Here is a 72,089-nt window from a genome sequence, read left to right as displayed (position 1 = left end):
AACAGAACCGGACTCGGTTGGCAGGTGACTCTCCCGGATGAGAGAAGGGCTAACATTTTGTTGGGCATCCATAGGGTGCACCAGGTCGCCGGGTGCCTTGGGGAGGAAAGCCCCACCATGTATTTCTCCTCGGGCGTTGGCTCTGGGTAGACGGTAAGGAAGACTGGATTTCAATCAACCTTTACAGAAGATCTTTAAGATTACGTTAACAGCTAGTAATTGACTCCCTGGTTGATTTTTCCTCAGCTCTGTGGAAAGCTGGGCTTCCTTCTAACATATCACCATCTGACATGAGACACTAAGCCCGGTGGTCGGGTGTGAGGGAAGACCACCTCTGAGGTTTTTTTTTTCTTTCATACAGAACGAGGGAAAACTAACTTAGCAGTCGAGGTTGGCTACCCTCGAAATTTGCTGCCCGGTGCTGGTCTTTCTATGGTGAAGGAATGGAGGATGGGGGGGAGTCTAAAAATACAACTGCTTCCATGAGACACATGCAAGTTCGCGGCTCATGATGGATTGAGCCCCACTCTGTGTGAGACGCTCGGCGCCCACAGGCTGGGAGCGCCCTGCCCTGGCCCGGACTCGACCCCGGTCCTCGCCCCCCGCCCCCTCCTCGGCAGGGCAGCGAGCCCCCGGCCCGGCGCTTTCGTCTGCTTATTAATGTTGGAGTCACATGAGAGCAGCAGCTGGGAGTCCGCCCCGGGAGAGAAGACAGGCGGGAGAGAAGTGAGGGCATCGGCACCCGCTTTTTGCGGGCAGCGCATCCCATGGAGCCCGCCCGGGCCAACGGCTCTCCCGTCCGGGGGCCCCGGCTGGCGGCGGCAGTGGTGGGAAGGGGCAGCTCGGGGGCCGAGGGCAGACAGAACTGCTCAAAATGGCAGCAGCAGAAGCCAACGATATCGCTCACTTACCCAGGAAGGCCGGGGCGGCTCAGGGCCGGAGATCGAGCGCCCGGGCGACACAAAGGAACCATGGAGAAACTTTTTCCGCCCGAGCCGGCCGCCGAGCGCAGGGACGGCGCCGCGGGCCCGGCCTCCGAGCGCGGCTCAGCAGCCCCGCGGGGGCGAGCGCCCGCCCCAGGCTCGCACCCCCCTCGGGTGCCCCGGCGGGAGCCATTTCCAAGAGTTTCCCAGAAGTGTCAGGTCCTCCTCCCGCTGCATCCCGCCTGCGAGCCGTCTTCCCGCCGCCGCCCGCCGCCCGCCGCGCGCCCGGCCGCCCAGCGCCTCTTTGTGTGGCTGCGGCGCGCCGGGCTCCGCCGGGTGGAGTGGAGCCCGAGCGGTGCGCGGCTCCGGGCGGCCGGACTGGTCGCTGTTGCTAAGAGACCGGAGCCATGACACAGGGAAATTGCCGCAGGCTGGCAGTCGGTACCGGCCCAACTCGGCTCACCAGGGGCGCCCCCGCCCCCCGCCCCGCCCTCCGCCTCCTCCCGGGCGCCCCCCCACTTCCCCGGCCTCCCTCCGCGCCCCCGCGCACACGCTTGCTCTCCGGCCCGCCGCGCGTCCCTTCGGAAAACCGCTTCCCCGAGGACCGGGAGGCGCGAGGGCAGACGGAGGAGGGGTCCAGCGCTGGGCGCCCGGGCCGGGGTCGGAGGACGCGCGTCGGGAGGACGGCGCGCGGGGCGCCTTGGCCTCGGCCTTCCCCGCCCCTGTGGCGCCGGGGGACCGCCGCCCGCCTCCGCTGGGAGCTTTGTTCCTTTCCTTCCAACTACCTGTCTGAGCAGCGTCCGGAGGGGGCCCGAAGGAAGGGCCGCCCCCCCCCCCCCGGAGGGTCTTCCCATCCGCACCCGAGGGACGCTCTGGGTGACAGGGGTGGTCCCCCGTCTCCTCCCTCCCTTCTTCTCTCTTTTGTTGCGTCTACTCTAGGATACGGACGAACCTTTGCTGTCCCCCCTCCCATTTGGGAGTTTGCGGTGTGGACACTCAGCGAACACAGTAAGTTGTCCCCCAGCAAAAACTCGGGTCCGGAGTGGCGCTGTCCCCGCCGAGCGGGCGCAGCACGGGACCCGGGGCTACCCGTCTCCGGTCCTCGCGCTTTGTGAGCGCCCGCCCCGACCTCGGCCTCTCCCTGGGAGCCAGCAGCTGGGGCGCCTCGGAGATTAGAATCTGTTCCCGGCTCTTCCCGGGGCGGCCCCTCCTGCTCCTAGCAGCGAGCATGAAAAGGAAAAGCTTCATCCTGCAAGGATCAGGGTTAGAATCGAAGAGGGCATGTGGGGGTGGGGAGGGTATCCACACTCCCTACGTCATTTGGAGAGAGGAAGAGAGAGGTGCTTTCCTGGCTCCTCCCTGGCCTCTCAACTATAAAGTAAAAAATGACGGAAAAGAGAATTTCCCAGTGGAATTTCCCCACGTAGTTATGGAGAAAGTAAGAAAGATTTCAATCATCTACTGGGACGAGGCAGCCAGGATTCAGGAAGAGAGCGACAGAAGAGCAGCAAGTGCTGTCTGAACTTGGGGTTCCAGACATAAATATTTTGGTGTATGTGCGCATGGGGCTGCCTGGTGTATGTTCTGAGTTTTGCTGTTTAAGGGGCCACAGAACCCCCACAGGAGGAGGGTTACAAGGTACTTCCTCCAAGTGCACAGAATTCACCTGTGTTTAAGGCTAAAGTGTACACTTTTCAAAAGGAGCAATAAGGACACAAACATTTTCAGGTTGAAAGAGATAAAAGTGGACAATAATATAGGAGGTGGTGATAGAGGTGTTGGGGAGACAGGATGGATGGAGGAGAAATGTTTCCCCAAAGGAACCCCTATCCCTCCTGTTTGAAAGTGATCTGTCACCTTTCCCAAGCCAGTCAGGAATCTGGATGAGGATGAGGGCGGTCAGGATCCACCTCCTTCCACCTGCCTATTCCTGCTCGCATGCAGAAGGCCAGAACGCAAGCTGCAGGAAAGGGAGTTTTAAATCCCACATCGGACTGTTTTCTTTTAGAAAAATCACTGCAAAGGAGAAAAAACTGGGTCTAATTGTCATTTTTTAAAGTTTTTGTTTGTTTGTTTGTTTGTGTTGTGTGTATTTTGTTTGTTTGTTTGGGTTTTTTTGTTTGTTTTTTGCTCAGAGCTGCTTCAGACTTCTTGAATCCCAATAATAGTCTGGTGTTTTATACAAAGATGGGATCTGAGAGCTCATCTCATCACACAGCTGGCTGTCAGGGGCTATGGGTGGCAACTTCTGTCCTTGGTGGGCCTCTGTTTGCTGTATAAACTGGAATAATACTGCAGAACTTAATTAGGATTTTAGGTAGATTAAGCCACTGATGGTTTAACATTTCTGCATAAATTATAGCCATTATTTGCACATCTGAAACTCATTGGAGGGATTTGGAGAAGAATTCTTTTCTAGACAAACAAGCTTTGGGACAGAGCTATTTTTTCTCTTATGTTGATGACTACAATAAGATTTATGCTTTATTAATCAAAGGCTTCCTTCCAAACTGAGCTCTTTGGAACTTTAAACTGTTCTATTTAACCCAAGTGTTAGCGCCTTCAGTAATTTCCTTTGTCTTCAGCGCAGGGTATGAGAGAAAATCAGATAGATCACGTGTGTTTCCAGTGGAGTCCTTTATGCCCTCTGTAATAACATAGTATCAACATACATTCCCGGGGGGTTCCAAGTTATACACAGTTCTTTTCAAAGGAACAATGATGCTTTTGGCCTTCCTGGAGTTATTTTCCTTCTAGTTTCACTGGCTGTTCTGTTTAGGTGGTATCTGAGATTATGGGACACCCATTTTCATCCTGCTGAGGACCCAATCATGATAATTCACTAGTGTCTCAGGAACTCGGAGCTCAGCCCAGCATTCTGACCATGTCGTCGCAGGAGAATAATGAAGGCCTTGGGGGGAAAAAATAAAGGAAAAAGATTAGCCAGTTTAGTTGGATTAAACTCTGACCTGAAACCTTTCATTTGCTCTTTCTTAAAAACAATCCTTATGTAATTTATCAGTTTCATAATTCATTCATAACCCATGTACTTGCCCTGGTCATTTCATCACCTTGTCTGGCTCTCCGACTGTGTTCCCCAGGGCTGCGCAGGACGAGAAGGCGGCTGCTAGGGGCCCACTCAGGCCTTTCTTCATCTCCAAGAGCGTGCAGTGGGAAAGGGACATTGTCAACAGCTCAGCAACTCCTCCCTCCCCATATGCCCTGCTCTCAGATGGTCCCGGCTGCAGAAACAGAAGTAGTTTAGCGTAGTGGGTTCTGGAACCAGTGGGCACCCTTCACTTAATTTAAGTAAATAAATGACTTAAGCTCACTTGCCTTAGTGTCCCCGTCTGTAATGGAATAATGACACTGATACCTACCTCATAGCATTGCTCTGAGGGATAAAAGGGTTTAGTTCATGTGATGTAGCTCTTTAAAGGTAGCTGTCATCCTTAGTCCTAACATGTTTTCCCAGCTTGTTACCCTCACTCTCCCGTTCTGTTCACACTCTCCAGGATCTGTGTGGGACCATGGCTGCACTTGTCCTTTCTGAAATGAGGTTGCAGGGTCAGCTGCTCCGACTGAGCTGTGTCTGTCCACATGCCATATGCCACGTCACACATTTTGCCATTAGGCCAAAGCCTTTTCATTTCAGTTTGCTGGAGAATCCATATTTCAAAATCATGTCACTCTCCAGTCAAATTAGAAGTTTGCAAAAAACAAACAAACAACCCTCCCCCCCCCAAAAAAAAAAAAATAATGAGAGGATCTTCTTCAGACTGGAAGTTTGAGGATTTCACAGAAAGCACTCTCAAGCCGTTTTATGGTATCTTTACAACAGAAGGAGGGAACCATTACCCCAAGGTTGAAGACAGGACACAAAATATCTCACTTCTCCTCTTTCCTTGTTCCTTCTTTGTACCCTACCAATTAAAAAAAAAGCAATATGACAAACAAAAGCATGTCAAGAGAAAAAAACAAAAAACTAAGCACTAGATACAGCAAATAAAATATTGGGACATACACTGAAAAACGATTGTTCTTTGCCAGAAATTCAGATTTCCCTGGGCATCCTGTCTTTTATCTGCATCCCCAGCACAATATACTGTCCCTTGGTAGTCTCACAGTTCTTCATGACCCATGTAAAGGATAAAAGAACCTGATAAATCAGAAAATAGGAAATGCACTGGTGAATTGAGGCCACATTACATTTCTTTTGGACCAGAATGGGCTAGATAAGAAAACATTGAACATAGTCTGGATGGAGTAATAGAACTTAGAAGTCCAACAACGGTACTTCCACAGCTGAGCCATGCTGGCCTTGGGGTTTCTCATGGTCAGAGGTTACATGGTTGGTGTTTCCAGCCCTTCCCCATGGAACACTGCCATGCCAGAGGGTGGGTGCTTGCTGTGCTCCACTCCCTGGGGCCCCACAAATGAACCTCTAAGAGGTAGAACTCAGCATCATTTTCAAGTACCTCAGTTTGGAAATTAGCAGTCAACTCATGCTAGTGTCATGGTCATGATCAAGCCTTTTCCTTGTGTTTCTCAAAGAGTTCAAGGCCAATGCTTCTACCACAGGGGAAAGGAAATGATGAAACATCTAAAGAGCCTTCCTCAGAGAGGGACTTCTACCTCTGCTCCAGATAAATGGCATGTAGCAATGACAGCCTTCACCTCTGCCTTCAGCCTCATTCCTTCTTAGTATTACAAATCGCCAAGCTGTCAATTAGAGACCTACCAGTGGTTGTTTTCTCTAATAAGCAGGTTTGTTTTTGTACATCCAGTTTTCCCCATAGCCCCCATTTTTCTACCATTTTCCATGCACACCATCAAAGCTAGATTGTGTGCCTCATAAATAATCCAGGTCTGAGAGGAGACACTAGGGTCCCTGGGCAGCCTGAAAGCAGATCTGGCTGAGCTTGGACAGGGTTTTGCAAAGAGGGCTCCATCAATGGAAGAGCCAAGAAGAGACACACAGCTAAATTTGCTCCGTGTTTCCAGAACATATCCTAAATGTCCACACTTAGGTCACTCCTATTATTTCTTAGAATCTACAGGTACTGCAGACAGATGACTTGTCCCACTGAGAACTAATAGAAACTCACATGTCTGATCTCCTTTCAGAATGAATTGTGATGTGAGCCGCTGTGAGTACCCAGCAGCAAAGAAGAAACACACAGACAAGGAACTAGTTTTCAAAAATATAGAAACAGAAGATTCCACAATTAGTGCTTGGGTGACAGGTCTCTGATTCATCTAATAAGCATTTTCTTAAGCACTGCTTGTATGCCCATCTCTTTGATTCTTGCATTTATTCACTCAACAAATATTTATTGAGCATCTACTATGTTATAGTTAGCATTCTAGGCACTGGAGATAGAGTGGTGAACAGTGTAAACAAAGTCCCTCTCTCTTGAGGGGGCAGATAATAAGCAAGAAAATGTCAAAATTTGATCAGCAATATGAAGAAATTAAAAGAGGGCACTTTCACAGGCCAGAGGGGGCAGCAAAAGGGGGTAATTTAGATTGGGTATTCAAGGACGGTGTCACCAAGGAGTGACATGTGCACTGAGAATTAAAAGCTGAAAAGGAGCTGACCATTTGAAAGTATTCCTGGGGACAGAAAAGAATGAAGGGACATGGACTTATTAGCCTATAATTAGTTAGATTTAACAAAGTCTAACTAAATTAGTGACCAATACAAGGCAGAAGGATAAAGCTCTAGGTGCTAGAGGACTTCAGAATAAGATGGCCAGTGGGGAGAAAAACTACAGTTGACCCTTGAACAAATAAAGGATGAGAGGAGCTGACCACCATCAGTGTAGAAAATCTCCTATAATTTAAGTCATCTCTCCACGATCACAGATTCCCAATGGCCAGTTGATTCACCCTTGAGCAACCCAGCTTTGAACTGCAAAGGTCAATTGAACTGAGCAGGTCAATTGAAAAAAAACTCTGAGTATACTAGTAAGTGGATCGGCACAGTTCAAATCCGTGTTGTTTAAGGCCAGCTGTTATGGAATACTTCATGGATGTGGATCCCAGCCTTGACCCGGAATAGATTTGGAAAGTGGAATGTAGGCATAGAATTGGGTGTGTGAGCCATAATGATGCGGACATTTTAACAAGAGGCCCAGGGACTAGTGCGCCAAGAATGCCAGTCACAGAGATGTTAAGATGCTGAAAGTGGGAAGGGCCTTCAACATGTGGTCTGAGGGCCAGCGGCACCAGCAGCACCTGGGAGCCTGTAAGTAATGCAGAACCTTGGGCTCCACCCCAAACCTGTTGGAGCAGGGTCTGCATTTTAACAAGATGCCCAGATGATCTGTGAGAATGTTATATTTTGAGAACTATGCTCCAATTCAGTCTTCTCATTTTGGGGACGAGGGAACAGAATTTACCTGATCCCCATTATTCGCACGTGCATGCACAAGAGCGAGAAATCTGCTTTTAACTGTTTGTTTCAAATAGTGAACATAGATGTATATAACGTCAGTGGCCAAATGTGTTTTGTTTTTTATATAGGGCAGCAGCATGGGTTTTAGTTCAAATAGAAGAGCAAAGTTCAAACGTGGTTCCTTTTTGCAGGTTGATGCATCTGTCCAGGAAATGGGTTTGGTGGATGTGAGGTCTGAGTGCAGTGTTCTAAAACATCAAATTTACTCTACTCTTGGATTACTCTTTGGATTCAGATCATTTATTCTCAAGTAACTTGGCCCCTTCTAGCCATGTGACACTGAGCAAGTTATCTGCCTGACTGTAGTTGTACTGTCTATAAAGGATGATTTGTGATGCCTCTCTGTCAAGGTAGTTGTGAGGAAGAAATGAGATCATCATTAGTGGCTGCTGATGGAATACTTGTGGGTACCCCATCAACACCACCACCCAAAAAGTACACCTAAATGGACATATAGAAATAAAGACTGAGTACTTGCAATGTTCCCCATCCCATATCCCTGTTCCTAAGCCTGCTGTATAACTTTCGAAGCCCCTGCTGTAGGTGTTGGTTGAGGTATAAGCATTGAGGCCTGTACAGCATTATTCAGATGTTAGTGGTTGAAGTGACGATGGTGAATATTTATAGAGCGCTTATTATGTGTCCAGGGCTGGGTATTGGAGATGCAAGGGAAGGCCAAAGCTACCTGTGAAGTTTGGGTCAGATCCTAGCGCCCCGAATGGCTTTGTAGTTCTGAATGAGTCCCAGGTGGTGTCAGTGGCTTCCTGATCTCCACTCCCTCACCTCCTTATCTCCTGAGCTTGGACACTTACAGAGCAATTGTGCTCTGAAGTTAGGCTTGGGTTTCCTCAGTCTCATGCCATTGTGACCATCATGTCAGTCCCACAATTTGCTCCACTATTTAGGAATTCAGGTGGAGGGGCTCACATAACCTCACAATGTTTTAGAATCCCCAATGCTGAGTTATTGACTATATAACTACGTAATCTTAATGTTTAGGCCTCAAGGTTGTTAGGAGCCAAAGGACCACAAGGAGGAATTAAATTTCACATTTGAAGGGGGTGCTGTCCAATCATTTTTTATTATACATACCTTTCAAATGACCCCATAGTAACATCTGTAAAACATTTATATCCTTTGAGGGTATACATGCTCATAGCAAAAGAGAAAACTGCTCCCCAAAATTCCCATCACAAAGCATAGAAATGTCTAATACATAAAACCAGTAAATCAGCACTGATAGCATATTTTCACCCAATGAAACTCTTCTGATTGTTTCAGAGCCACAAAAGATATGTTAAATGATTACAATGGGCTCAAAGTAACAATATTTTTCTAAAGGGAAAAAGCACACAGCATTTTCACACTAAATTTAATTTTGAATTTCTATAAAATCTTACTGTCAACAACCTCAGCTGGTTTCTTTATACAGGAGCAGATTGAAGTATCATTACATCAGAAAAGCATTACAGATTTTTTTTTTCCAGTGAGAAAGACGCAAACATCCCTTCTTGACAGGTAAAGTGATTACAGAGCTTCTTATAGAGATGAGATATTGGTGTTGCATACTGGAAAATAATATAGAGAAAAAGCAAAGATAATGCTTCAAAATATTCCTGGTTTTTATTATTCTTTGAAACACCTTCTCCAAAATCAGGGTTTGGCTACAGAAAAATCTGAAGGGCTATGAGTTTTACAGCAAATCGTGTAAGAACTTAACATATTCACCTCACAGAGTGAAGCTGTGTCACAGTTCCTTCAAATTCCTCCCAATCACTTACAACGTCTGGCTTTTGATGACATTAATATTAATGAAATGATAGAAAAATTATACTTTCTGGAAATCAGATATCAATCAATGTTACAGCTCCACTCTTTTTTTCTTTGCCACGGAAATGATGTTTTTCCCATTTACAGAGATAAATATATTATGATCAAGGCTGAGAATCCACACCCACGGGAGAAGAATTAGGAAAGATGAAATTTGTAGCAGTCGCTTTAAGAGCTTACACATCAGGGTGTCTATTTAATGGCTCACTTTAGAAGTGCTAGAAATCAGGGACTATCTACAGCTTTATTTTACAGAGGAATTTCTCCAGGCATGTGCTAAAGCTGAGGGCACAGGTGAGGAGTGCTGGTCTGGTGGGGCAAGCAGTCATGTTTCTCAACTGGGAGGCAGTTCTGAGACTCCAGGCCTCCATCAATGGAACGAACTCTCTGATTCTCTGGCCCATTTCTGCCGGCATGTAGAGACATCAAAAGGTCAGCTAGTGTCTCTTTCTCTGAGCAAGACAGGCTCTATGCCATGTCAAATGAGAGTCTTTGTACTCTTCTCCCGGGTGATGCTTCACCTCATCAGGTGAGATGGAGACTGAAAATGCGCTATTTGTTTGAAGGATATAGAAAGTCATACTGGATAAGTTGATTCCCTTTTTGTTTTTGCAGCCATAAAAACCTCAAGGGCATATTGCATAACCTCTTGGGCACAATACATATTTATGTCCTATTTAAATGATGCATAATGTTGAATAGCTGGTATTGAGTCATGTGATTTGAAGAAAGTACAAATGACATTTAAAGATTCCTTCCTGTCTTTTGAGCCCTCCTGTTCTCACTTAAAACTGTAGAAACCGGGGATAGGTCATTTATGTAATGTTTATTAGAGCACTTTGCTTTCTACTTCTCTTATATGATTAGAAACATTGGTTTATGCAAAACACAGTAAAATAACAATGTCCCAAAGGATAGAGAAGCTATTGGGTTTGGTTCTATAACTGCTCTAAACTTTGCCCTCATGTGGATCAGTGACTCTTAAACTTCTTCACGAGTTGGGACTTTGAAAATCTCAGAGCTCTTCTTGTAACATTTTGAGATATCAAACTTAAATTCGTGTATGGTTTGGATTGAATCACAAACCCATCTAACATTAGATTCTTACATAGAAATATAGTATCAAATATTTAAGGAATACACCTTAAGACTATGAATCTTTGTCTACGTTTTTTTTTTCCTACAAACTGGAAAAGAACACAATCATTTGTTTGAGCCTAGTTATGGAACACCAGTATTCTTCAAGAATACAGTTTTAAAGAATTTTTAATAAGGCACATATTCCACCAAATAAATATTCTATAATTTACTTAATCACATCTTTATTGTAGGCATTCAAGGTGTTTCCATTTTTCTTATTAAAATGCTTCGCTAAATAATTTTGCACATTTAAAAAAAGAATATAATTTTTAAAACATGGTCTTAGCTATCATGATAGTTAGGTAACTAAGAATGTCTCTCTTCACCCATTATTTTTGCTTTTGCCACTTAATACACTGACCTCCAGGCTCACACTGCAAACACCTTCCTGCTTTCTGGCTCTCTCTGTTCTGGCCTCTTTCAGCAACGCTGCTTTTCAGGTTTCTCTAGCTCATTAGCCACCTTGTTTCTCTGGACAATACCCCAGAGGTATTAGTCGGCACTTGCCCAGTAGAATCAAATGTTTTCCCTCCTGCAGTTTCTTTTATCTAAGCAAATCCTTTGCTATCATTTTTCTATCCATATGGGTGTCTATGACTCCTCCTCATGTTGTCTCACCCTTAGTTAGCGTTCTGTTTACTCCCTTCTCCTCCTCATTAGTGAACTCGCAGAAAGTTCATGGTCACCGGGGAATTCCCTTCTGGTTATTTGTATTCAAGCCCTCACTATCCTCAAAGGGATAAGTACCTAGCGGCCTGTTGTGTTTCAAGTCAGAAAAGGGTCCAACCCACATTGAGTTCATTTTTGAAGAAACATTTCATGAACTACTTTATGCACATAAGTCAGGTAATACGCTCACGTCAAATTCAAACACCTCTCTGTACTTTTATTGGCATTGTATCAAAAGTGTTCATTCAATAGACTATCTAACAGTTTTTCATCATAGTATCTCTGTATGAAGTTGATAATGATGGACTGGTTGTTGCAAAATTCTGTAGGAGGCTTTTCATGGGGATCCTTTCTCTCTCTCCCTCCCCCCTCCCCGCCCCACTGTCTGTAGGAGGATCAGGCTGGGGGTCAGCAGCCCTGTGCCTCTGGAGGGAAGCTCTTCCTTAGCCAGAGTTCCTCCCTCACGACACAGCCTCTCTGCTTTCCTTCCCTTCTTCTCAGGGGCCCCAGGGATGCCACTGGCCTTCTCCTCCTTGGGGTTTTTCTCTCCCCAATCTCATTCTCAGAGTGGGATGTCACTTGCTGCCTACCACCGTTCTCATACCCTTCCAACAAATGCACCAACATTTTTTCAGAATTTTGCCGTCAGTCATATGGGCCAATAGCCTGCATCATTTGTATACGATACCTGAGGAATTTGCAAGGATTGCAGGATTTTACAATCTGATGATATGGTAAATATATATTTGCTAATAAAGTAAAATGTAAAATTATAAAATGTAGAGAAGAAAACATAGAAAAAATACCTGTGGGAAAGATTTGGTCTTGGTGAAAAGTACTTAAAAAGGCACAATCTAGCCTGGCCAGCATGGCTCAGTGGTTGAGTATCAACTTATGAACTGGGAGGTCATGGTTCAATTCCTGGTCAGGGCACATGCCCAGGTTGCAGGCTCGATCCCCAGTAGGGGGCATGCAGGAGGCAGCCAATAAACGGTTCTCTCCCGTCATTGATGTTTTTCTTTTTCTCTCCCTCTCCCTTCCTCTCTGAAATCAATAAAAATATATTTTTTAAAAATGCACAATCCACACAAGAAAAAAAGTCAATAAATTGAACATCATCAAAATGAGGAACTTTTGCTCTGTGAAAAAATGATCCTGTTAAGAGGATGAAAAGAAAAGCTCTAGGCTGTGAGAAAATACTTGTAAACCACATATATGACAAAGGACTCATAGCTAGAATACATAAAGAGCTATTAAAACTCAATAGTTAAAAAACATTCCAATTAAAAAATGGGCAATAGTCAAGAAGAGACATTTCACCAGAGAGGATGTATGGATGACACATAAGCCAATGAAAAGATGTTCAACATCACTAGCCATTAGGAAAATGCAAATTAAGACCATTTCAATTTTATCCCCTCTATGCCCTTTTCCACTTCTACCCACCATAACGCAAAGCACAGTAAAACATGCCTGTCCTCAACAATAAAAGGAACAAACTATTCCAAGACACAACATATTGGATGGGTCAAAGGCACTAGGTTGGGTGGGGGAAGAAAAGCCAATCTCAAAAGGTTCATATCGTATAATTTCATTAATATAACACTCTCTAAATGCCAAAAATCATGGAGCTGGAGGGCAGATAGGTGATTGTTAGGGGTTCCGAGGGTGGTCTAGGTTCAGCATGGTGGGGAGGAGGGAGCTAGGTTTAACTATAAAGTGGAAGAACAAGGAAGACCTTTGTGGTGATAGAATAGTTTTTGCAACTTGATTACAGTGGTGGTTACAGAAATCCACACATGATAAAATGGCATGCACACATTGTAGCAATGTCCTTTTCCTGATGTTGGTACTGTACTCCAGTTGTATAAGATGTAACCACTGGGCAACACCAGGTGAGAGGTACATGGAACCTCCCTGTACTGTCTTTGCAACTTCCTGTGAAACTGGAAGTATTTAAAAATTAAAAGCTTAAAAGTTGGTAAAGAAAAAAAGGGTACTGATACAAATGTCATATAATAATTAGAGTAAATTATACATACATACAGCACTTGCTATGTACCAGGCATTTTTCTTAGCACTGTGCATGTATTACCTTATAAAATCCTTTTATTACAGTCCCGAGGAAGGTTTTGCAGATAAGAAAACTGAGGTTCATAGAAGTGAAATAATTTACTCAAGGTCACACAACAATGATTGCTAAAGCCAGAATTTGAACACAGCAGTCAACCTCCAGAGAACATGCTATTGAGCACTAAAGTATACTCCCGCTCTTCCTATAAAAATAATTAGAAAAACATGCAAAGAAGGACATGCCCTGGCCTGGTGGCTCAGTTGGTTGGAGTGTCATCCCATACACCAACAAGGTTGTGGGTTTGATCCCAGTTGGGTGTGTATGGGGAGGTAGCTGATCAATGTTCCTCTCTCTCTCTCTCTCTCTCTCTCTCTCTCTCTCTCTCTCTCTCTCTCTCTCTCTCTCTCCCTTCTTCTCTTTAAAGCTTTAAATCAATAAAAATATACCCTCCAGAGAGGGTTAAAAGAAATTAAGTACCTGAATGTTCATCAGTGTTTGCTTTAAAATGGTGAAAACTAGCACAACTTCAACACTGAAAAGTAGAGACTTGTTTTGATACGTAGGGGCTATCCATCCTCGTGTGGAAAATCAGCATCCATCCATAATGCTGCTGTGAAGTCAGGGCTGGCGGACCTTTTTGTCCAGGCCAGATAGTAACTGAAGTCATGTGAGCCACGGTCTCGGTCGGAGCCCTCAGGTCCTCTGCTGAGAGCAAAGCAGCAGGAGACAGTGGGTGAACAAAGGAAATGGCTGTGCTTCAGGGACACTTTACTTGTGAAACAGGCAGTGGGCTGGCCCTACCCTGAGGTTATAGTTTGCTGACTTCTGCTGTAGAGCAACTACATGACAGGCTTGATATGAACTGTTCATGATATAGTAAGTGAAAAAGGCAGCTTAGAATTTTAAAAAAATATGGATTTAAAGTTCTAATACAAATGATTTTGGAACTGCATAGAGGCGTATAGAAGACACTGCTGTTTGGCTCTTCAAAGACGCTGTCAACTCCTTTTGCAGTCTTTACTCTGGAGGTTGGGAAGCGGGTGTTTACCATCCCATTTTGCAGTGTGTAGTGGCTCTGGGACCCAGTTCTGGCCACAGGAGTTAAGGAGAAGTCTGTGAAGGATGGTTTCTGAGAAAGCTTTTATGTTACTGATGAGAGGGTACTGACATGCCTGGGGATCACATGCAACTGCTCAGGAGAGCGGAGCACGAAAAGGTGCCTGAGTCCTCGGCACCCCTGAGCCATGCCCCATCCTGCCCTGCCAATGGCCTGTATGAGAGAAAAACAAGACAAACATCTCCTGATATGATCAGGCCATTGTTAGCTGGGTGATCCAAAAGCATTTCTAAACCCATACAAAATGGAAAGGAAGTTCTACATTCACAGTTTTGCCTTGAGAAGTGCTGACTTCTCAGAACTCCAGTTTTTGGTTGTTTTTTTTTTTGTTGTTGTTGTTTTTGACAGAGTCTCAAGCAAGGAGAGCAGAGAAACATGGCAAAAATCTCATGGCCCTTAGATCTTCAGTGGTGGCACTTTTTAGGAAATGTTTCCACTTATTTTCTTTGTGTATTTTTCGTGAAACATTTCCATAGTTGCCATGGATACATTCACATTCTTTGTAATTACAGTTAAAAAAATTTTATATATATATATATATATATATATATATATATATATATATATATATGTTTATTTTACAGGACTGGTGCACGAATTCATGCACTAGCAGGGTCCCTCAGCCTGGCCTGTGGGATTGGGCCAAAACCGGCTCTCCAGCATCCTCCAAGGGGTCCCGGATTGCGAGAGGGCACAGGCCAGGCCGAGGGACCCCACCAGTGCACAATCAGGGCCTGAGAGGGATGCGGGAGGTTGACCATCCAGGGAGGGACTGCCAGAGGACTCTAGGGCATGTCCCACCTGTCTCGCTCAGTCCCAATCGGCTGGACCTCAGCAGCAAGCTAATCTACTGGTTGGAGTGTCTGCCCCCTGGTGGTCAGTGCCCATCATAGAGAGCGGTTGAGTGGCCTTATTATATCATTAGCATAATACACTTTGATTGGTTGAATGGACAACTGGACGACCAGACACTTGGGATATTAGGCTTTTATTATATAGGATACACACATACATACACACACAGGATGGGGCAAGAGTAAGTTTATAGTTATGAGTATGCAAAACAGAGTTTATTCTTGTATTATTATTTATTAATTACTGTATTATTTTCCATACAAACAACTGTAAACCTACTTTTGCCCCACTGTGTGTGTGTGTGTGTGTGTGTGTGTGTGTGTATTCCCTATGAAGAAATTCTTGAAGTAATTATAAGATATGAAATGGCAAACCCATTTACAAGTGATGAAATGGACATAATTATAGAAATGCAGCATCCTGAACCCCAAAGAAAGTTCCTGGCAAGATCTATCACACACCTTCCATGTTCCATTCAGTGAATGGATATAGCAAGAGGAAAGTATACAAAAATGAATTAGAGATATTAGACAGCATCCATTAACCAAAGAGCTCATAAAATAGAAGAATCTGAAGGAGGTTCTAACTCTTGAATAAATACAGGAACATGTCATTTTTCTGGATGTAAAAACTCAATATTGTAAAGATGCCAATTATTCCCTTAGCACAATGCAATTCCAATAAAAATCTGACAGATTTTTTTCCTTTTAACGTACCAGATTGGTAGTTTCCAGGGGTTCGAGATGGTGGGAGTAGGGATGGGTGTGACTACAAAGCAGCATAGAGGAAGCTCTGGTAGATGGAGTTAAGTATCTTGATTGTGACAGTGGTTACATGAAGTTACACATGTGATAAAATTGCATACAGCTATACACACACACACACACACACATAAGTACATATATAACTGGTGAACTTAAGCTCTGTGGTTGTATTAATGTTAGTTTCCTGGTTTTGATGTCATAATACACTGATATAAGATGTTAACATTGGGGGGACATGGGGGAAGGGTTCACAGAATTTCTCTATACATTTCTTTGCAACTTCCTGTGAATTTGTAATTATTTAAAAATAAAAAATTTCTTGAAAACCTGAAAAATAAAGGAATGGAGGCACATGAAACTTTGTTGTATAGCTAAAGTCCTTTTAAGATTCTGAAACTAGGAAAGAAGCCAAGCTTACTTATCTTGTGTCTAGAACTTATTTCTAGAGAAGCAGTAAGCTCTAGCAAGAGCATTCTTCTAGAAGTTAGTTCTCAGCAGTGCCTCTATCATGACTTGAAAGCAAGTTATGAAGCAAATGAGGACAAACACATCACTTACTGGTCAATGGTCAATGCTTTGCTTACCTGAGGCTCACCTAGGAGAGTCTCAGAACCATTTACCACCTGAAAGAATTGGCCTCAATAAGTTAACATCTACATGCCACCTGGAGTATTTCCAGGGCTAACTGAGGTGTTGTGTTTTTTTAATTCTAAAAATATTGGCTTCATAATAAAAGAATAAAAGATAAAAAATACACAACACTCTACAAGCAATCCAAGTACCAAGCACAACTGGAAGTGGGGATTAGAAATACCCAGTGTCATCTATTAAGGTAAATGTTTTTGAGACAGTTATGGATTCATCCCCAAATACAATTTATCTGTCTATTTTAAAAAGGATTTTATGGTCCTCTTCTATGAAGTTCTTTTTACAAGATTTGCTTTCTTCCATCATCAACGCTTTTTCCTGTAGTTTCCTTCTGTGCGCCAATGCAAATGAAAACAAGCTGTCCTCTTATGACTTTGGTTTTTAAAGTCGACGCAGAGCTGAATAGTTGCCTCGGGGTACATTTCCTCAAGTCTTCACCTCCTCCGTTCGATCTCTTTTAAAAGTGCTTTCACTCAGTCCACCAACACTGCGTGCTTGCTTGGTGTCTGTGTCCTTCCTTTGCATCCATCGCACTGAGCTAAGGCTGAGTAAGATTCGGGGCAGAGTACATTGAGTTCCCTGTGTGTCTTAGGCGAAAATTTAAAAGTAGAAGATCTCAGGGCTCTCTCACATCTACAGCCTTCCTGGGTTTATCCCGTAACTCTAAGACAGGAAAGTTCAAATCCCACCTCTTGTTCACGTGGGTGTGGCTCTTTGTGACTTCCCAGGTGTGATCTGGCTAATGTGATTAGTTAACTGACATTAAGAGGAAACCCCTGGAACTAGCAGGGCCCTCCTGGAGACAACACCCCTCCTCCTTCTTCTTTTGAGGTCTAACCCCCAACGCAGCTCAACTGATCTGAATTTCGAATGGTGGGTACAGATGGGGTTGGGCTGCTGGGGAATTTGTTTTAAAAGTTTGCAGAGGCATCCTTTCAGATAGGTCTAAATACCTATCTGAATTTTTATCAAAAAAAATTTAGTATGCCTAAGAGGTGCCAGATGACAATGAAGCCGTCTGTTGAGCCACAGGAGAGATAGTGCTTGAAAAATGGGTTGTCTATACTCTTTTTGTCAGTGTAAACATCACCTTGTCAGTTTATTAGGACAATAATATCTAATAATAATTCTCAGCATTTATCTACCGCAGACAAATAAACTTCACAAAACTAAGTTTATTTTCAAGACAATCCTGTCAGTGGGTTTGGTTTATTATTTCCTTTGTACACATGGAGAAATTGGGGCAGTATTTTAGAGAGAAAAAGATTAATCAGAGTGAGAAATAACCCCAGGGACAGTCTCTATATTTCTTCCCTCTGAGTTTGTTACAAAAATATTATTTACGCATTGTGTGAAATGATTATAGTGCCAAGACTACCAATTCAATCAAGAAACAGCACCTATATTATATCTCCATTTAGTTTTCATTGGGCAGAGGTAGCTCTGAGATAGCAATTGAAAAGGTGAAAAGTCACAACTTTCATTTCCAATCTCTAGAGCTCCTGACTGAGAACAGAGTGTCTGAGAGTTTATCCTTCTGGCGTTGAGTGTAAATGCTTTCTCCTCACTGACTTGGAGATTCTCTGCTTAGAAATCTGGGAGCTGACAGATGTGCCATGTTTCTTCAATGAGTTAAAACCGAAAAGGTTATTTTAAATATATGCCCAAACTGATTAAAATAATGGCAATGGGAAAGTAGGGTTGAAGACCAGGATTGAGAAATGACTGTTACCATGACAATAACAGTGTGGGCGAGGCTAATTCTGGCCCAATGTGAGGTGCATCACAATTACCTAAAGGGCTGGCTAACTCACAGGCTATTGCCCCCACCTCCAGATTTTCTAATTCACTAGGTCTGAAGTGGAGCCTTATAATTTGCATTTCTAATAAGTTCCCAGGTCCAGTTGGAGGGCCACATCTGTGTGGCCACCTGTTTTTGTAAGGCCTGAAGCTAATAATAGTTTAAACAGAAGAACCTTTGCAATTGATTCCATGGTAGGAAACACTGAGCTGCAATGAAGTGAAATGCTGTCCCTAGCAAAAAGAATTACATTCTTCTTATTAGTATGTCTGTATTAAAGAAAAGTATACTTTTACTAGAGGCCCAGTGCATGAAATTTGTGCACTGGAGGGAGGGGGAGGTCCCTCAGCCTGGCCTGCGCCCTCTCGCAGTCTGAGAGCCCTTGGGGGATGTCTGACTGATGACTTAGGGAGAGGGCCTAAGCTGATAGTTGGACATCCTTAGCGTGGCCGTGGAGGTGGGAGAGGCTCCTGCCACTGTCTCTGTGCTTGCCAGCCATGAGCCTGGCTTCTGGCTGAGCGGTGCTTCCCCTATGGGAGCGCACTGACCACCAGAAGGCAGCTCCTGCATTGAGCATCTGTCCCCCTGGTGGTCAGTGTGTGTCATAGCAACCAGTCGTTCCACCATTTGGTCAATTTGCATATTAGCCTTTTATTATATAGGACAGTTTGAATTTCATCAGTATGACTGTGGAATTTTGATTTCCTCTCTTGTTAAATAAATACCCACAAAATATCCTCAGTCTTGCCTGTTGGCCCATAAAGCTTAAAATATTTATTCTCTTGCCCTTCCCAGAAAACATTGGCAGACCCCTGGGAGTGGCTTTGAAAACCAATGCTCTAAACTGTTTTTTATTAAATTCTTCTTCTACTCCCTGGCACAGCTGGTCCAGGTCTATTACACAGTGTTGAGACTCACTTCTCACTGTTTATTGTTCTACTTCAGGAAGAGAATCTGTGTTGTAGAACAGAATGTGGGAAATGGCTTAGCATGTGTTTAGAAGTGTAGGGAAAAGGGATTCAAATAATATGATGATTAGTCCTTAGCAAAATTTTAAGAGAGTTGAAATTCATTTTGGATGTTGTGCCACCTCTCTGTGTAAGACCGAGTCACTCTGCCCTCCCAGTGCTTAGCACTCTGAGGGCCTCTTACTGTTCTGTGTCGCCAAGTTGTGCTGTCCACACAGACCTTCCCCAACACACCCGCAGCTCCATGATCACCTCCCAAGCTAAGTGGTGGGTAAGTAATCTGAAGAGTAAGTCCTCAGAATGTAAAGTCTATGATTCATTTCAAATATTTATGGCATGCATGCTTCCGTCCTTTGTCACTTACTATTGAATTGTGTGTTGCAATATTTGGAAGTTATTGCACTGAGAAATGACACTTTAAAAATATTTATGTTTTTTTCCCACCATTCTCTAATTTTGCTTTCAATAGCAGATTCTTTTTTGTTTTTAATCCTCATCCAAGGATATTTTTTTCCCCATTCATTTTTAGAGAGAGTGGGAGGGAAAGAGAGAGAGAGAGAGAGAGAGAGAGAGAGAGAGAGAGAGAGAGAGAGAGAAAGAGACATGGATGTGAGAGAGATACATCAATTGGTTTCCTCCCGAATGCACCACCACTGGGCCAGGGATAGAACCTACAACCCAGGTACATGTCCTTGACCAGGAGGTGTGTGGGCTGATGCTCTAACCACTTAGCCACACTACCCTTTTCCCTTTTAATATTTGGACCCAAAATTTGGAAACTCCTGGCTATTTTGGAAGCTGGAGGAGAGAGCAGTGTAGTGCTGTGGCGATGAGTTCTAGGGTCAGCAGGCCTAAGTCTGAGTTCTCACTTTAACACTAACACAGTGTGAGCTCTGGCACAATGTGCAACCCTCTTCACACCGTCTCCTCACACGTGCAATGGCATGATGCCTAACAGCTACTCAGAGGTGACTGTAAGGATTAAAATAGTTAATGTGCAGAGCTCATAGGATATGCCTGGCACATGGCTTAGCGAGAAATCTGTACATTGTAGCTTTGCTATATTTAATACAAAGTACTCTATTTGCCGAAACCGGTTTGGCTCAGTGGATAGAGTGTCGGCCTGAGGACTGAAAGGTCCCAGGTTCGATTCCGGTCAAGGGCATGTACCTGGATTGTGGGCACATCCCCAGTAGGAGATGTGCAGGAGGCAGCTGATCGATGTTTCTCTCTCATCGATGTTTCTAACTCTCTATCTCTCTCCCTTCCTCTCTGTAAAAAATCAATAAAATATATTTTTAAAAAAAGTACTCTATTAAGCAGAAGTTAATCCCTTATGTATCTGTGCTCCCCACTGAACCCATCCTTCCATCCGTTTACGTAATAAATATTTTTGAAGTCCTATTATAAGCCACGCATATGCCTAGATTGAGGATACAGTGTGAACAAGCCGGATGGAGGCCCAGCCCTCTCAGAGCTATGTTTTTATGGATTGTGAGCTCCCGAAAAGAGGGGTCCTGTCCCTGTATTTTTGTCTAGAGCCAACCACAGCACTTAACCAAGAAGAGATGCTTTAAAAGTGTTTATTAAAAATGACTGTCTAATGGGCACTTCTGAAAAGTGAAAAGTCAGCTGTGGTTACATTTCCTCCCAGCTCTTCCTGGGACAGGGCCACCACTTTGAGCAGCATCTCTGAGATACACTGCGGGGCAGAGGTCAGAGCTGGCCTTGGCCGGCTTCTGCGCTCTGAACTCTCTTCACCGTGAGCACAGAAAAGGGATGGCCCCCGGGAGATGGCGGTCATTCAGACAGCGATCTTCTTTACTTCGGTCTGGGATTCGGTGCTGAAAGCAGGTGGCAGCTTGTTTTCCTACATAACGAGGTTCCCCTCACTGCCATGCTAAACCGAACAAACCTCAGCTGTCAGCGAGTGCCGGGGCAGGAAACATAATATGATGTTGCCGTGCAGACTGAGAGGCAGAGAAGCTTTCAGATTATAGAGCAATTAATTAAAGAGCAATCATGAAACATTCCTGATAATTCACTTCAAGCAGCTACTTGCTGTTACTTTATTATTTGGGGTAATATTCATGATTATTGTTTAATTTGTTTTTAATAAGGATGTACAGTTTTATGTAATCCTCCTGCAAATGAGAAGCAGTTAGATGTTCAGGTGCTTTGAAATACTTCTTTATTCAATTACCCAGATTTTAGGAGAATCCTTTTATGCAGTTAACCTAGATTACTAACACAGACATATCCATTCTGTGTTGTATGTGAGTGTAACTGTAAATCTATCTGATTTCAATGTTAAACTTCACAGCAAAGGCCATATTGCCATCTCTGTATGAGTCTATGCTGATGGGCCCATAGTTCCTACTAGGAAAATTCCTTAGTCAACAAATGGAAATTGAGTATTGAGGCTATTATACAAAATGTTATGCAGCTGTGTTCTCCATCTCTAGGCACTTTTAGTTTTGTTTGGAAAATAAGACAGCATAACATGGTAACTAACAACAACATACAGCAATAAATAGTGGGTGTCAAATGATAAAATAAAAATTAATGCTATAGAAAGCCACAGGAGACAGCAGCTTCTATGGTCACACTCGGTTGTGATAGCCTTGCCCACTTACTCTTGTCCATTTCTTGAAAGTTTGCCTGGCTAGACAGCAGGACGTAGGCTGCCTGTATTCCCCTGCTATTCACAGTGTGATCTGAGAGCCAGCTGCTGCTTCAGGAATGCCAGGGAGCTTGTTACTAATGCAGCATCTCTGGCACCGCCCCAAACCGACTCAACCGGAACCGCATTTCAACATGACCCGTGGTCCATAGGGTGTCCGGGGCTGAGATGCACTGGTCTAGCAGCTGGTAAGTAGCTTTTTTCCCTCTGAGGGAAAATTAGACTCATGCTTGCTAGTCCCATTCTCTTCCTAATAGAAAATAAAAAAATGAAAGGAAACCATTCAACACTGGGTAGTCTCTTGGAGTTACACTCTAAGTCTATATACATAGGTACCCAATGGCGGTTTGGGGTATTCATTTACTCTGGTGACCTACAGACTGTGAGGTCCCCAAACCAGATAGATTCTTAACACCTAGGGCTATTTCCTCATCAAGGAGCAACCTGAGTCACCCCGAGAAGTGGGATATGTTTGTTAGGAACGCCTATGAGCAAAGAGTGGTGCCTGGAAGGAGGAGCTCGAACACGAGATAGTGCTACAGCAAATACAATTTTGTCTTTGGTTCCTCCTGTGCTAAAGACTATGTCCAACAGCCTACTTGTGTGTCTAACAGGCTTAATAATAAACATCCAGAAGAGAATTTTTAATTTTCCCCCACAAACCAGTTTTCCCTTTGATAGTCCTCTTCTTGATAAAAAAGGACACTGTCATCCATCAGTTTATAAGCCAAAAAGAAGGAGCAATCATTCTGAACGGCAGTGTTCCTACCCTCCACATCGAACCCATGAGCATCTCCTGTCAATTCCACCCTGAGAACAGGATCTTGGCTATGTTCCCTGCAGTTCATCTCCATGGGCACCAGCATGGTCTTGCTGGGAGTAGGGGCGTCTATGCTGGTTACCTAAGTGGTCTTCCTGCTTCCACTCTTGCCCTTGTCCATCTAATCTCCATAAGCAGGCAGTGTGGTCATAGGAAAATGTCAGTTTTTCATATCATTCATCTGCCTGATGCTTTAATGATTTGCTATTTATTTTAAAATAAAACTGAGACCAACAGGCCCTTACCCCATCACCCTCTATCCTCCAGCCAAACTGACTTTTTAATCATTATTTCCATGTGCTTGGCTCCTTTCTATCTCAGGATCTTTGCATTTGTTCTCTTTCCCTGGAACAGTCTGCCTAGCGCTTCACATGGCTGCCTGCTGACCTTTCAGAGCTGAGTAACCGCCCTGCCTTCAGGTTCTCCCTGAAGTTCAACTGCACAGCAACCTCAGCCCTGTTTATTTCATGGTCCTAATGGCAATCTCCAATTGCATTTTTTATTATTTTTTTGTTTTGCGCACACACACACACACACACACACACACACACACACACAATATCTATCTATCTGTTTCCATGCCTAACACAAAACTAAAGAGAGTCACATTTGGCAAGTGTGGTGAGCCAAACAACGCGCCCCCAAGATGTTTTATCCTACTCCCTTTCAGAACCTGTGATCATGTTACCTTGCAAAGCAGATGTGGTGAAATTAAGGACATTGTGATGGGGAGACTATCCTGGATTGTCTGCATGGGCTCAATGTCATCGCAAGGGTCCTTGAAAAGGTCAGAGAAGGAGAGGTGATGACGAAAGCAGAGTGTGGGAGTCAGAGAGATATTCGAAGATGCTTTGCTGCTGACTTTAAAGATGGAAGAAAGCTCTGAGCCAAGCAACTTCCAGAAGCCAGAAAAGGCAAGGCAACGGACCCTCTTCTGGAGCCTCCAGGAGGAACCAGTCTGGCTGGTTTTGCACTTCTGGTCTCCAGAACTGTAGGATAATAAATGTATGTTGTTCTAAGGCAATGAGTTTCAGCAGCAATAGGACACTAATACAGTGAGAGTGGGTGGTAAAGATATATCCCTTCTTTTTTTAAAATATATTTTATTGATGTTTTTACAGAGAGGAAGGGAGAGGGATAAAGAGTTAGAAACATCGATGAGAGAGAAACATCGATCAGCTGCCTCCTGCACACTCCCCACTGGGGATGTGCCCACAACCAAGGCACATGCCCCTGACCGGAATCGAACCTGGGACCCTTGAGTCCGCAGGCTGACGCTCTATCCACTGAGTCAAACTGGTCAGGGCAAGATATATCCCTTCTTAGTTTTCTTTTTCATTTATAAAGTAATGCTCACTTCATCTGCATGGTCCTGTTAGGGGTCATAAAAGTCATAGAACTTTAACTCAAAACAGAGCTTCCTCATTTCCTCACCAAGAATCCCCTCACTCCTATTCCATGTACAATGCTCACGTCTCTGTTAGCTGGCTATCCAGCCTGAAGTAGATTAAAAATAACAAATGACGAATTGTTGGAGCAAAAATAATGACAGTGACAATATGTGATAATGAATGCCTTGACTGTCAGGAAAAAATAAAAATAAAAACACACACACAGGTTACCATTTAGTGGTAACCAGATGCCCAGGGATGTGACGGCTCCTGGAGGTGTCGCTCATCTACATCACAACATGGCGCTCGGCGAATGTGGGGAAAGATTATCACACGTAATGTATGGAGGAGTGCTCAACATTTAAGAGAGAGAGCTATCAAAATTAGTTAAAGAAAAATGATTCGATGCTTCCAGTTAGAGCCAGCCGTGGGCAAACTACGGCCCACGGGCCGGATCCGGCCCGTTTGAAATGAATAAAACAAAACAAAACAAAAAGACCGTACCCTTTTATGTAATGATGTTTACTTTGAATTTATATTAGTTCACACAAACACTCCATCCATGCTTTTGTTCCGGCCCTCCGGTCCAGTTTAAGAACCCATTGTGGCCCTCGAGTCAAAAAGTTTGCCCACCCTGAGTTAGACAGTTATCTGGAAAGGTTAATTCTCTAATGATGTCGAATAGTGTATATTTTTATGAGTGTGTATTCCTCTCATAACCATCACCCTCTGACGTGGCTTTCTAGAAGATAACAACGTGCCTCTCTATGGGACTCGGTTCCTATATCCTTTCTGGAAGATGTGTGAAATGATAGATGGACTTTTGATTGCCGTTAGAAAAGGCTGCTCTGCCTTCTTACCATCCCTGGGGAATAGCTGTCTGTTGAAAGAGGATTTCTCAGCAAGCTTCTGAGCTAAATGCTTACAATACAATTATACAGACTCATAGCTGACATTTAAGCATTTTTTATCTTTTATTTTCACCCTCCTGTAAGCATTAACTAATTAAGCCTCATCAGGCCCTGATGGAAAAAGCATTACCTCCAGTATTCTGCAGCTGAAAATAGTTCATGTGATACTCCAGAAAGTTCACCTAATGAAGTAAAGGAGGAAACGTGCCTCCCACTATGCCTACTGTGAAATATATATTTTTTCAATTACAGGTGACATTCAATATTATATCAGTTTCAGGTATACAGCGAAGGGGTTAGCCAGCGATTCTCAACCTGTGGGTCGCCAACCTCTGGGTCGCGACCCCTTTGGGGGTCGAAGGACCCTTTCACAGGGGTCGCCTAAGACCATCGGAAAACACATATATAATTACATATTGTTTTTATGATTAATCACTATGCTTTAATTATGTTCAATTTGTAACAATGAAAATACATCCTGCATATCAGATTTTTACATTACAATTCATAACAGTAGCAAAATTACAGTTATGAAGTAGCAACGAAAATTATTTTATGGTTGGGGGTCACCACAACATGAGGAACTGTATTAAAGGGTCGCGGCATTAGGAAGGTTGAGAACCACTGGGTTAGACGGTTATATAATTTACGAAGTGATCCCCACCTGACGCTGTATTCTACTGCAATATTTTAAAACACTGGCTCTCAAGAGGGACCTGGTGTTATTGAAAGGGACCTGTGTTTCCATATATTTAACTGAAAACATCAAATGGATCCTGGCTGTTGCCATGCATGTCGTGTCATTTTGGTACATATCTGGTGCCAAGTTTGTGTGGTACATATATGTATGGTATATGTCCCCATTCTGCCCTTTTCTCTCCTGGGCTGCTCCTGCTCTCAGCCACACCCAGACATTTCTCCCCTTGCTTCAGCCAGTAGCCTCCTGTAGAGCTGCTCTCTCGCTGCCCCTACCATCTTTCTCTTCATCACAGCGGAGGAAATCCTGTAAAAGCTGAAACTAAATCAATGCCATTTCCCTGCTCACATCCCTCCACGATTGCATTTACAATCAAGGCCAGGCTGCTTGCCTTGGCTTCAAAGCCTGTGGTGTCTGGCCCCCGAGAGCCTCTTGAATACTGACCCTTGCTCATTACTCCCAGCGCACTGGCCTTTCTCTGCTTTGAACATCCCAGGCCCGTTTGCACCGCAAGACCTTTATACTGGCTGTTCCTCTGCTCTTCCCACGAGAGCCTTCCCATGTCTCAGCTCAGCTGCCACTCCTCAGAGAGGCCTCTCTGAACAATCCAGTCTACAGAGACCGGGTCCTAATGCAGCTAACATTGTGAGTAACAAAATGCATATTAATTTGAAAATGTTGCTAAGGGCACACTAGGTTTTTGTCATTTGGAATTTTTCCCCCCAATTAACAGTGTTTGACATTAACATTTGATTTTGATACTTGAAGTAGGACAAAGGATGAATTTCAGCATGAAATAAAAAATAGCCATTAAATTAGGGGCACTTAATTTATTTAAAAAGAAAAGCTACTTGATACTAAAAATGATACCATGAGTCCATCCTAAAATAGCTATTAAACACATATATTTAGAACATTTCTCAAAACTAACTACATACTGACTTTAATGCTAATACGGAGTTAGGCATTGATAAATGGTAGTTCTTTGCCCCTGAAATACAAGAGAAGCTGTTTTTCTAAGCTTCTCACAGCCACATGAGTCTGCATTTACTCATCCAGACTTAAGAAAGCTCGTGACAACACAATCAAGACCGATGAAGAAGAGAAAATTATTATCAATCTTACTGTCGGCAAGTTAACTGTCTCTCAACTTATGAGAGAGAACGTGTCCCCCTAAAATTTCCACTTGGTGAGCAAATAAGCTTATTTGTTATGTCAATAAAATGTGAGGCTGAAGCCTCATAAACTGCAAAAGTATTTGGTAATCTTTGACGGAAAGTGCACAAGATGTAGAACGCAAAAAAAGGAAAAGATTTGAAAAACTAAAAAGCAGGAAAAGCATATACTGTGAAATGGGAGACGGGTGTGTATAACCACTTGCCTTTCTAAGGGAGAGGGTCCCTGGGACACAGCGCTGCTGCTGTCTGCCCAACACACCGTGCATTTGGGAGCAGGACCTGGAGAGGCCGAACTGCTCAGCGAACCCGCAGGAAAAGCTGGGAGGAGAATTCCATGGGTGACCCAGGAAGGATGGGGCTGGAAGGAGGAGAGGAGGCTGGGGCTGCCTGGGGAAAGGGCCAGTGAAAACTCCTTCAGGGGCGACAATAAACAAAGGATGGCCAAAAGAATATTTAAGGACAGAGGTATGTACTGTGAGATGCAATATCCTTTGAAATATTCTGAATGTGTGACCTTTTCTTATGATCCTCTAACCGTCAGTAAAACCAGCTTTGTATATTGGTGTGTGTGAGCGTGTGTGTGTGTGAGTGTGTGTGTGAGAATGTGTGTGAGTGTGTGAGAGTGTGTGTGAGAGTGTGTGAGTGTGTATGTGAATGTGTGTATGTGTGAGTGTTAGAGTGTGTGAGTGTGTGTGTGAGTGTGTGCGTGTGAGTATGTGTGCGCATGAGTGTGTGTGTGTGTGAGTGTGTGAGTGTGTGTGAGAGTGTGTGTGTGAGTGTGTGCGTGTGAGTATGTGTGCGCATGAGTGTGTGTGTGTGTGTGTGTGTGTGTGTGTGTGTGTGTTGAGGAAGAACCTGAATCTCACATCTGTTTAGCAAGAGGAGTGATAAAGTGCCCATGAGAACATAGGCCTTCCAGGAATTCACCTGTTTCTTGGCTTGTCCCTCCACAGTGCATTCAGCCTAATCTGATAGAGTCCTGAGAGGCTGGAAAGCCACAGTGACGTGGTGACATCTGGGTTATGAGTCCTTGGGAGCATCCAGGGGTTTGTGGGTGGGAAAAACCTATTTTAGTGAAGGGCTTCTTTTCGTGTGTTCCCATAATTAAAGTTGTTGGTGCTTCGCTGACAGTAATACACTGGGAAGCCACGGATTTTCTCTTATTGTTACACGTCTTTACTTGGAGAACAGACTGTTTAATGCTGCACACTGATACAGAAGCTGTTTTCATTATAGTTTTACAACATTCCTACCCGTGCACTTGTTCTGGATAATAGAAACACGGGTGTAATTTCACTGAAGAAAACCCCTGAAGGTGTGATAAGATAGGAGTTTCATAAACATTTGAGAAATGACAGTAAGTGCTGAACAGAGAGGTGTTATTCTTTCAAGAAGTTATTGGAATTTTCCGTACTATGTTAAACTCAAAGCGGCCTACAAGGCCGCTATCACGGATATGAAGTCATCATATTTCAAAGTTAATGTTATTTATTTCACAGAGCACACTTTTATAGTTTTGAAAATATAAAATCATTTTGAAGTAATCTGCTTAAAGATTCTTCCCCGGGGCAGCAACAGAAAATATTGGAACTCACTGTAAAGAAATGGGAGAGGGACTCCATTCCAGGCTGTCGTTGGAGTTTCTACTCTGCAAGCTACTGTGGTTCTTGTTGAAGCCAGACTGTTAGCTTGAGGCTTGTACTATCTCCCGTTCTCAAGGACTTTATTTCATATTCATTTCATGTATTTTAAGTGTACCCTTTGAGCACATCATCAGATGTTATATTAGAATGCCAATATCCTGATAAAAGAAAAGAGGGTTTCAGTTTTGTGTCTGGGAAGATACGATTCAGTGACTTGGAGAGAAATCTGTGCAAACAAACAGGGTTATGAAGGAGCAGGCTGCAGTTGCGTCTCCTCTCCTCCAGGGAGAAATCCTTCCACTTCCTGCCACATGCAATGACAGTAACATGACTCTCTACACCGTCCGGAAAATGTGTAGAAACATCCAGTCAGCAAGGTAGTTTTAAAAGGGACCACTGTTTATGTGGAGAAGGAAGATTACATATTTGTTGGAGTTTGAAATGAGTCGTCATTATCTACCAGCATTGAAAGTTAGAGAATGCTGTTGTATTATTAAACCTGGTTGTGTAGCTTTCTGGAAAGATGCAGTTAGCAAGGTAGCACAGATGTGGTGGTGAGTACACTGCTTTAAGGGGGAGTAAAAGGAGACAGCAATGATGCCCTGCTGCCCCTCTCTACATTCCCCACCACTCTCCCTCCCCCACTCTCACCCTTCCTCCCTCTCTCCCTCCCTCCCTCATCTCTACACTCCCCTTCCCTCCCTCATGACTTTCCATTACCCCTAATTAATGTGCGCGCGCGCGCACACACACACACACACACACACACACACACACCCATCATGCACTTGTACAACCTAGGAAACCTCAAGCCAGAGATTTCTTAAAAGTTTGATTCACATGGAAACTCTCTGTCTAGTACCCAAGGAGCCACAGGTTATAAAGATGGTGGCAAAGGGATGTGAAACTCATTCCAATGACTTGTCACTCTCGGGTGGAGCAGGTAATCGGTTTCTCAGGGATAGAATTGCGTCTGGCTGGCCAGCACCTTGCAATGTGTCACACAAACAGCTTGTCCCTGGTTTGTAAAGGATGGTTGTGATGGGTCCAGGGCTGGAATTAACATGTTTTCAGGCTTCACACTCACCATCATTACTCAAGACCCTGCATTTTTCTCCTTGCAAAACTTCTGAGTGGCTTTAAAAGGGACCACAGCTTATGTGGAAAACGAAGCCCACATGCTAGTTGGAGTTTGAAATATGTCATTATTATCTATCAACATCGAAAATTATGGCATGTTGCTGCTTTATTGAACCTGACAGTGCAATAAAAATGAAAAAGCAACCCTGGACGGGCAGCTCAGCTGGTTAGAGTGGTTGTCCTGTATACCAAAAAGTTGCGGGCTCAATTCCAGGTCAGGGCACATATTTGGGGTGCAGGTTGGATCCCATATAGGAGGCGACCAATTGTTGTTTTTCTCTCTCACATCAATATTTCTCTATCTTCCCCCCCCCCGCCACCCCCCCCCCCCGCTCTCTTTCTCTCCACTTCCTCCCCATCTCTAAAAATCAATAAACATATCCTTGGGTGAGGATTAAAAAAATGAAAAAGCAAGTTATTTGCATCATTGGAGTATGGTCAATCTAATATATATTAGATTGCTGCTAATAAATGCTTTTTGGCTTCAGATGTTGGTAAAGATAATTTGCATTTACTGAAATTCTATTATGTGCCAGATACTGTACTTGTGTTTGGTATACTTGATTTTATAAAATCATTGCATCCTCTCTTTAGGATTGATAGGCTACCTTCAATAGCTAAGTAACTGGCCCCAGCCAGGCTACTCGTAGACATCCAAGCAGGTGGGTTTGCCTCATAATCTGCTCTTTCCATTACATGATGTTTCCCCCTTGATAAAAGAAGGGATGCTGATGAAAAATTGTGGAACAGTCAAGACATTCACCACCAACCAGGGAATGAGGTGGGAGTAGTATTTGTTTTGCTATTGACAAAGAACTGGCTTAATAGGAAATAAAAAATAAAAAAATAGTTGCTTCTCCAGATGGAAATTTTTTATGAGTTTATTTAATAGTTTATAAGTGAGTGGATTGGAGAGTACCCAGTGAGATCTACAAAATTAAAGATGGAAGTGAAATGTCAAACTGACAGGGATAAACTAGTAAAATCTCATGAGGCTTCTTGTGTGGGTAGAGAAATAGCAAATGAGCTCTAGCGTGGGCGACTGTAAGGTAATGTACTTAGGGAAAACAATATAAGCTTTGCTTATGACACCTCGCGGTTTCAATACAAGAAAAGGAGTTTGAAATTAACATAAAATAGTATAAAATACATAATTGTTCATGTTTCATTTTTATTTTTTAAATGATGTTTTTGATCCATTATTATTTATTTATTTTTTTTACCTTCATAAGGAAGCAGGGATAAAAATAAATTGTTAAGTATCCCCTTTTAAGGAGCAAATTGAGACCTAGGTTGCTTCAGTGATGTCCCGATGTTATTCTGGTAGTTAGTAAAATAATTGCAGCTAGAAACCAGTACCACAGAACCCTAGCCCACACCTTCCTATGTGTTCTTGTCTAGGGTCACAAAGCCAGTAACAGGAGACATTTTCTTACCTTTACCATATTTTAAGGTCAAGAGCTCTGGCGTTGGAGTCAGACATATCTAGATTCTAATCACATTTTGCTACTTGCTAGACTCTAGTCACAGAACAGGTTATTTAAACTCTAGAGAATGTTGATTCCTTCTTCTGTAAAATGGAGATAGAGAGTAGCAACTGCCTCATGGAAGTATTTTAAGAATTAAGTGCAGTAAGTTCTGAAAATATTTAGCCGAATGCCTGTATATAAGTACTTAATGAATGTTCATTTTTATTGCTGTAAATGGATAGGAAGGTGCAGTAAACTCACACTTTGAAGTAATAACGTGCTCCAAGCATATAGCAATGATTGATAAAAAAGAAAAGGAAAAAGTGAACAACCACAGCTGGCTTAATGCTCAGTATAAACTTCCGCCTTGACAAGAAATGGAACACCAATGCAAAAACAGTGATTAGGCTAGAGATGTGGGCCTGCTGATCTCCTGACTGGAAGCAGGCAGGGACTGGGCAGTTTGGCTTCTATAGGAGCAAGGAAACGAAAGCTTTCCATTGGAAGTGGGGCATGTACCAGGTTTGGTGCTTGAAGCCTGGGGCTGAGGCAGAGCTAAGCCATCCTTTATAAGAAGAAGCTGTGAAAAACTTCTGCCAACAAAGAAAGTTCTAGACCAAGGGAGAGTAAGACACAGCGGGGCAACAAGAAGCCTCATTAAGCCCCCTGTTGACTGATAGTGAGGTTGACAGCATCTCACTGAAAAAGAAGGCTGAATCTATATATATAAAAGCCTAAGCAACCGTTAGGACCGGTCGACCCAATGACCAGTCAACTGGTCGCTATGGCATGCACTGACCACCAGGGGCAGACGTTCAATGCAGGAGCTGCCAACTTCCCAAAGCCGTCCAATCCCCCGGCCCAATTGGGTGAGACAGCCCAATCAGCCCAATAGACAGCCAGGCCGAGGGATCCCACCAGTGCACAAATTCTTGCACTGTGCTTCCAGTAATAATATAAGACCTGACCCTGGGCAGTGGACGTAGGCAGGTGGACCAGGGTAGCTCCCAAACTATGGACAGGAGTTGGAACACAAAAGAAGGGAGAAATAAAACCAGAACAAACAAACAAACACTTCAAAATGATCCTGCAAATATATTGGCTTCAAAAGGTTTTTTGGTTTGTAAAACCCACAAAGACATTTGATGCTAAGAAAGAAAGCAAAATCAATAAGTAACATGAATTTAGTTCTGGAGTTAAAGTAGGTGATTAGTCTGAGAAACACACTGACATTAGGTATATTTAGAATGCTCAAAGTGTTAAGTAGAGAAATATTGTTTATGGTAAGAAACTTAAAAATGTGAAACAAAATCAGGGAGAAATACAAAATCATTTATACATATGACTAAAAATCAATTCAAAACTTTGGAAAGAAAAGATGTTATTAAAATTAAAAATTTAATAAGTAATTTAAACCATAGACTAGACACAAAGAGAGAATAAGGGACTGGAGGATAGTGCTGAAGAATTATTCTAGAATGCCAGAGTTCAGATACACGGTGGTTAAATTGACAGATCTAATGGCTAAAAGCTTTCCAGAATTAAAGAAAGACCTGTGTCTTCATATTGAAAATACTTACCAAGTGCTAATAAAGGTCAACTAAAATAAATCAGTGACTTGACATCAGAACAAAACATAGAATATCAGAAACAAAAAGTAATACATAGACAGGAAGAAAAGACAGATTATTGGGAAAGGCATGGCAATAAGAGGAACTTTTCATCAGAAATAGATTCCGGAAAACAGTGGTTTTCTAATACTGATGGAAATGATTTTCAGCTCTAAATTTTATACCCATCTAGACTATCATTCAAGGTTGAATACAAAATAGAAGCATTTTCAGGCATATAAAGACACAGATCTTCACCAATCATAGACCTGCACTGTTATCTTTTTATCGAGAAGAAAGGAAAACTCAAGAAAAGACATGAGATGGAAAAAAAGCAACAATTAATACAAGTGTTAATAAAACATGTTAGTAAATAAAATTAAGAATAGATTATACAAATAACTGAACAGGGGGCTTAATTTTAGTACAGCAAAAAAAAAAATCCTTTGAATAGTTAAATATGCTAAATCTATAGTTTGGTGTATATGTTACATGTTTAAATGTAGTTATAAAAATAGCAAATATAATCTCTAGTTTCCATGGAAGACAAAAGTTGGAGATACAGAAAATCCTATCAATTCAATAGAGAATAGGAGAAGAAAAATGAAGGAGTGGGTAACAAGGATGATAAAAGAAAACACAATGTGAGAGTAGATACTAGTTCAAATATGAGTAATTACAATTGTGAGAAGATCTACCCATTAGTTCAAGAAAGAGACTATTGGAATGAATAATAATCAAAGTCCAATAATATTCTGCCTTCAAGAGACATATATAAAGCAAAATGATACTGATACGTAGAGAATAAAGACAATAAAAATATACCAAGTAGATATTTATTAACCAAAATTTAAAAGATAGCGAGTATACTGTAGCTAGTATTACATTATACTTATACCAGTATTAGGCAAAATAGAATTTAAGGGAAAATTATTAACAAGAATCTAGCAGCAGCAAAATATATAATCATACAACAAAGATATAACAAATATGAACTTTTAAATATAAATATTTGGGCTGAGAGAAAAACATGATTAGCATTTATAAAACTATGTCCATGGGCTTTAGTTTTATTCAATTCCATAAATTTTGTTAAATCTAACCACTCTCTTGAAGTTTTAATGGTCAGACTTACAAGGGAGCTGTGTGTGTGTGTGTGTGTGTGTGTGTGTGTGTGTGTGTGTGTGTGTTTATGGAGAACATTAAAATTTGGCTGATATGGTTTTTCTTGGTTGAAAAAAACGTATTCAGTCAAAAATTTAGATAGATAAATATAGAGCCAAATTTGTTATTTACAAATGTGTTTTTGAATGTCAAAATGTTAGAATTAAAGAGGGCAACCAAGCTCTTCTATAAAATATCTGTTCCAATGTCAAAGGCAGAATGTTGTTTTGGGTCATTTTTTTTTTTCTGACACAAGGTTAACATTATTTATATTATTCAACTGACTGTGCAACGAAAGCATATAAATTGTAGAAATTCATTGTGTGACCCCTTGGTATTATTAATGCTCATTAATAGTTCACTCAGAGCTCCATCAGGATCTGTCCTCTGAGAGGCTGAAATCTGAAAATCCAACAAGTTCGCAGTCAAACACAGACATTGGGGAAAGGGTACCAAGATCATTGGAAATATGAATTAGAATGAGCATGTGCAGTACTTCCCCCTCACTCAGCTCAGTCCATGACCTCTTTTGCCCGAGAGGGCAAGAATATTTTTGTGCACGTCACCAGGTTTACACACACAAAACTGGAAGCTCTTTTTGGTAGCTTTTATAAGAATTATTATTGTGCATGAGTCCCAGCAATCAGGTGTTTATAATTTTTTAGAGGAGATATTTTCATTAATTAATTAGAAAAGGATCGGTTGATCAGAATGGATAAGAACATTTAGCCAGCCCCAACCACATCCCTGCTCCCTGTGGTAGGTACAGGTATTGGGCTCAGGGATGAGGAGGGAGTAGTCAGGCACTGAGGATGGAGAGCAGGTGTGGGGTAGCACCTGCTCACACACTTACACAACTTGCAACACACACACCAGAAAGAGGTGGTTTTGCTAGTAAACAAACTAAATTGACTTGCCACAAGTCTCCAGTAGCTTTAGGCTTATTCCCAGTTCTGTGGGTCACTAGAGCCCTATCGCATCTAAGTTAGTCACAAAAGGGACTCTAATTGAGTGTGATTACAGGCAGGAGGATTTAGGCCAAGCAGAGGAGAAATCCTCAGATGATCGACCTAAGTTCAAGGCTGGAGCATTCTTTGTTCTGTGTTTATCAGAATAAAATCTCATGCCTCCAAGGACTAGTTGAGTGACCTCTAAGGTTTTAACAGTCTGCAATTCTGATGTTCTGGCTCTCCTGGTCTCACATGAGCCTGGTGGGAGATAAAATTTGAGAAGTCTTTGCAAATATAACACTGTAAGAGGGTGTATTTTATTAGCTGGTTGGTTGCCTTATTTTTATTTATTTATTTATTTTGGAGGGAGGATGAATGATTTTTATTTTTTTATTTTTCTTTGTTGATGAAGGTATTACATATGTATATTTTTATTCTATATATTCGTTTCTTCCTGTCATGCTTTAAAAATAATTCTTAGTGCCCCCACCTTTCTCTGCAGGTTGCAGACGCTTTTGGGTGCCCATCAGGGCACAGACAGCCTTAGGGTCCGTGGTGTGCTGGAGCTGCCTGTACTGGCTCAGGAGAGCTGCTTCTGCACATTTCTTCCCAATTCCACATTCAGTTACGTCACATTGGTAGATTGAAACCCACCATGATGAGAACACTTACACCACGGAAATTGGCACACGCTACAGGCCTGGGCTTTGTTTCCTGAAGCCAGGTTAAAGCGTTCCCAGCATTCCACTGCTCAGAGTTCCTAGCCCCAGTTCATTTCCTATCAGACAAACTTCCAAAGCCTAAGGCAGAGTCCTCTGAGAGGCTGTTCTGCTGGGAAATTTGATAAAGTACTGACAATTACTGAGGATAATTTGGCTGGAAAATAATGACACCAATTGCACATGGTGGCTTATAGGCATTGGTGATTCTCTTAGCATAACACTGAGTACTGAGCCTTTTCTTTCAAGGTTAATATGAATATAGTTATGTATCTTTTAAAAAACCCTAAGAAAAATGTGTCCTTTTGCTGCAGTTCTCAATTCTCTCATATTGTAAAAGTATTGGTTCCTTGCCGCACCAAATTATAATAATTCTTGTCTTTCCTGTCAATCAAAGAATAAAGTATGTAATGAGTATTTATCATATGTAAGACACAGTGATAAGCAATATGCTAGATACAGATAACAATTGCAAAGCCTCGAATTATTATCTTTAAAAAGTGTATAATTTAGAGACACAGACATGTACACCTGAGAAGTTATATAAGAGAATTTCCATAACACTGTATAATTTGAATGTATCCAGGAAGTTTTCATCTTAAGGTCAGTCTGAGGACACTGTTACATCAAATACACACACACACACACACACACACACACACACACACACACACACGACCCTGTTGAAGTTTCTTATTAAAGGCTTCTGAAGTGTGGATGCCAGAAAACGCAAGTGGGAATTACATCTCACATCCTAAAGTAAAATTTTATAAAAATCCTCTTAGAGTGGTTTTTGTCTTTTCCCAGGTTATTACTCCCATAGCATCCATCCATGCCTCTCCTCCTCCTCTTCCCTCTCTGCCCCCGTGCACCCTCCTCTCCGAGGCCCCATGCTGGTGCACTCCCATCTCTCCAGGTTCTCCCGAGTTTGGCCAAACAAAGATCTTTTGGGAGACCCACTCTCCTTAGAAGGGAAAGGAGAAAGAGTTTGTAAATTCCTATGATTTCATGTGCTTCCGTCACAAATAAAAAAAAATATTCAAAAAGTATAAGGAATATTTAAAATCAGAGGTAAAGAGTTGGAAGCTTTAAATTCAGAGGGAATTGAAAAGATGCAAAGAGCATTTGGGGGTGGGAGTGCTTTAAGGAGGCAGAGCAGGGAATAGGTCTCAGAATAGAGAGACGGGAAGCAGACTGGCCAGTGGGGTGCTTCTCTCACTTATTATCTGGCAAGTCTCAGAGTTGGGCTCATGGCCCCCAGTGTTCCAGGTGCAGGCAGATAACCAACTCTTGCTTAACTTATGATCATCAAAGTGACCCTTAGTCCATGACCACTGTGTCCTTCCTGCAAAGAGGAGGAGTTGCCTGTGTTTTGTGTAGACCGAGTAAAGGACAGACAGACTTTAAGGACATTCCCAAGTTAGTATAGAAGTAGGGTCATAATTCAGATATTTGGATCCCAAACAGGGATCCAGCTGCCATTGCATTTAGTGGGAGAGTTTTTTCAAGTAGTTCTAAGAGGACAACGTATTTGGAGAAGAGAGAAGCATGGGTTTCCCTGGCTGCGCACAGTGTTATACATGAACCTTAACAACCGGCAGGAGAGTGGCACTGCCAGGCGGTGAGGTCACTGACATCAGCTGCCACATCCACTGCCATTGTCTGTATTTCTTGTACTGACCAACTAGAGGAATTTTTAGAACAGTTCTTCCTCTTCTTGTCAATGCAGACTCAAATGACAGGTGCAGGAGGCAATTCAGCTGGAGAGTCTATTGTTGGCAACTTTGCATAGTTCCTGGCTTGAGAATCGTTAGCCTCCTCCTCCCGCCTGGCTGATAAGCACAGGAGCCTTGCTCTGCCATTATGAGTCATTATCCAGACCCAAAGTCACTTCAGTGATTCTCACACCTGCCCATGTCTCTGTGGTGATAGAGCTGTCAGCTTGGACACAGGGAGTCCGAAGTATTAGGGAATCACAGTATGAAGTCATTAAGTTAACCAGCAATCTGATTCCTTCACTTTCGGGCCTGAACATCTATGCTAATCTAAATGGCTTCTTTCCTGCTAACAATCAGCCAGCAAGTACTCTCACTCTCTGACATTATCAAAGGCACTGAATCATTTGACCGAATCTCATCAGGGATCCAGGAATATTCGGCTCATCTGAGTTCTTGACAACTTTTCCCATCATCCACCAGAGCTCTGTCTGGCCACATGACCCTGAGGAATTTATTCACTACCTCCTGAACCTCAGTTTTATTAGGTTTTAGTTAAGGTTATAGTCCATGTCTTGTCAGGCTGTTCTGAGCATCCAGATTAGCCAGTATGTATGAAATCACGTGGAAACTGGGAATCTTTATACAAGATATTCATGACTTAGTTCCTCTTGGCTGAGGAGAATAAGACCACATTGAATTGCATGCTGGTCCCAAGAGCTGCTCTCCGAGTTCAATTCTCAGATATAACGTGTAGCATTTTTAGGACGGTTAAGATGCAAAATGGTTAGGGGTATTTAAAAGAAGGTTATTCTTTTTAACCCAGTTTCTAATATGTTGCCCCCAAATCCAGGTAATTTTGTAGACTTGGCATATTATTATGCTTTCTTGGACAGAGATACATTTTGGGAAAGAACAGGGATAAACCACTCGCTGTATTCATTGGTATTTTTTTCAAAGTAGCCCTATTGAAGCCATGGTCCACATGGTTACACATGGCCCAGTATAAGAAAGATTACCCCCAAAAGGAAACACACCACGGGAACAAACAGATTTTAAAATAACTCACGCCTGCAGCACCCTTCTTGTTTCTCATTTCTCAGCCATCAAGAAGTTCTTCGCACTTGCAACCTGCGTGCCTGTTCTTTATCTGCCCCCTTTCTCCTTGTTCCGTATCACACAAGGCTAAGGACAGAGTTGGCAAAAGCAGAACTTTCCTTGGAGGGCAGGTGGCCAGGGTGAGCCTGGGTGGGAACGCCCCAACCCTCACTAGAAGGTGGGGGGACTCATGCACTCAGAACGTTGACTTCTCGCAGGTATAAGGATGCAGCAAGGATTCTTGTGGGGCGGGAGTGCTGGAGCAGGGAGAGCTGCGAAGGGGCTCTGTGTGAGGAACCAGGGAGAACGCAGGCAGGCAGGCAGAGAAGGGAGGGGACCTTTTAGCTCAAAATAGGGTGTTGCCTTATTTGAACTTTGTGCCATGTGTCTGATTACTAGTAATATAGGATATTTTCTCTTATGGTGATATGTAATTTTTCTTTTACTGATGCCCTTTGCCCAATTTTTTATATCTTATTCATTATTACGTTATTCATTTTGATGACATTTTTCTATATTATAGCCTCTTTGCAGTTATATTTGGAGTAAATATGTTTTCCAGGGTTAATTTTATTACTGCTTTTAACATATAATACTACAGTGGGGCCTTGACTTACAGTTTAATTCGTTCCGAGACAGAGCTCCTTAAGGAGCTCGTTAAGGAGCTCGTTAACTCAAATTACTCTATCAACTCAATGCAAAAAATCTGCCGAGAGACAGCTGGTATCTCAAAAAACTCGTTAGTCGGGACACTCGTAAGTCAAGGCCCCACTGTATTTTATAAAACTTTCCAGTGGAGTTTTGCATTTTAACAGAGAAGTGAGCAGCTATGTAGCAAGACCGGGTCACCCTGGGCCCAGTGCGGACACCGCTTGATGCTAGGCGTACAGGACACGGTTGACGATGCCCCGGGGGCTTGGCAAACCAGCTTCTCCCGGCAGGAAGGAAGCCTCGCTGAGCCCCACGCTGCAAACCATCGCGGCTTTGGCTTTCGCTGCCCGCACCACGGTGCGGCTGGAGGCGTGTGTGCCCCGTGGGGAAGGCAGGCGGCTCACGGAGCACAGGCGGCGCGGGCTCGGGGTGCAGAGGCCACGTGATCTTTAAGGCCACAGGGTCACGCACCTGCTCCTTGGGCGCACAACTGACAGCGTGGTCGGCCCTTCAAAGACCCACTTAGGCGCCCTGGCTGTCTGTCTGTGATGTGGGGCCGGGGAAGCCGCCTGCAGACCGGACGCTCTGCATGCGGTTCTCAGAGCCAGAGGCTCAGCCGCAGCCTGTCGTGGGGTGGGGGGTAGTGTGGGGGGACGGATGGCCGTCGGTGCAGTTGCTACCAATACATCCTGGGCTCTACTGCTCAGGGTGGAGGCATCCTACACGTTTCTCCAGCTCACTTAGTCATTCATTTAGTTTAAAATTGTTCATTGAGCACCAACCCTGTATGATTCACTGGCGCTGCGCCAGAGCTTGATGTGGTTTAATGGGGTAAAGTGATTCTAGAGACGGTTGGGAAGGACCTTCCGAGGAGAGGCCCATGGATTGAACACACACAGGTGTGCTGAGGGGGAACAGGCTCACTACCAGCACCTGGCCACCTGCACATGGATTTGTTACCCAGAAAGCCCAGCACCAGACCTAGTACATCCTGAGCGCTCAGCCAGTATTTGTGCAACCCAGGAACAGGCCTGGATAGCTCTTCTGAAACCAATCCCCTCAGAGCAGGAGGGTTTGGACCACACCTTCCATACTCTGTCCCTCCTCCGGGAGCCTTCATTTGGCGAGGCTGGGAGTGCAGTGTGATGATGTGTTAATGCAGTCACTCTGTGCAAGTCTGACTCAACCTCAAGGGACTTGTCAGCCACTCCCTGGAGGAGACAATCAGAAAAAAAACAAAACTGAAATGTAGAAAAATTTGGTAATTTTTCTTCATTTTTGTTTGTTTCCTTGTTTGTTTTAGCACCACTTTGTTGCTGTGTTACCAGCCTCGTTGTTAAGTAGAGTGGCCTGTGTGCCCAAACACCTGGGTTCAAACAAATCCTACTTGCTACCTGTGTGACCTTGAGCCAGTTTTTCCCTCTGGGAAATGAGGATAGTAAAAGTACCTACTATGCAGAGCTGCTGTGAGAATGAAGGAATTCGATGAGTGGAGAGGGCTACATTTATTATTATTATTATTATTATTATTATTATTATTATTACCAGCAGCAGCAGTGGTGGCGGGTACCAAGTCCACTGCTCCTTCCTGGGGAGTCTCCATGAGAAGGCAAGGATGCTCTGAAACTCCAGGTCACATCTCCGTTTTCCTGTCTGTGCGTCACGCAGCCCGACCTTTCTGGAGAAGTCTCTTGGTCCCAGGCCTGAGGCAGATGGTGGCTCTGTTCATATATAGACGGGACTCTGCTATTTTTGTTTTCCTGAAGGGACAGAGGTTGCCCTCACTGCAGTACAGGGATGATGTCCAGCTCCAAGGAGGATGGGCGGGCGGCTGAGCGAAGGAGTTGGTGTTCCGGAGCGAGGAAGCTTTGTCAGCTTTCTGTTTGCATGAGAGAGAACCGGGAAAGGAGGGAAGCGGGGAGGGGAAGGGACTCAGTGTTTCTCCTTCCACCTTGAGAAGCTGGCCTCACTGAGCCACGCCTGGTCTGGCCCGGTGGCCTTTCAGCACAGCCCTGCTATGGACATTTGGTCCATGTAACTTTAAACAAGTATTTCCCAAGGAACAAGGTGACTTTGTCCCCCTGCCCCCGCAGCCCCCCATTCTTCCCTTCCATCCTGCAAGCTGGGAGGTGAGCAGGATGGAGAGAAAAGAGCATTGTTCTTAAGCCTGTTTCACAGCTCTAAGACTGAGAAGGAAAACATGGAAAGGAAAACAGGAATTATTGTCTCCTCTGGTTTTTCTTTAAAAATATAAAAGCAATCCTGAAACTATGACCCAGAGCAGTGGTTGGCAACCGGTGGCCCGTGGACCACGGTGGTCCGTGAGGTCCAAAAGGTTGGCGACCGCTGATCCAGACAACAGACACTACATGCTTTCTTTCTTTCTGCACAAAAATATTTTATATGATAAAGAGCTAATATGCTAATTAGACCGACAGCACAACAGCTGTCGGAAGACTTTCCGGATGAAGCTGGGGTTGTGAGGGCCGAGCCCCTTGCACGAATTTCGTGCATCGGGCCTCTAGTTTTAAATAAAAGATCTGTTTTTCTAATCGCTAACAGCAGTGAACTGTTGTCATTCCTGAAAAGGGGAAGAGCAGGACCCAGGGGGGCTAATCTGCCTGACTTTGCCTTTTCAAGGTTGACTATCAAGTTCTTGGCTCTATGTCCAGAGTGATAGCTTAGGGCATTGCTGCCCAACAGAATTTTCTGCAAGGATGGCAGTGAGGAATAAGACGTGCATGGCAGCCACTAGCTATCAGACACTGCAAGTGTGGCTACTGTGCCTGAGGAACTGGGTTATTTTAATTTAAAGTCAACTCATTAAATTAAAACTAATGTAAAACTTTTAGATTTTAACTAATTAAATTTAAATAGCCACTGTACTGGATGGGGCTGGGGAGCAATGTCATTACACCTGCAAGTGGCACCCACAAATGCTGGCTGAATGCATGGTATCCACACAAGAGGGGAAAGGGAAGGGAGACAGTTTCAAAGTCCTGAGGAGCAATTTTTGTCTTCCACAGAAGCCTTGGAAGAAGAAAATATTCAAAGTTTATGTTTTTTTAATATTTGGGGTGACCATTTTTTTAAAAATATATTTTATTGATTTTTTGCAGAGAGGAAGGGAGAGAGATAGAGAGTTAGAAATATCGATGAGAGAGAAACATCGATTAGCTGCCTCCTGCACATCTCCCACTGGGGATGTGCCCGCAACCCAAGTACATGCCCTTGACCGGAATCGAACCCGGGACCTTTCAGTCCGCAGGCCAATGCTCTATCCACTGAGCCAAACCGGTTTCGGCTGGGATGACCATTTTTGCTCCATTTTTCTGCCCTGAGAGTAGTGGTCTATTTTCTTAAATAGGAAAGAGGTCAAAGACCACATTAGAACACAAAAGTATGTTATCTCCTAGCATAAATAATATTTCTACCTAGAAGTCCTTCCTTTAAGTCCCAAATTCCAGGGTAGGATAATTTATTCTAGGGTTCTGATGTGACAACCCCGGGACTTGGTCAGACCTCCAGTGAGTGAGAGCATTAGGAATGAACACTGGAGTGGCCATAAGGCTGCTGTCCGTGGCCAATGAGCCCCAGGGAACTGTGCAGATGGCCAAGAGCAGGGCAGCAACTGCAGCAATGGCATCTCTCAGGTCAAGGATAGCAGGTCCTATGACATAATGCTGGAGCATGAAGCAAATGCAGAGTGTAGTCAGAGAACCCCTGAAACCAACAAGCAAGATCAGCGTCAACCCAAGGACAGTGAGGACAAGTACGAAGGACTCACACTTGGATTTGGGCTCAGATCACATTTCTGCTGTGGAGGCAGGGGCTGTTAATAATCATGTTTGAACACCTACTATGCATGGGGGATGTTGCACGCATTATTAAGACTATAAGGCAGATGATATTATTCTCATCTCATGAATGAAGAATTAAGACTTAGAGTGATGGAAACAATATTCTCCTGACTCAGCTGCCTACTCCTTCTCAGGCTTCCTTTTGAAATCTCTTCTCTACCAGGTCTGTAAATGTTGGAATTCAGGGTCCCCTTCTCTTCTCATCCTCTACTCACTCAGCACAGTACTAACTGCTCTCTGGGATCTTCACAATTTCCTCTCCAGCCTGAATCTCTCCTATTCAAGGAATGGAAACCTTAACCAAGAGAATGGACAAGGAAGGAACTCACAGACGTTAATATTACATTTCTAATTTCTCAATTAGAAAAGCAGGAGAACAGACAATGATTTATAGGACTGCTTTGAATTTAACCAAGAAAATAGATAAAGGATTAACTGGCCCAATAAAGAAAATGGGAGAACACATGAAATTAAAAAGAAAATATTTTAAGAGGCCACTTTGCTCAAAGCTATGTTGGCCCTAAATGAAAAATAAAAATGTCAGGAAAATATTTATTATAAAATTTTTCACTATAAGAGACTATAATAACTGGGGTTACCAGTCTTAGCAAATAGAAAAATAGGACCTCACTTAAATGTGAATTTCAGGTAAATAAGGGTTATTTTTAGTATGTCTCATGAAATATTTGGGATACTTATACTAAAAAATCACTGGTTGTTTTCTGAAATTAAAATTAAGTTTTAAAATTTAAATGTCCTGCATTTTGTCTGGCAGCTCTACTAAAACTAATAAATTACCTTGGAGCTATGTGAAGAACTTGTCAAAGGCTGAAAAAGCATCATGGTAAGATGTTTTCAGGTGAATGGTAAGAGTCTAATTCAAAGGATACTTTAACTCTACTTAAACTATTCCACAGTATAAAAGATTAACACTCCTAAATTATTTTTATAAAGTTCAAATACACTGAAACTAAGTCTGATGATAGTAAAAAACAACAGCTGTGGACACATCTGTTAGGAATATCCATGACCAAACCTTAACAGTGACATTAACAGATATAGGGGAATGATATTTTTTCTTAAAATTGACTGACTTTTAATGAAAAAAGTAACTGAAGAAATTTATCAAAAATGATTTTACCAAGTTTTCTGTATTTTTCCCGTTTTAACATGCTTATTTATATTATGTACATAATTCTAAGTTATAAGTCATTTGTATAATAGATGTTACTTTTTGGAATCATATGAAATTAAAACTCATTATTTTGAAAGCACTTGTAATGCTATTAGATAAGAGAAAAATATGAGGCATCAATCCTTCATCCGAGGACACAAAATTATGACTATTTTTAGACAATGTAGTTGTTTACATAGAAAATGAAAAAGATTCAATGTGAGGGAATTTCATTAGCAACAGATAATTCAGTTAGGTGGACTGGTTTCAAAATTCATATCCACATTCAGTAGCATTTCAATAAACAAACAGTATTTAGTTATTCAATATAATAAGGCAAACTATTCTATCTAATAAAAGAGTAATATGCAAGTTGACCATCACTCAAACACACAAGATGGCTGCTCCCATGTGGACACAAGATGGTCCACAAGATGGCTAGCAGGGGAGGGCAGTTGGGTGGGACCAAGCCTGTAGGCGAGGGCAGTTAGGGGTGACCAGGCTGGCAAGGGAGGGCAGTTAGGGGTGACCGGGCCTGCAGGGGAGGGCAGTTGGGGCAATCAGGCTGGCAGGGGAGAACAGTTAGGGGCAATAAGGCCAGCAGGGGAGCAGTTAGGCATCCATCAGGCTGGCAGGGGAGCGGTTAGGGGCAATCAGGCAGGCAGGCAGGCAGGCAGGTGAGCAGTTGGGAGCCAGAAGTCCCAGATTGGAGAGGGTGCAGGCTGGGCTGAGAGCCAAGCCCCCCCCACTCCCCACCCCCCCATGCACGAATTTTGTGCACCGGGCCTCTAGTCTCATTTATAATAGTAAAAACTAGAACACTCCCTGGCCCGTGTGGCAGGATTGGTTGGAGCATCGTCCTGTACACTCAAAGGTGGCAGTCAGGGCACATACCCAGGTTTCGGGTTTGATCCCAGTCAGGGTGCATGCAGAATGCATCTGATGGATATTTCTCTCTCCCTCTCTCCCTCTCTCTCTCTAAAAACAAAACAACTGGAGAGCATTATGCTAAGTGAAATAAGCCAGTCAATGAAGGAAAAATACCACATGATCTCACTCATTCATGGATAATAGAGACCATTATAAACTTTTGAACAATAATAGATACAGAGGCAGAGCTGCCTCAAACAGATTGTCAAACTGCAGCGGGAAGGCCGGGGAGGGTGGGGGGGTAGGAGGGAGGGGGGTAAGAGATCAACTGAAGGACTTATATGCATGCATATAAGCATAACCAGTGGACATAAGACACGGGGGTAGGGGAGGCCAGGGGATTGTCAAGGGCGGGGGAAAAAAAAGGACACATATGTAATACCCTTTGTAATACTTTAAGCAGTAAAAAATAAATAATAAAAAAATAATAAAAACAAAACAAAAACAAAACAAACAAAACAAAACAGAAAAACAACAAAAAACCCAAACAAACAAAACAAAACAAAACAAAACAAAAAAACAAAAACATCCAGGTATATACAAAACCTAGATTTTTTTCAAAATAACACTTTCTTGAAGGACATAAAATTGGATAAATGAAAAGACCTATCATATTCTTCTCAGGAAGACTCAATCTTATAAATACATCTGTTTACCATAAATTCATGCATAGATCCAATGTCATCTTCTTCAAAATACCAACAGTAACTTTTATAACTTGGCAACATAATATTACTATTATCTGGAAACATAAACTACATTGATTCCTGACCAACACTTTGGGGGAAGATACTCAAGAAACTGTTTACCATGTTTACATCTAGACAACAGAAGTGAGGGATAAGGAGTTAAGCCAGTGACTTAGTTTTTTATTTTATAACCAACTATACTATTTAAATTTCAGTAGTTGCACATATTACTTGTGTGAATAAAATAGCAGTTGTTTATTTTATTTTATTTTTTTATTTTTTTAAAATTAAATCTTTATTGTTCAGATTATTACATTTGTTCCTCTTTTTTCCCCCCCATAACTCCCCTCCTCCCAGTTCCCGCCCCACCCTCCGCCCTCACTCCCCACCCACTGTCCTCATCCATAGGTGCACGATTTTTGTCCAGTCTCTTCCCGCATCTCCCACACCCCTTTCCCCCACAAGAATAGTCAGTCCATTCCCTTTCTATGTTCCTGATTCTATTATAATCACCAGTTCATTCTGTTCATCAGATTATTCACTTGATTTTCAGATTCACCTGCTGATAGATGTGTATTTGTTGTTCATAATTTGTATCTTTACCTTTTTCTTCTTCTTCTTCTTCTTAAAGGATACCTTTCAGCATTTCATATAATACTCGTTTGGTGGTGATGAACTCCTTTAGCTTTTTCTTATCTGTGAAGCTCTTTATCTGACCTTCAATTCTGAATGATAGCTTTGCTGGATAAAGTAATCTTGGTTGTAGGTTCTTGGTATTCATCACTTTGAATATTTCTTGCCACTCCCTTCTGGCCTGCAAAGTTTCTGTTGAGAAATCAGCTGACAGTCGTATGGGTATTCCCTTGTAGGTAACTGAGTTTCTTTCTCTTGCTGCTCTTAAGAGTCTCTCTTTGTCTTTTGCTCTTGGCATTTTAACTATGATGTGTCTTGGTGTAGTCCTCTTTGGATTCCTTTTGTTTGGGGTTCTCTGCCCTTCCTGGACTTGTAAGTCTCTTTCTTTCACCAGGTAGGGGAATTTTTCTGTCATTATTTCTTCAAATAGGTTTTCAATATCTTGCTCTCTCTCATCTTCTGGCACCCCTATAATTCTGATGTTGGTACGCTTGAAGCTGTCCCAGAGGCTCCTTACACTATCCTCGCATTTTTGGATTCTTTTTTCATTTTGGTTTTCCGGTTGGGTGTTTTTTGCTTCCTCGCATTTCAAATCATTGACTTGATTCTTGCACTCCTCTGGTCTGCTGTCGGGAGTCTGTATAATATTCGTTATTTCAGTCCGTGTATGCTTAATTTCTAGTTGGTTCCCCAATATAACATCGAGGGTCTCATTAGTTTTCTTGTAGGTCTCATTAAGTTTATTGGCAGCTTCTAAACAGTTCTTGAGAGACCTTAAAAGTGTGGTTCTGAACTCTATATCTTCCATTGACAATTTTGTCCTGTTTCTTTGTCTCCGCATTTTGTTATGCTTCCTTGGTGCACCCCCTAGTGGTCTTTGTGCGAAGTCTTATAGTTAAACCTTGATTGTTGTAGCTAATACCAGGGAGGGTTTGACCTCCAGGCCAAGTGGCTATGAGAATCAGCTGTGTCAGCAGTGAGAGAACTTCTGTCCTCTAGGGAGGTGCTAATCTAGCCTTTGCCTGAGGCTATCCGGCAAATGCCTCTGTGCAGGGCTTGGGCGGGGCGGGTCGCACAGGATCAACAGGGTGGGCCGGAGAGAGCAGTTATGGCGGCTCTCAGTCCTGTCCCCAGGGGCTCTGCCTCTCTGAGTCCCAGCACCCGCTGCAAACCTCGGAAAGAAAGCTGCACTCGCTCTGACCGAAGCCAGACAGTCCCGCTTCTCCCGTTTGAGTCTGGGTCCCTAAAGACTCGCCTGTATCTGGAGCTCAGAGTCTGCGACTCCCTCCCGATTGAAAACGCCAACCGCGCCCTCCGCCGCCAGCCCGCTCGCGCACTCCGCACCTCAGAATTTGACTTCAGCACTGCGCCTCCTCTGAGTGTCCGTATGCATTTCTCTTTCCTCCTAGTTGTAGGACTTCCACTCAGCCAGCATTCCTGTGGTTCTGGGTGATGTCCATTCAGTCTTTTAGTTTCACTTTTGAAGTAGTTGTTCAAGGCAGCAAACTCCGGCGTTAACCTATGCCGCCATCTTGGTTCTCTGATCTCCAGTTGTTTATTTTAAAAGAACATTCCTAGTTACGTAAAGTAGTGATGGCTAACTCTCACAGCTCCATAGACTCACTCAGGAAGCTCTAACAGCACACAGTGCTCAGACCTCACCGTCAGATTCTCATGCACTTGGTCTGAGATAGGACCCAGGCCCTGGTATTTTTAAAAAAGCTCCCAGTGATCCTCATGTGTAGCCAGGGCTCAGAGTCACTGGGGTTGGGACCAGCATTAAATGTGGGTGCGTGCATGGACGTACCAAGTTATGATCCAAGCCAAGGCATATCTCTTTTTGTGGGATGCAATAAAAACATGACCCAACAATTCAAGTCATGCTCTATTTTTATTTTCAGATCTTTTATTTTTTTAATTTTTTAAATATATTTTATTGAGTTTTTACAGAGAGGAAGGAAGAGGAATAGAGAGTTAGAAACATCGATGAGAGAGAAACATTGATCAGCTGCCTCCTGCACACTCCCTACTGGGGATGTGCCCACAACCAAGGTACATGCCCTTCACTGGAATAGAACCTGGGATCCTTGAGTCCACAGGTCAATGCTCTATCCGCTGAGCCAAACCAGTTAGGGCTATTCAGATCTTTCTCAAAGTTGAGAAAGCTATGAAGTTGCTTCTGATGATGGGTGTGTGTGTAATGACTTGTCTACAGAAAATGGAAAATGAAGAAAAAAAGGATTTGTGGGAACATTTTTTTTTAACCAGCTCAATACTACTAAAAAATGGAGTATGTAATATTGAGTTTAAGGTTTTTTAATCAGTGAGTTCTTTATTTATTTATTTCTTCTGAAGGAAGATACTACAATCTTCCACACAGAATATAGATTGAATTGTGAAATAAGTTTCCATCAGTCCCAGTTTCCTAAGAGTGAGCACAAATTTCAAATGACTCCTCAAGTTTCAGACAGCTACCCAGACATGCAAATTCAGATTTTGAATAACTGTTGTAGACTTTTCAGTTTAAGAGTACTTTCCCAGAACTGAATAAATAAATATCACTTTTCTTGAAACTGTGCTTCCTTTAAGTCTTTCCACCTTTTTATCAGACATATTTCATCGTTCACTGTGGCACTAACAAATCACATTATTAACCTTTTGCTGTGAGAATTATTAGTTGAATAATTTTTTGCATGGAAGGATTACCAAGCATAGCAATGTGAAAAATATTCATATTTAAAATTCTTATATATGTGTAATAAATATTAGAAAATGCCTGAGCTAAAATTAATGCATCTGGCAGTATTTAATATTACCTGCCTGATGATAATTTTACTTAATCACATTAAAAGTATCGTTGATTACTTTGGATTAATGCTACTTAGAATCTGGAGGTAAAAAAAAAAGTCCAGACATTTCCAGGTAACAGATTTTTAAATTGCTAACATCAAACTGGTTCTCAAAATAATATTCCCACTCTTGAGCCAGCCAGTTTGCAACATGTACTGAGAGGCACCTCTGTGTAAAGGATTGTTCTAGGTCCCTGTAGAAGACCATCGCTGCAGCTTCTGATGGCAGAGCAAGAACAAAGATCTAGAAAGAATCACAGCAACACCTGTGCAGGTATGTGTCATGTAAATCACACCTAAATGCCAGGAGATTCCCTCCAACGGTACCACCTGACCAAAACTATGTGATTGGTAAACCAGCAAGGTCACGTTCCCATTACCAGAGACCCTAGACTTTTGTCTCCTTATCCCCTCCTATTCATCTTCTTATTTTGCCGGGGTCCAACCCCAGCAGGTCCAGGGGTCCCCAAAGGTGTGGACGGAGTCGGCGAAGAAGGAAGGACACGGAGACGGCGTTCAGTTGATCAGCAGCCTAGCCAGGATCTCTAACCAGGATCTCCAGCCAAGTTCTTGTCTGGATCTCCAGCGAAGTTCTGGTTAGGATCTCCAGCCAGGTTCTGTGTCCATGTTCTCTTGCTAGGTTCTCCAGCCAGGTTCTGTCCAGGTTCTCCAGTCAGGTTTGGTCACCAGGTTCTAGTCAGGTTCTCTTGCCAATTTCTGTAGTCAGGTTCAGTCCAGGATCTTTTGCCATGTTCTCTCCAGTGAAGTTCTTCTGTCTGTAGATTCTGTGTAGGTTCTGTCTTCTGAGTTCTGTGTTCTAAGCTCTGTATTCTAAGTTCTGTGTCTTGCTGTCTTATTACATCTGTATTTATACCAGTTGATTCAATCCTATCAATCTCTATTACAAAGGTTAGGGCGTTTCTTATCTCCATTCCAGGGAGTAAAGATTATGTAGCTTAAGCATGATTGTTCGTAGTTAAAGTGATTAATTACCCGCCTGGCACTTAGTTAAGAGGTTTTATTCCCTCCCTAACTTCAGGGAAAAATCCCTACCTGGGGAAACAACCTTTCTCAGAGAGGTGACCTTGGTTAAAACACATAGTGCCAAGAAGGTGAGCAAACATATTAAGAACAGTATGCCATATATGCCAGGTCCCTTGAAACAGCAAGCATGGACTGGCTCCCGGCATTATTTTATGCTTATGGTTCATTCTCTGTCTCCACCACTTGAGTTTAAGCTCTACATAAAGAGATATTTTTATTTCTTTATCCATAGATGCATTCTAAATACATGGCACATACTGGGCTCCCAATAAATATTTGTTGAATGAATAGATTTCATAATTTTCACAATGAACAACAATATGGATATTTGCCCGGGTGAATTTTAACTTTCCCAGCCTAAAAGGCACCAGTGCGTGTGTGTGTGTGGGGGGGGGGGGGAGGGGGCGGGGGGGGGGGAGGAATCTATTCTTAAAAAAATAAAATAAAATAAAAGAGTAAAAAATGTCAGCTATTTGTTCTGGAGGATAGAACCTGGGACCCTTGAGTCCACAGGTCAATGCTCTATCCGCTGAGCCAAACCAGTTAGGGCTACAAATTGGTTGAAAAATGAAAGAAAAAAGAATCCATCACTAACACCAAGTAACCTGTCTGTGTTTTCCTTTAATAAACTGATTTTTGACTGGCTTAGCTTTCTTTTTTGTTGGAGAACCCAGGCCAAATGAGATTCGAATTGCTTCTTCTTGGGCAGAACAAAACTAAACAAAACCAAGTCCTCATTGCCTTGTGAAGCGAAGTGTCAGAGCAGACCCTCACCTCAAATAATGGGACAGTTTATAGAGAAGCAGCCGCCTCTGCGGGAGCACGTCCCACACCCTCCCAGTCACGGAACTAGTTGACGAAGCAACTCAGGCACCTTGGAGAACCTATCCTGTAAACACACTTTTTATTTCTTTGTTTTTAAAAAATGAAACTTGAGCTAATCATAACCAGTAGTTCTTGACATTATTTTCCTACTAAGAGACCTTTGAGACCCAGCATTTCACAGTAAAATACAGGCTCCTGTGTTTCCAATGGTCCCCGTGGTATTTAATACAATTGCTATCAGTTGCAGTTCAAGGATGGTGAAAATGCACTGTGGGAACATCTGGGTATAACCTGGGATTTCTCAGCACTTCGTGTTCTTCCTGCATCAATTTGCCTTGATGGCAAGGTTCCTCAAACAAAGGGAACACAATCTAATTTCAAATTGAAGTAAATGGGAAATTGATGGGTGTTGCCTTGCAGGTAAAACTGCACACGACTACTCCGATCCCATGAAATAGAACTATTTGGAGGAACAACTCTCAATATTTTAAACTCAGTCTCATTTCTGCACCTTTTGCTTTCCATTCTTTATTTAATGGTGGTTCTTTTTTTTTTCTTTTAACCCCACACATCCTTTTGTCTCACTTTTCTCCATCTCTGTGTAATTCCTATGACCAAACAGCAAACAGTGGTTTGGACAGCAAAGCTTTGTCCCTCATACTCTGTGGTGCCGAAGAGAAGGACCAGGCTGTGGTCACCGTGCCCAGAGTCCTCTGCTCTCATCATTTAAGAGCTGAGTCTTCATGGCTGCTATTAGGTGCTCTGGGCTTGCTGGGTATCCCAGCCTGCGCATGTGGACACCCGGGCATTCCGCAGTGGCAGCTGGGCTGTGTCTTACTGATCACTGAATTCAGAATCCATCATCTGCCTGAAAGAAGTTAGGGTGCAAAGACTTGGGAACAGGCAACCTCACTGAGAAATCAAGTTGTGATTTCCAGTCTACCACATGGCCCAGTCAGCAAGTTTACTCATTGAACGTGCATGGTAGTTGACCCATTTTCCTTGTTTTCACAGCAACACATTTAGGAGTTCAGCCACCCCAGCACCTTGCTGCAGCTAGAGACGGAAGGGCAGAGAGACTACAACAAAACACATTTTAAAAGACATATTTCTTGTGAATATTTATATATTCATTTATATCTTTATTCATAGAATATTTAAGGATATTGACTATTCAAGGATCTATTAACAAATAAATTCCTTATAAATATATTTATTAGGATAAGTTTTTAAGAAGAATTTATTTATAAGAGATAATATTAAGAATATATTCATAGGAGCACTTTACATTCAAGAGTATATTTTTCAGTCCTGGGAATTGTAGAGACAAACTGAACATTCTTTAAAATGATATGAAGCAAAACATAACATAATCAAAACTCAAAACTTCAAAAGAAATGAGTAAATGTGGCAAGTTAGCCATTTGCTGGGTGGTGAAGAAATACTTCTAGATTAGGCACTGAGTAGGCACAGGCCTCGGGATTCAAGCCTGGGCCCCGCTGTAAAGCCCAAGTATTTCCCCCTGCACTTCCCAGCTTCGCACCCTCACTCAGCAGATGGAGATTCCACAGGCAAAGGGGACTTGGCCAAGAGATCCCTGGCGTGTTTGAGAGCTGGCACTCAGCCAGGGAAAGATGTCAGCCCACAGCTCCACGTTAACAAGGAGTCGGCTCCTGCGCTGTCATTCCTGGAATCTGTTTAGGATGCGGGTTATACAAGGTTAGCACCTAATCACAGAGGGAGAAAACAGATGTTTAGAGTTGATGGAGGATAATTTTTTCTTGGAATGTGTTTGTTGTTGGAAGTGAGAGAAGTTTAGTTTTGCAAAAATTATTTGAAATTGTAGGCATTTAAAGACTGTGGTCTCAGAAGTTCTAAACTCCCTTAGGGTTCTTGCTAATGGACTAATTTCCAGTATCATGATGTGTACTTAGGATGTGTTGTACAAATGGTCTTTTGAGGGGACTCTTTCTAATAACCTAGAAGTTTGTTTTGCTTTGTCCCTCAGGTTCATGAGTGGGACTCAGGCAAAGAGGAGGAGAGTGAAGGCTGAGGCTGGTACCTAGAGGCTGCCGAGGCCTTCACATCATCTGGGCATTTCAGGGTGCTGCCTGAGGGTGCTAGGGGTCCTCCTGTCAGAGCGAAAGATTTCAACGCATGATATTGCAGCCTTTCTAGAGGGCCTGGGGAGAGGGAAGGGACCTGGATGGCATGGACTCTGGGTATGGGAGAGCTGAGTCAGGGCAACCAAGGCCCCAAGGGTCTGCCCCGTATGCTCCTGGGACCCTAACACACAGCCACACTAAGAAGAGTGGGCTCCTGGGGGTCAGGTTTGATGAAAATTCACAGGGTTTGCATGTGGGAGTTTCCTGGAAGAACGTTCAAGAAATGGATTACTGTTGCTGTTTATTCCTGACACCTGTTTGATAGCTACATTAGGTGTCAGGCACCTTAAACACGTGTGTTTTCGGTTACCTTGATGTACATTAATTGTACATGGCAAATACAATTTGAAAAACATCTTGGGGTAGGAATTATTTTCTTTTAGAGAGAAGTTACACTTGTTTAGGAAGTTGCAGAACTGAGATTTGAATCAGAGTTTGATTGGTTTGTTTCATTCATGGATGCAACAAATGACTTATCATGTGCCAATTAAATGCCAGATGCTTAAGTGATGACAAGAAGGCCGTGGTCTTTGTCCTCACAGACCTGTGGACTGGTGGGGAGGGAGAAGCAAGTAATAACAATGAGGAGTGAGGAGCAATGTGAGGGGGGGCTCAGCTGCTGTGGGGCCATGAATGGGAACCTACAGTCAAGGTGTAGGAACGTCTACTGGAGAGGGGAGAGGGAATGGGAGAGACCACTTCAGAGGGATCAGCGAATACCAAGGTGAGAGGGGCCCAAGAGAAAGGTAGAGGCAGGGCGTGGCCAGGTGTGAATGCCTTCAGGTGCTGGGGCCACGGAGGGAGCTCTTGTCTCTATGTTCAGTGAGGTACTGTTCGGAGAAGAATTTATAGGCCAGAAATTGATACGGTTTCAGTTTCCTGGCTTGAGCAGCTATTGTGATGATGGTATTGTCCACTTACATGAGGAATACTAGGGTGGGGCCATCTGAGTTACCTTTTGAGTATGTCCAGGTTGAGATATTGGGTGACAAAATGAGGAAGTCCAGGGAGCAGGTAGATAAGTGGATCAAGCTCTTTCTATCTGATCACACTATCTTCTAGGAATACAGTAGTTCAGCCTTAATTTGGCTCCATATTATCCGTTCTGTATTAGATCCTTCTGTTGAAATGACAGGTATAAAATATACAAGCCCAAACCTCATGTCATCCATGAACCTCTACAATGAGCAATTTTTAGATTATAAAATTAAACTCTCAAGTTACTAACAGCCAAATTTACGTCCCTAAGGAAACATACCCCAAGTACTCAAAAATGGTGACTCATTAGCTGGCTAAACCATGTGGCAAGACCTTTATCCATGCAGGCTGTAAGACAGCAGCCTCCAGGTGTGGCCTGGAACAGGTTATAACAACAGATTCAGGCAGAGAGGTGAATGTTTCATTTTATCGGTTTATTATCATTTAAAATATATTAAAATTTGAACATGGAGAAGCAAGAATTTTAATTGTACACAGCAGAGTACAGAACAAAACAAAACAAAGGTCCACCGAAACAAAAACTTATATCAACCAATAACTTATTAAAATTCCATTTGAGTAAGGATCTAAAGAAATGTAGTATTTGCAACACCTCTTAGAAAATATTTTTTCAGCGACCTACAATTGGAGAAACTCTCCAAGCAGAATTCGTTTTCTTAAACCATAAGACTCTAAATGAAGCAAATGGGTATGGTCAGGCCTGAGTCTCTTCTAGCCACTTCTCTCCTCTGCCCACTAAGAAAAACAGTGGCACTCCACTCCCAAGAGCTCCTGCAGCTCTTACTATAGGTGTGTGTCAGCAAAGAGGTGCTGTGTTTAAAACAGTGGGACTGGGTCCCTGTGGGTAACTTAAGTCTCAGATAAAGTCACTTACACAAAACAAGTAAAGTCTGATCAATCAGAAGTGTTCAAACAAATAACAGATAGCAAGCACCCTTGTTAGAGATTCCCCCTCCCTTTCAGTGGCCTGTCCCTATAAAGGTGCACACAAGGCCCACATGTACCACACTCCTTATCACACACCAGACAGACTGCAGTGCAAACCCGTTCTTGTGAGGCCCCTCGGAGTGGCAGCCGGGAGGACTTCGGTGCAGGTAGGCGTCTGGCCCACTGGCTAATGCAGGTGTCATGACAGGCCTCCCTGCGGCCCCACAGACAGCCTGTAGGGCACTGCTGGTGAGGGATCCGCAGGAGGGCCTCCCCAGCTCCTGCTAAATGCTGGGGCTGCTTTCATGCTACTCCTTGGAGCCCAACCAAGAAACAATTAATGGAACAAAAAGAATTAACAAATCATGAAAACATGTGCTTATTATTATTTTTTAAAGACACACATTCCTGAGTAAAGCACACAAAAATCTCATGAAATCTGTTTAAAGCACCAGCCTCTGTCTCTCAGACTCACTGCACCCAGATGGCAAGCCCGCGCCAAGCTCAGACGTCCTGGTGAAAACACCAACAATGTATTTATGAGTTCCATCTTTCTGACATTTTACCATTTGAGAATTTTATGCTTTCAAAATGGGAAATGGCTTCTTTAATGGCAAGGGAGATGAATAAAGGTGTATGTGTGGGTTTCTTTGGTCTGTTTGGGGCAACACATCAGAGCTGAAAGGACCTGCTGAAGGTAAAGACATTCACAGACCTGGGCCTCTGTGTCACCACACTGGCCAGTCATCAAAACCCTCTACACGTATAAGCTGCAGCCATTGAAAAGGTCCAGATTAAATATGGATATGACCGTGGGGACATTAAAATCAAATCAGTGTGGGCCGACTTTATTGCTGAGAGATCCAGGTCACAGTGCGGCGGCAGCTCAGGTGGTGCGTTTAGCCCCTGACTTCTGGGCCTGAGACAGCACCTTCTTCAGTGAGGTCCTGGGAATTCCTGAACATGAGGACAGAATGGTAAATCTTCAGCGCCGGGCCCAGCTTGATCTTCATCACCTTGACGATGTCCGTCTGCGTCAGGAGCAGGAAGGCTTTGCCGTCGATCTGCTGCATGTAGGTACATAAACAGAAATGAAAAGGAAAGCCCACACCCCCTGGATTCTCCGGGTGCTGAGCTGCTCGGGCTGACCCTGGGGCCTCCCTGAAAAGCTCAGAGCCTGCGGAGGGGGATGGCAGCCCTCACAACCCTAGTCCCATCCATCGCTCAGGACTCTGAAGCGAAGTCCAATTTAAAAGGTGTTCACTCTGCTCAATATGAATTCAATACACACTAACTGCTCCCGGGCTAAACTTCTATTGTTACATATAAAATATCTTGGCCTGAATTTGTATCAAGAGCCTTAAAAATAACCCACTTACATCCGCCACATAAAACTCCAGGAATATTCCCTGAGAGAACAATGGGCAGTGCCTGTACTCCCGTGTTATTTATAATAGTGAATTATTGAAAACAACCCAGCATCTCAAAAATAGAAGTAGATAAATCCTGGTCTCATCTAGGATGCAGTACTAGGGCTGTTACCAAAATTCATGTCTCAAAGAAACACTTAATGATTTGGGAAATTTTTCATGAACTATTAAGCACAAAACACAATACAAGGATACAGAAAGATCTGTTTCATTTGTTAGATTAAAAGTGCATGACCGCCACGTATACATATCCGAAGTTAAACTATTTAAAATCTTTGTACCAAATGTTAAGGGAAGTTACCTTTGGCTGGTGAAATAGTGGTTTGGTTATTTTCTCCTTTTAACTATTCTGTATTTTAATTTTTTCAATGATAAATGCTATAATAAGCAGAAATACATATAAATGTTCTATTCATTAGCTTTAAAGCATGCTGTGGTCTGAGATGTCATAGCCTTCCTGAAATTCACGTGACGGCAAGTGGCCTCCGTGCAGGCTGTCTTCCCTCAGCTCCCAGAGGCCCAGTGTGGCCTCAGAGGCTGGCCTCTGGAGGCAGTGGGTGGCCCACACCCAGATAACCCAGTTACACAGGCTCTCAGAATGAGTCCTGGGTCCAGAAACAAAAGGACAGACTGAAACGGTTTTCTATGGTAACACCTTCCCATGAACCCAGCTGTGTGGTTCCAACCCTTTTAAATTAATGATAGGAACCCTAGGTATGAATGTCTCATGGAGGAAGGCGGGATCGCCCAGGGATCCCTGGTGAGGGGTTAAAGTTCTAAGAGTTTTGAAAAGCTTCCTGTGTGTGATGATATGTTGCCTGATGAACTGTCCGCTTGGAGAATGGAGCACCTTTCCCACAGGGTAGAAAGGGAGAGAAGCCCGCTTCCATGCCCTAAGCTGGGCTGGGCTCCAGCATTCCCGGCAACAGCTACTGGCCAGATAGTCACTTGTCCTAAGAATCAGGTAATGATGGTGATGGTGATGATAATAACAGCTAAGGTTTATGGAGCGATATCCTAATCTCTTCTACATGCTTGATCTTCTGACAACCCCAGAAGGTGGGTGAGAAAAGCTAGTTAATGAGCCTAATGACTTACCCGAGGTCACACAGCTTCCAGGGAGTATGCTGGGCTTCCGGGCAGGGCTCCTTGGCCTCCAGAGGAGACCTGCTGGTCTAATTACTGCCCTTTATTAAGCCCCAACTCTGGAGAAAGAGCTAGGCTAGGTGCTGTAAACATACTAGTCCTAATCCTTAAAGGGCCCCTTCAGAACCCTGTGTTCACAGAGGGGGTAAGTGATGTGCCCCCGATGACACTGCTGGTCAAAGTGCCAAGCCCAAGAGACCTGACCTGCAGACTTGTGGACATGGTGGGCCTTGGGTGTTGCTCAATGCAGAGTGGCCCGTATGTGTGAGGCTGGGCCACCTACGCCCAAGCTGTGCTGGGCTTAGGCAGAACCAGGGTTTCCACTGGCAGCTGCTCAGACTGAGACTCAAGTGGCCCTGATGCTGAGTTCCCTGAAAATGCAGGGCTCGCCGGGCTCTGAGGGGTCCAGGATCCCAAACTCAGAGTGCTGCTCCTGAGCCAGGAGGCCCTGACACCTGGAGAGGAAGAGTTTATGTTGCACCCCAGAGTCCCCAGGAACAGAGTTCTTGGAGAGTTCTAGAGCAATGATGGAAGCTCCGGAACCGGGTGCATATGGGCTGCACCCTGACTGCTTTCCTCCCCATGCTTGAGGTTCTGCACTGGTGAGCTGTGCTGTAGAGCTGTGAGGACCCAGGAGGACAACTGCACAGGGATGGCTCAGGGCCAGGCACAGGCAAGCCCCTGATGCACAATAGCTATCATTGCTACTTGCATTACTGCTCTGCAGCTGGCTGTCTCTTCTGGGGTCCCTGGAGCTATGGATAGCAATTCCAGGACAATTGGTAAGCAGTTGGTATGTTACCACTGAGAGGAAGAGGGAAGAGAACTCCCCCACCCCCCTGCACGGAAGGATTTCGTGGCTTCTCTGCATCCCTCCTGAGCAGCCCAAGCACCAGACACACAGGACGGTCACTTTCACTCTAGAGCAGACAAACCCCTCCCTCCGGGGGCAGGCACATGTGGGACCCCTCCCTGCTCCATGTAGCCTAGAGCCACAGTGCAGAGGCTTCTGGACGCTGTGAGTACCAACTCCATGCTCGAGTGGTCCACTGGCTCCGCAGGCTGTGAGCCAGGCACCACAGCAAACACCCCAAACCAGACAGGCTGCCTGCGGGCGGGTTGCTGCGGGCTCTTTCCCGCCGGGGCCCCCTCTCCAGCCTCCCAAACTGCTCTCATTTCTACGGGAGGAAATGGAAACAAGGCCCCTCTGGGTCTAGAAGCATAAAACAGACATAGACTTGGACATTTCCTACCTCTTTCTTGAAGCACTTTGCATGCTCTTCACCGCCCAGCAGAGACTGCACGAACTCAGTCACCTGCAGCCAGGATGAAAGCAGACTTAAAACATCACCTGAGGTCATTTCCTGGCTTGTAGAAGTTCAACATTGGACTAAAATATACTTCAAACCCCTCCAACACTTGGGATTTAAATAATAACGACCAAGCCACATTAGCTTAGCTCCTCATCTCTCTCCTGGCCTCTGATTTCCAGGCTGACCTACGTGATGACTGTGACAGTCTCCACCTGTGCGGAGATCTGGCATTCTAGAACCTTCTCCCACCTGCCCCTCCCACCCGCCATGTGGGCAGGAAAGGGCCGGGGTGAGGAGCTGGTCCTGGCACTTATCCCAGTGACCCTGAGAGCAGGAGCATCCAGCTGCCTCTCAGCAGACCCGACGCCCAGGCCCGTCTCATCCACCTGAGTGGCCACTTCCTTCCCAGGGTCCGGGCCAACAACAGAGACTCAGGGGATCAATGCGAAGTGAATTCCCATGGAATACCTGACACTGAAGCCCAAAGGGGCTCAGTAACTCACTCACTGTCATGCATGGCCGGTAAGTGCCAAAGATGGTTTTGGAACTAAAGTTTTCTGATTCTTAACCCAGAGTTCTGGAAAATCAGTTTTCTTGGTTCAATTTCCCAGCCTTACCTTTTCCTCCTTCTCCATCCACATGCCCCGAATTCCTTTTACTAAGACCGGGCCGTAAGCTCAGGAAGCCACTGGGTGTTCCCAAGTGATACTTTTGGGGGGTGAGTGAGCAAATGTAATGAAGTATAGACGCCCCACAGCCAGAATGGCAACTGGGTGTGGCCACTCCTGGCACCTGCTGGAACAGGAAGCGAAGGCAAGCTGGAAAGCAAGGGCAAGTGCATCCAGGGAGGAGACGTTCCTAGGAGGAGCTGTCTTGTTGGTTTTGGCATTGTCTTTCTCTCTGGCTCTCTGCCCCTGGTGTGGATGAACAGTGTGCACTTGCATATCTCTCCCGTATCTCATGGGGAAGGCCCAGGAGAAAGGCTGGGAGTGCAGGGCCGTGTCCACGTGCTCTACAGTCAAGACTCTGGGAGCACCTGCTCCCTGCTGGCGCCCCACAAGGTGTGAGTGGATGTTGGCCCCTCCCCACACTTTGCAGAGAAGAACAGCACAGGGTTGGAATATCTCCAGCTGGCAGAGTGGCTGGGCCAACACCACAGGGCGAACCTGACACCTGACACCTGTGTCTGCACACAAAGCTGTCCCTTCGGCTCACAGCTCCATTTAGTCAGTGTAATATGAATGTTTCAGAACATCTTTTTAGGGGCAATCAGCATGTTGACGTCTGCTTTACTCACCTCTGATGCCGCACGTATATTTTATCATGAATCATTTACAATCATCCTAAAGTGTTGAATGATGATAATTTAAAAAAAAATCCTTCAAAACCAGTCATTATGCTGCCACACAATGGCATCTTCAAGCCTTAGGGGCACTAGGAAGGTGTCAGTGGGGCCTCAATCTGGCCGCCTCTGCTACTGCACCCGAGAGCTGAGACTGGCAGTCCACGCACCAAGCCCAGGCTGCTTGCTGAGTTAATAGGTTTTCTGCTCTCTAGATGGACTGGACACATGGAGCGCATGTTTGGTATTTTCAGGGTTCTGAGGAATACCGATGGTCACCGGGGCAGGTGACGGCAGGGCTTAGTGTTTCTGGGGCTCAGGACACTGAGAGGTATTCCTTTCATCCTTAGGCTGCTCTTCTGGCCAAGTCTGTCCCAGCCACGATTTCCTGTGAGGCTTCTGCTGGGTGCTGGTAAGGCTGACTGCAGGTCAGGTGGAGCCTGAACTTTCAGTGAGTTTAAAGTTTGACTAGTGGTAGCAGGTAGCGGGAAAATGGCTAGTCAAGGACAACTTCCTAGTCACCATGCGCATGGTCCAATATGCTAAAATCCGGAAGAGAGGTGTGAGCTATGGGCTTCTAGAAGGGACAGATGGCATCTCGGGTGGGAACTCAGCAAACACAGCACAGGGAGGTGGTAGCTGAGATGGCATGCTGGCTGCACGGTATTTCCAGAGGGGCGACTCGGGGGTGTGGAGGGAACCTCAGCACTGAGCATCCCAGGACCAGGGCCGCAGCAGGCACATGGCCTGTGTGTCATCAAAGCAGGTTCCAGTTTGGCTACGGCTGAGAGCAGAGGGGAGAGGTGGACAGGCAGAGAGGAGGCTGGGCTCCACCCTGACCACACTTTGGCCACAGGCAAAGTGAAGTTTGGAGATGTGGCCTCTTTAAGAACATGCTCCAGGAACTTCTGCTCCCAGCACACGGCTGCATGTTGTTGATGGCATGCGTAGGTTAAAATGTTCTTTTCTGAGCAAACAAATGAAAAACAGGATCACATTCCCTCTTCTCAGTATTAGCCAAGAAATCACTGTCCATGGCAAAGGTAGATTGGATTTTAAATGGGAATAAATAATGTGTTAAACCAAAGAGTAAACACATCAGCGCTGCCAAGCAAAGTGGCCCTGAGCTGGGCGGGGCACCCCTCTCTGCCCCACCTCCTGCAGCCATTTAGTCTGTGTTCCTCAGACAGCAGGGGGCAGTGACATCTATTTGCTTTACCATGTGCCTGAAATTCTGTCTTTTTCTAAAGAGATTGATTCTATTCAATCTGTTTTTCTTTTTCCAAAGTGAAGAACAAGTTCTATGAAATCTTTTGAGGCAGACTTTTCTGGCCATAATGTTTAAATATCCAAAGGCCTTGATCATTATTCAGGATCATTATTCAGTATTGTTAGTACTTAGTGCCCTAAGAAACTATACTTAGCCTTTAATAGAAAGCCCATTTTGCTAAAATTTCTAAATGTAAACTGATGAACTTCAATATACCCTGGGGTAGCATCAGAGAGTTTCCCTCTCATTCTCTCCTCAAAAACTTTTCTTCTTCAAGTTTGTGGTAAACGTGGGGAGCGGTTCAGATAGATGGGAGCGACCTCCGGGGAAGAGGAAGCTGCCCTCCGCTTGCACCTGCCCGCTTTCCCAGGGAAGGGCGACCGGCTTTGGCTTCAGGAAGCACAGCGTGTGGAGGCTGCACAGTGGTTCCCCGAGTTCCTGAGAGCATGCGTCCCACAGCTAAAGGCCCAGCGGTTCTGGAAGGACTCTGAGTGAGTTCCCACTCTGGATGACATAGCAGTTTGGAGAAGACTAAGAAGGATGACTCTGCAGGCTCCTAGATGAGCCCATTACTGTGCCCAGCCATGTGCCCACGACCTACTTTCCCTGGCGTCCTCCTGGAGCTCAGCAGGCCTTGTTCTCTTCATTGGGGATGCGGCTCCCCTAAATCTTTCCTAATAGAGGTGATTGCTACTTTGCTGAGCCCGTAGCTGTGTGCCTGACTGTACTGGCTCCAAGTCCACCGGGGACCATGTTTCCAGTCCAGGTCTCATTTTTTAACAGTGGAGTTGGTTATTTGCCTTTTTTTTTTTTTTTTTTTTTTTTTTTAGGGCTGGATGGTATAAGGCTGCTATGCTTAGTTAGCAATACCCTGAATTTTTCAGAACACTCCCTCCTGTGTAAAGATTGCTTTTAAGGCGACTGCCATCTTGTAAAGTTAATGGGCACTAAGGGAGCACTTACTTGCGAGGCTAGCATGATTTATGCGTGCAGCTTTGTAAAGCATTTCTGAAAATAAGAAATACAAGTATCCATATGTGAACCAAATATACCTGAGTCATACTCGTGGCTGTAATGCACATATAACAAGTTGCATCCAGCCCTTGTGTGCCCATGGACCCCTGGCAGGAAGGTACTGCATAACGTTTATTTCCCATCACTCACTCACTCACTCACTCACACATTTGCCAGACACCTACTTTAGAGCAAAACATTTTGCTCTAAAGATGTTTTAGTCCCTACTCTTAAACACCTATACTCTTCTATAGAATATTTCCATGACCCAGAGTAATAAATACACTTCACACTGACCTTGACCTGAGAGTGTGCACACACCCACCCGTTTCTAATAAAGGTTTCACAGAACAACAGCCTTTCCTACAATTATGCACCTTCATCCAGCCCTGTCTTTCATTCAGAACCACTAAGTGGACTTCAAAGCCCACTTGTGCTTTGACAAACACTGCTCCAGCAGAAACAGCCACAGCGACAAAGGTGTTAAAAGCCAGCTCCTGGGCTCTGGGAAATGTTAGGAGGCCCTGCCTGGTCCGGCTTCTCTCCACAGGCAGGCGACACAGAGCAGAGCAGAGGTCTTCCTCCCCGGCCAGGAAGGCAGACCGAGGGAACAGTTCTTGCGCTGCTTCATCTTCTAGCGTAGACAGCCACCCCCTTTAAGTCTCACTGAATGGCTCTTAACACAGATACGCACAAGACCATTTTCAACACGCCCCCGTGGTTTGCTCCAATGGGAACAGAGCCCCCAAACACCCCTCCTCCCAAAGCTCCCTGACCCCGAACTGCCTTTTTAAATCCTCACTACCCTGCATGCCTTTTATTTTTAAAACCTCACCCAAGGATATGTTTTTATTGATTTTAGAGAGAAAGGAAGGGAGAGTGAGAGTAAGAGGGAGAGGGAGAGGGGGAGGGGGAGGGGGAGGGAGAAGGAGAGGGAGGAGACGGAAGGAGATATCCCTTGCTTCCTTTATGTGCCTGACCAGGGATTGAACCCACAACCTTGGTACGTGCCCTGACTGAGCATCAAACCTACAATCTTTTGACGTACAGGAGGACACTCCCACCAACCGAGCCACCCGGCCAGGGCCCCTGCATGCCATTTTTAATGTGGTGCATGTAACAGTGGTAAACTCAGTTGTTGGGTGCTCTCTGGAATGGCCCCTAAGTGAACTCCCTTCTGAGGGCTGCTTTACTGTCAGTGATGCACACAGAACCATCAGAAAGCCCACAATTTCAGCCCATCCGAGATTCTTCTTGAGGACCTAGTTTGGTGCCAGGAAATGTGCTAAGGAGTGTGAGGATGGTGAAATAAATTTAGGATGTGGTCCTAAAGAGCATCTCGTTAGGAAGACATCAAGACTGAGATCTACAAAGTAGAAAACTACCCCAGCAGTTTTCTCTGGGTCGCATCCCCGAGGGAGGCCATGGTGAGGAAGCACCAGGAACACTTCGTGAAGACAGGCTCTCCTGTGGTTGCTTTATTTTTAATCTAGAAAGACTCTAAGGGCTCTTCTAGAGAGACAGGCTGGGCTTCATGTGTACCACCATAGAGACGCAGGAGTGGGGATCTCACGCCCTCATTCTCCCTGTTGCCCTCACCGTGAGTCTCTTTCTTTTGAGACCTTTAACCTAAGGAGACTTGCCCCTGGACCATCTACTTCCTCTTAATCACCCTCTCATCTCTCACTTTTGTTCAGGGCCAGACTTGAAGCTAGTTAGATGAGGCTCCTGCAAATTCCCTACTCACTGTTCAATGTTCCTAAAACAGTGATTCCTATTCTTTTTGGATGATGGTCCCCTTTGAAAAACTAATAAAACTTTTATTAATTTTGACCCTCCTCTTAAGGAAAAATATACACATGTACACAATTTTTCCAAATCCCCTGAGCTCAATTCTACAGCCCCAGCTGTGGATCCCTCACAGAAGCACCCCCCAACACTTTTCTTTCACAACTCCCCCTTCCCTTCAGAGTGCCCCCTGCACTTTCTGACTTGGTCCCGTCGACCCCCATTCTGCAGCTCTCTCTGTGTTATCGTCCCCTATTTCTGCCCACTGGAATCCTTGTTCCATACCCACTGGTGTGTTCCGCAGGGCTCACTAACTCAAAGTGTCCCACTGTGAATTCATCATCTTATCCTCCTTCCAAATGGGATCCTTGCCCCAAAGTTTCATTTCTTTCGACCAACTATTTCCCATTCTTTCCGATGAACTCCAGGGCCCCAGACTCCAAACTGCAGTGTTGGGATCACATTTGACTCATTTCTTCATCTCAGTATCTCTTTCCCTGTGTTGTCGACTTGACTTTAAAGTGTCTGTTGGATTTGGGTGGTTCTTCTCATGTGGTGTCCAGTCCAGGCCCCGATTATTAGTCCACACCGGAGCATTGGCGACTTCCCATCACCTCCCTCTCCTAGCCCTCACCTCACTTTTACTCTTCTTTCCAGATCTTTGCCATTCTCATCTTCCTGAAGCATCATCTTCACAAAGTGACTTTCTGCATAAGGAACCTACAATAGCTCAGACTCACACACATGCCCATTGCCTGGCCTCAAGCCTGACCCATCCTCCCCATCCCAGGTCACTGCTTTCTGTATCCAGGTCCACAGTGTGCCTGGTGAGTAATACATCAGCTCTAGACCTGACTCTGGAGTTACTCAGTCTCTGGTGCTTCTATTTTCCTATCTGTAAATGGGCAAAATAAGACTACTTGCCTTATCATCATTACATTAATACTGTTTGCCATCATTCCCAATGTTAGTAAAGGATGTGTTGTGTATCAATCACCCTTGCATATGTCTACTCCCTCCCATGCAACCTCCTGTTGTTCCCCCCTTTTTCTGTTAATCCTCACCCGAGGATATCGAGGATATTTTCCCATTGATTTTTAGAGAGAGTGGAAGGGAGGGGGAGAGACACAGAGAGAGAAACATCGATGTGAGAGAAACACATTGATTGGTTGCCTCCTGCACATGCCCCAACCAGGGCCCAGGTCGGGGAGGAGCCTGCAACCGAGGTAGATGCCCTTGACCAGAATGAAACCCAGGACCCTTCAGTTACTGTGCCGATGCTATACCCACTGACACAGGGCCAGACTTTGAGTACTCTTGCAGCAGCAGGATCACTTTTAGTCAAACCGGCTAGGGCTGTTCCCTTCTTTATGGAATGGAACTGGAATGGTTTCCCTTCTTTTTCTGCTTAGATGTATCTCACTTTTGGATTCAAAATCTAGCTCAGGATGCCTTTGTCATGCAACATTCATTCAACAAACGTTTACAGTATTATTTACTAAGTGCCAGGTGTAGCACGAGGTTCTCAAGACATATGCGGAGTGAGTGAAATCAGGTCTCTCCTCATGTGCTCGTGGGTCAGACATGCACATTGTAGGGGCAGACAGAGGCTCAGATGAAATGGGAGCACAGAAAGGAAGTCCGACCTAGCCCAGAGGGCTTCTGCAGGAAGTGTGCTTGGGGCTGTTGGCTGTGGAGGCAGCAGGCAGAGAGGGAGGGGAATCTGAGGCAGGGTAGCAGCGGTGCAAGTATGAGAACAACATGCAGGGGCTGGGGAGGAGCAAGATTCCGTAGCCCCGACTGGGAGGACCAAGTTGGGCAGGGTGGAAGGTCAGACTGAAAATGAAGGCAAGGACAGCCCATGCTGAGGATGTGGTTGGGGAGCTAGGGACTGGTTTAAGTTGGGCGGAGACACATCCAGAATTCTCCCTTCTCTACCACATTCGCTCATTCTCCAGATGTAGTGGCTCTGCATACACAGGTAGGGCTGGGGCTGGATCGGGTGGTTGGCCTCCCCACCTCTTTCTGAGCAGGACAGTGATGGTGCGAGGGGCCAGGAGCTCAGCCACTCTTAGTCTTTAAAAAGGTAAAACTTCAGATGAATAGCTTGAAAGGCAGGAATGAATGACTTGCCACTGTGATCTCAGTTGACCTCCTCATTTTGTGCAGTGTTTCAAGGGCAAAACCATACATGATTTGATTATAGATACAATAGATTTTAATTCAGTTGGCATGGTCATGAAGCTGATGCATGCTTTGTAAACTGGTAAAAATCCATACACAGGGGGTAGGGGGCCAGACTCTGCATACTCTTGAAGCAGCAGGATCATGTTTAGTCATTTCCCCAAACACCCAGCCAGCTCCTGACTCAGTCCACTGGCTGTTACCAGGCCCTTCGGCAGGAGTGGGAGGAGAGGCGAGCAGGCGGGTGTGTGGGGAAAAGATGCCAGCCCTCAGCTCCAGGTGGAGGAAGGCTGGGCAGGGATGCTGGGCATGGGGAACCCACCAGGTGGCTGGTGTGAGGTGCCTGGGAAAGAGGAGGGGGCAGGGCTCCTCCATCCCTTTACCTGTGGGTGGTCCTTCACCTGCTGCTTGTCTAAGGCTGGAAAGGAAGGCTTAAACCAAGATTAGTGAGACTGATGCAATAAGTGCTCAGTGAACATTCTGTGACTAATTTAAGTCCTGCTCTAATCTTGTCCTTCATTTAAGGGTTTTCATTCATTTAAGAACAGTAATTAAGGCCTGACTAATGAAAACAATACCTTTATCAAAAGCAATGCCAGTCCAGGACATCTTCCTCAAAAGGTGGCTGCTTTTAAACGTAAAGCATTTCTACAGCATTGCAGTAAGCAATGGGACTTTTATTAAAAACCAGCAGTGTAAGGCATGTTCATGTTAAAATCAGGCCCATGTTTCTCTCTGCTGCAGCATCTTACGCAATGTTGTGATCTAATTTACTTTAAATTCTGTCTTCGATGGACAAACGGGCAGCACGGAGCTAGCTGCTCAGCAGAGAGAACTCAGATCCTCAGGGCCTGTGGGCACCAGCAGCGGCATCCCTGCAAGGCACAGGCCACCCTGGGTGGGGGCTCTCAGCGTGCTGCTCGGGACAGGAGCTGTCAGCACACACGGCTGTGATGCTTATACAGGTGGGCCTCCTTCCGCACACTGCACCTCAGTGAGGGACCGGAGGCTTGGCCCTCTGCTGAATATGCTCAGGGCCCGTGGTGCTAGGATATGGATGGGGAGAGGAGGGCAACACCTCCTGGGCTTCCCAAATTCCCTCAAAGTCATGCCCGCCTTCTCCTGCAAATGTGGGTCTTAAACTTGAAACAGTGAATCCAGTGCCGAAGAGAAGCTCCAGCAGCTGGGCATGTCCGTCCCACGGTCCCAGGGCAGTTCCACTCACCTGGTCCACGGTCCATCGGGCCACCTCGCCGGCCCGGATGTCGGCCACGCCCGGAAGCAGCTTGCGGTGCTGCTCCCTGCCCAGGGGGAGGTCCCGGAAAGGGTGGGTGGACAAAGACGTCATGAAGATGGACTGGTGCAGGGTCCGCTGCGTATGCTCCACCGAGTGCGCTAAGAGAGGCAGGTAGGGAAGCAGACAAGGTTTGTCAGCCTCTCGTCACACAGTCACAGAGGCCTGAGCCAGGTTAGAGGAAGTGTAGACACAGGGGAAAGCCCAGTCTCTAGCCACACAGCACCTCTGCCAGGGATCCTGGGCACAGCCAATGCCACTGCTCTACAAGGCCCTGAAGATTGTGGCTAAGCAAGTTCACATAACCTCCATGACACACGCTGGATGCCAATGACAGGCTAGCATGTCGCTGCCACTGGTCCTTCTCTCCCTAAATGAGGAGCCAGGAAGCACAAAGCCTCGCTGCTGTGACCCAGCTGATGGGCACACTGAGATGTGCATGCTTCACCTGTCTCCAAAGAAGGAATGAGCCAGGTCCACATCTGGCCCACAGGCCCCCTGGGGGACCCTGAACATGGAATGCAGGTCAGGGTCTCCCTGAGAACCTGGATGGCAGCTGCTGCCATGGCTCCCAGCCTCGATGACCTCACGGGGACTTGTGGAGAGCAGGCAGAGCTGGATGTGACTGCCGCGCCTGGGCACTCAGAGGGAGCTCTCTTTTAGGAGCAAAGCTGAGGGGTCCATGGCATGAGGAGCAATGACGGCCGCCTGCCCAAGGCTGGCTGCTGCCACGGAGGAAAGACTTCCCTTCGCCTCATACTTCTCCCCAGACTTTCTGAACTCCTTTTCCACCTTATGTTATATCCAACATGTCGGTGGAGCCCTGGGTCTCAATGCCTTTATTATTTTGCTTTTATGTACAAATAGGTAAGGAGCAAAAACTCCATAGCAATTTTAGAGAAAACTGATGCCTTTATGACAGCTTTTAAGATACTTTCCATACACATTAGCAAAATAAAGTTGCTGATATTTTAAGACTTTGAAGAGGAAGACCACAGAAGGAAATGCTGTAAGCCCTTGCAAAGCCTGTCATTCCTAATGTAAATGGAAGGTTAAGTAGGCAGTAGCCACATAATTTAAAGTCTATTATGATGACTTGTGTTTTACTACCGGAGTCTACAAAGCTATTATGCAAATATTTCCAACTCAAATTAATTAACAGTTTATAGCAGGTGAGGCTGACCTGCACTTTGCATGGTACCCGGTAGTCACCGGCAAGGTTCTAAGCCATGGAGGAGCCCACCCATCCCCCCCTGGTGTCAGGCTCAGACATCCTGCATATTTACCAATGCTTGCTGTCTACACAGATAGAGAGCAGGATTGCGGCTGCCTCCCACATTCTTATGCTCCAGTTGTAAGCAGCAGCACATTTGTCTCTAAATGCTGATTGACCAACACTGACCTTTTTAGTATGTAAATAGGTTATCTCCCTCCTTGTAGTGTAATTCAGCCAACAAAGTAAGGCTGCAGGTTCTAAAGGGAAACTTCACATCTTCTTTGAAAAGCCAGTATGTTGACAAATGTGAATGTTCTTTAATGAAGCTATCAGGTTGGGCAAGGAGCATGTATAAAACAAGCCCTGAAAACCCGGTAGGGCGTCACAGAGCGAGCCTGCAGGCCCAGCTACCAGAGGCACCGGGAGCCTTCCTGGCAAACCAAGAGGTAAAGCTGTGTACTCTTAGGGATTAAGGCCTGAGCAAAGCAAGGCTTTATTCTGGAAAAGAATCACTGGATCAATCAATCAATCAGTTGTTTTTGCTGAAAAACATGGACTTAAAGAAAAACAAATCACATATGTATCTCTAACTCATGCCCTTTGTAAATCAATTACGTATAGTTTCCAAAATGTATAAGACTTTTAAGACACGATTAGTGAATCTTGTGCTGTGGAGGTACAGAGAAGTCGAGTGATGATCATCAGATTCCTATAATTCACAAATAAATGAAGGTATGCACCATGACCATTCTGCTCCCAGGCAATAAAAATTTCCACACCATAATTTGGAAGCAAACGGCCTTGGCTGCTGAGACAGCCACTTGGAAAGACACTGAGCTCTGAAAGACGGGGACTTCAGTCAGTGCAAGTAGCACCATGACCTCCAGGTCACAACCACATCAGGAACTCTAACTCTATGCTGCTCACTCAACCCCAGGCTAGCTCTGTGCTTTCTATGGCTTCTGAATTCTGTTAACAGTGTCCTTATTAAGTCAAACTATCCTTTTGAATGGAGGTGAAATCTTTTCAAAGGATGAAGAGAACTTAGTGGGGAACAGGCCCTTCATGCCACGCGCAGTGGGGAAAGGTCTGCAACCACCTGCTATGCTGCCGATCCCCTGCCTGGTGCCAAGTTCTCTGTGCCTGCTCACTTGTGATCTCAGGAACATGCTGCACATAAAAATTGTTTTTATTATTACCAATTTTACTATATCAACTTTATATCTTTAGATGGAGAGCCTGGAAGTTGAGTTTTCCTGCTCAGAAAGATTTGAGTTAGGTTAGAGAGTGTCCCTGAGTAGGGAGTCTGGATGCCAGTCTGCCATCTCGAAGACATGACTGGGTTGACAATACCCACCAGCAGGACTGGTGGGAGGAGGGAGACTATGCAGAAAGGCTTACTTAGTGTGGTGCCAGCAAACTGCAACCACTCAAATGGCAGATGCTACTCTAAACTTGACTGTAGGTTCTAGCAGTCAGGACTGATAGTCTATGAATGAAAGCTGCATAATTAGAAATTAACAAAATGCAAGACTAGTTTTCCAATAGGAACACAAGAGAGGGAATATATTTTCTAGTGTTTCAGGGTGGTTACTGTGCCATCTTTGTATCATTTACTAGGTCTAATTTCTTCCAAAGATGGTGGTTTTGGGGTGGTTTCTTCCAAAGATGGTGGTTTTGGAGAACTTGTGCCTAGGGTTGAGGTTTAGCTGAAAGAATGCTAGGACAGGCTTGCCTCCTAGGACTGTGCCACCAGAGGAAGGGGCGGGCCACACCAGCTTGCCTGGTTGTGAATTCTGGTCCCCACATAGTTGCTGAGTGACCCTGGGTGAGATACTTAACTCCTATGTATCACGGTTTAACATTTTTAAAATGGGCCAATAATAATACTATGCCTCAGTGAGGTGTTGGGATTAGAACAGCTTCTGGGACATGAAAAGTGTTCAGTCCATGTTAAGGATTACATTATTGTTATAAGATGCAAAGACATTGTAAATTGTAATAATGAATATGGGGACATATAATATTTACAAAGCCAGTGTGGCTAGATTGGCCTAAAACCTGTGAAGCTGAAATTCAGACTGAAACTCAGTATCTCCATGGCTGTGTTCCGATTTCACACCCAAGTGGTCCTGGAAAGACTGTGCAGTTGTCACCAAAATCCTTTGCAGAAGTCCCAGGGGAAGGCAGTGAAGGAATCCCAGGGCACTGCTCGTGCAGGGTCGGGTGTCTATTTCCCATGCCAGTATGTAGCACTGTTAAAACATGCTCAGCCTGCCAGCTTTGAAATTCTGTGGCTCTTGACAGACTTTTAAAATGTGCGATGATTTGCATTATTTAAAATTCTGTGCATAAAACTAGACTTTTGAAATTATCCAATTAAAATTTTGCATACCTTATTATCTAATGTGAACACACTGATTTTAATTTTTACCAAGCCAGCACAGCTCATGTCGTATCAGTTATCACTAAATACGTCTTTGATGGAGGGGTATACTGTCCTCAGAAACCATTCTCATTGAATCAAAAGAATCAGATTATTCTCCCTTGGGGCACCTTAAATAAACAGTTTTCTAGATGAGGAAAGGATGCCTACCATGAGCAGAGCCCAGAAAGGGTCTTTTCAACTGGGTAACTTCTGCATTTCTTCCACGAGGCCCAGCATCCCAGCTCCTTGTCCACCCAACACAGCAGAGGGATACGGGATGTTTCTCAGATACACTGCCTCACTGTAGCAGTGATTCCTACTCTGCTTCCCTAAAAGTCAGCCAAGGAAATTCAGCTTATAAAAGCAGCCCTCCTACTGAAGGTGTTAATATTTTAATTATTCAAAATGCCGTTTGCATCAGAAAATGAAATGTACATATAATCCTGGCTTTGCCTTAACACCAATGTGAGTGACAATACAA

At 44.3% G+C, this 72,089-nt stretch overlaps 2 protein-coding genes across 2 annotated transcripts in view; both read right to left on the bottom strand.

Moving 5' to 3' along the window:
- TMEM200C (transmembrane protein 200C) overlaps window positions 1-1,376 on the bottom strand; it is a 5,866-nt gene extending 4,490 nt beyond the window's left edge. The window contains exon 1 of the mRNA XM_036321007.1: window positions 912-1,376. The gene's annotated coding sequence lies outside the window, so the exon portion shown is untranslated. The remainder of the gene's footprint in view (window positions 1-911) is intronic.
- A 53,341-nt stretch (window positions 1,377-54,717) lies between these two features.
- On the bottom strand, window positions 54,718-59,392 carry LOC118662444 (lethal(3)malignant brain tumor-like protein 4). Its single transcript, XM_036320952.1, has 2 exons — window positions 59,013-59,392; window positions 54,718-56,250 (listed from the first exon to the last, which is right to left on the bottom strand). The coding sequence occupies exons 1-2, from the start codon at window positions 59,118-59,120 to the stop codon at window positions 56,083-56,085; spliced, it is 276 nt and encodes a 91-aa protein (XP_036176845.1). The 5' UTR covers window positions 59,121-59,392; the 3' UTR covers window positions 54,718-56,082.
- Window positions 59,393-72,089: the final 12,697 nt, after the last annotated feature.

The sequence above is a fragment of the Myotis myotis genome, unplaced genomic scaffold (genome assembly GCF_014108235.1).
Source record: "Myotis myotis isolate mMyoMyo1 unplaced genomic scaffold, mMyoMyo1.p scaffold_m19_p_9, whole genome shotgun sequence".
NCBI lineage: Eukaryota > Metazoa > Chordata > Mammalia > Chiroptera > Vespertilionidae > Myotis > Myotis myotis.
This window is presented reverse-complemented; position numbering and strand designations above follow the sequence as displayed.

Bases quoted from the DNA above. Each gene is read 5' to 3' on its own strand.
- LOC118662444 (XM_036320952.1), bottom strand. From the start codon at position 59,120: ATGACCTCAGGTGATGTTTTAAGTCTGCTTTCATCCTGGCTGCAGGTG. The intron at 56,251-59,012 runs GTAGGAAATGTC...ACCTACATGCAG, and splicing joins CAAAGTGCTTCAAGAAAGAG to CAGATCGACGGCAAAGCCTT.